Source organism: Melospiza melodia, unplaced genomic scaffold, assembly GCF_035770615.1.
Source record: "Melospiza melodia melodia isolate bMelMel2 unplaced genomic scaffold, bMelMel2.pri scaffold_62, whole genome shotgun sequence".
Lineage (NCBI taxonomy): Eukaryota > Metazoa > Chordata > Aves > Passeriformes > Passerellidae > Melospiza > Melospiza melodia.
The window spans coordinates 1,615,302-1,685,716 of NW_026948801.1; the positions used below are offsets into that span (position 1 = coordinate 1,615,302).

Consider the following 70,415-nt stretch of genomic DNA (forward strand, 5'->3'; position numbering starts at 1 on the left):
GAATTTCCTCTAATTTCTACATCTTCTATAATCTGGGCCTCCAATGGTTCTCCTTTGGCCTCTCATACTTTGCAGACCTTTATACTGACTGTGATTCCTGTTGGTATTTTAGTCACACATGACTTGTCTTCTCTGGTATCAACTAAAACTTCAAATTCATCATTCTGGGGACCAATCTCAAAATTTACAAAGGGCTCTTCCAGATGATTCATTAAATTCCCCAGGGCATACAACCCCTGACACCCCTATTCCGCATATTTCTCATCTCTTCTTAAGATGTTCTCTAGAGTTTCTTGCTCCCAGGCTATGGCTTCATCTAAGTGGAGTTTCTTACAATTTCTCTTTAGGTGTCCTTTCTCTCCACAGCAATAACAATATTTGTCACTGAGTAGAGCCCTAGCCACTTTTGGTCCAATAAAACCTTTGTCTCTTCTAAGTGGTTCTACTGGCGTGTATTTCTACTGACTCCCACACTTTCTCTGGCTATGGCTGCCATAATTTTAATTTTTTGTCTTTTCTTCTTCTCTTCCTATATATACTCTTATGGCTTCTCATAGCAGTTCATTAATACTTTTTTCCTGCCAGTCCTCTATTCTTTCTAACTTTCATCTGATATCTTGCCAGGATGTAGTGACAAATTGTATCTCGAGAAGGACTTGGCCTGTCGGAACCCAGGACACACCTCTGGGTGCCCTGGAGGACATGTGCCCCTGGCAAGGGGCTGGGGATCCCTGGCAGGGGGCTGGGGAGTCCTGGCAGGAAGCCAAAGATGCCTGGGATTTTGATCTTAACCCATGGAGCAAATTACCACCCTTGTATGAAGAATTACAAGTCACAAAATTTAAGTAGAATGATAATGAATCTGTCACAGGGTATAAAATGGTATTTTGGGGATTTTTATATAGAGGTCTAGGAGGCAAGATGGAGGGACTTGGGTGTTGTCCTATTCTTCTTCCTTCTTCTTCTTAGTCTCCATGTTCTTGGTGATGGTGGCATTTTAGGATTGGTTTAGAGTAGAAGTAGACTGTCTAACATAGGTGATAGGTATTGGGAAATAATGATAAATAAAGTACACATAGTTCATAGTATATAGACACCAGCCCTGGGATGGGGAGTGTGCCTCTGTCTGACCTGCTAAAAACATCTTGGCAGGCCAGAGAAAAAATGTTATAGATAAGAAACAATAAACAACCTTGGAAACCAGAGCCGAAGAATTCAGACTCCTTCTTGGAAGCATCAGGCTGAGAAAAAAGGATTCTTGGGGTCATCCCCGACTGCAGGGAACCCAAGATTGGCCCTCTGGGCTGTCTGGGTCAACATCAGAGTAAATCTGGAAGTTTTGCTTTAGCCTATTAAGCCATGGTGCTGGGGTCTCATCTTGTTCCTGGGTGCCGTCAAACGCTAACCTGGTATTACTCCCTCTAGGGACTGATTCTTTTATCCCTCTGGTCATCAGGGACCTGTAATCTCTCATGTTCCTTCTCCCCTCTTCTTGATTAGAGTCCCAGTCAGGCTCCACTAAAGGCATTTTTTTTGTCACCTGGGGGCCTGGGTTGGTTGTCTTGCTCCCAAATTTTCATTCCTGCAGTTCTTATTAATCGAGTCTTTTCTGGGGAAAATAGGATGTTAAAGGTGGAGTCCAATTCTCCCCATGTATAAATATTGGGGGCTAAAAATGGATTAATTTGATTTGCTATTCCTACTGGGTCTTCCACTAAATTTTGCAATTCTTTCTTAAAATTTCTAAATTTGGATGCAGTCAAGGGAGCATTTACAAATCCAATCTCACTGGCCACCCTGCCCATGGGAACTTCTCCGAGGGGGAACAATTTTTCCACTTTACCCACTTTGGACCGGGTGTTACAACATCAGCTGTGGAGGCTGACTGGTTAACTTCACTCTTGGGCATGAGATTCTGAGATGTTGTTTGGCTTCTCATTTGTGGTGGGGGAGGCAAAGCAGGAACTTGCTGGTGAATTAGGGGTGCATGAGATGGCAGAGGTAAGGGGACGGTAGTGAAGGGTAAAGAGAGTAAGGAGAGGGTAGAGGGGAAGGTGTTGGAGGTATAACTGGGTTAGGAGGTGGTAAAGGAATGACAGCTGGGAGAGGAGGAGGAATTGGTTCCACAGCAAGAGGAATTGGAGGAAGGATTTGAGGTACTGCAAGGGTAGGAGGAAGTAAGGGGTCAAGGAGGTCCCAGATTTTGTTAGCCTTCCCAGCCTTTTCTTCATTTACTTTACTAGCTTTCTTTCCCTCTTTTAATTTATAGACTCTTGTATTTTCCTCCTCTGAGGCGTACTTTACCCAACAGGTGACATTCTGTATGTGATGGGCCTTTTGCGGGAACTTGGGGCAAAACAGAACGTGCATCACCTTCGGACAGAGAGGTAGGTATCTCAGGATATGTTTAAGGATGTTGTTAGCTCATGCAAAATGAAAATTAGACAGGTGAAAGCTTAAGACTTAACCAGGCCACATCTGTGAAGAATAATAAAAATGTTTCTATAAGTACATTAATGGCAAAACAAGGTACAAGGACAGTCTCCATTCATTATTAGGGGAGATGTGGTTACCAAATATGAGGGAAAGGCTAAGGTACTTAACCCCTTCTTTGCCTCAGTTTTCAAGAATAAGTCAAGTTGTCCTCAAGAAAAGTGTTCTGAGCTGGTGGATGGGCACAGGGAGCAGAACAGCCCCTGGAATCCAGAAGGAAGCAGCTGGGGACCTGCTGAGCCACTCAGATGCTCACAGGTGTCTATTGGAGGAGATGGGATCCATCCCAAGGGGATGTGGGAGCTGGTGGATGAGCTCCCCAGGCTGCTCTCCATTATTAACCATCAGTGCTGGCTCAGCAGGGAGGGCCCAGAGGTCTGGAGGTGCCAGTGTGAGCCCATCCCCAAGAAAGGCGGGAAGGAGGATCTGGGGAACTCCAGGCCTGTCAGCCTGACCTGGGTGCCCAGCAAGGTTATGGAACAGATCACCCTGAGTGCCATCACAGGGCACCCACAGGATGGCCGAGGGGTCAGAGCCAGCCAGCGTGGATTCCAATGTCTGCATGGAATGGTCTGGATGAGGGGATTGTGTCCAACATCAGCAAATCTGCAGATGACACCAAACTGGGTGTGAGTTTGGATCTGATGGAGGATGGAGGTAGGAGGGCACTGCACAGGGCCCTGGACAGGCTGGATCCAGGGCCCAAATCCAACAAGGTGAGGTTTAACAAGTCCAAGTGCCGGGTCCTGCACTTTGGCCACAACAACCCATGCAGCACTACAGGCTGGGGACAGAGTGGCTGGAGAGCAGCCAGGCAGAAAGGGACCTGCAGGGACTGATGGACAGCAGGCTGGACATGAGCCAGCAGTGTGCCCAGGTGGGCAAGAAGGCCAATGGCTCCTGGGCTGGATCAGGAATGGTGTGGCCAGCAGGAGCAGGGCAGGGATTCTTCCCCTGTGCTGGGCACTGGTTGGGCAGCACCTCGAGTGCTGTGTTGAGTTCTGGGTCCCCTGGGGTGGGGAATTAGAAGAAATTTGTATCAGGAAGAGTAAAGAAAGCAAAGGTGAAGCAAAGGAAATGCTCAGGGCATTTTGGGAGTGGCTGCCAGGCAGCGCTGTCTCTGAGCAACAGCGTCTGCAGTGGCACAGGAAACTCCCATCTGATGGGAACAAACTTTCTGGCTGAGTGCAGAGGCCAGGACAAAGCTGAGTGGTTTCCCTGGTGTCCCCCAGGCCTTGCTGGCCCCAGGGGCTGATGGCATTTGTGCCCCCTCAGGTTCATGTCCCCACACCAACAGCATGGGGGTGCTCCCCCTGCTGTGTGCAATGCAAACAGGGGCTGCTGAGCCAGTGCTGCCGTGTCTGTGCCTGCAAGGATGGGGCACCTGCGTGAGCTGGGGGAGAGGCCAGGGCTGCAGAGGGGGGATGTTGTTGGCAGCTCCATCAGGACGCTCTGGGACGCTGCCCTGGGCTGTGCAGCGCACTGGGGATGGATCAGCCCCTGCTCTGCTGCTCCTTCCCGTCTGCCCCAGGGCCCTTGCAGAGCCCCAGCCATGCTGTTTGCCCCCAGCCTGCCCACGGCCAGCCTGGGGCTGCTCACAGGGCTTTTCTGTGCTGAGCATTGGCCTGGCCGTGTTCTTGAGAGAGCCTGGGCAAGGAGCCTGGAGCCCCCAGGCCCTGGGCTGAGGTGTCAGCGCTGCCCCAGCAGTGCCCATGGCCTGTCCCTGCTTCAGCCCCGGCACTGCCACCCCCAGGGCTGTGCCCGGCCCTGAGAGCACTCAGGCCCTGCAGCAACACCAGGGCCACCAGGGCAGCAGGGCAGGGCCACGGCAGCAGCACTGGCAACACCAAGTGCTGCTGCTGCTGGCCACAGCTGCTGGGCCAGCACTGATCTGCCCCATCTCTGCCCACAGACATTGCTGCTGCAGCTCCAGAGAAGGCAACAAAAGGGCATCTCTGCAGAAAACTGGGTTTTCTGGCTGGGAGTTCCTTTATTTACTTTAAAGTCACCCAGAGTTCAGCCCCTCATTGACACAGTCTGTGGCCACAGGCAAGTTGGAGAGAAAAAAAGAAAAAGGGAAATGGCAGAAACAATGACATTTTTCCTGGACTATATTTAAACATAAAACAAAGGAAAAGAACCTCCACACTTAAGCAAAAAAGAAGTAGCATAGATGACTTTGATTACAAGTTATATGCAGATATTGCCCAGCAGTTTAATGTTTTTGAAAGCATGCAGTCATCAGTGTCCACACTGCAGCCTTGAGCTCCTGGTTCCTCAGGCTGTAGATGAGGGGGTTCAGGGCTGGAGGCACCACTGAGTACAGAACTGACAGGGCCAGATCCAGGGATGGGGAGGAAATGTTGGGAGGCTTCAAATAGGCAAATGTGGCTGTGCTTATAAACACGGATAGCACACCCAGGTGAGGGAGGCAGGTGGAAAAGGCTTTGTGCCTTCCCTGCTCAGAGGGGATCCTCAGCACAACCCTGAAGATCTGCACATAGGAGAAAACAATGAACACAAAACAACTGAATACCAGACAGGCACTGACAGCAAGATGTCCCACTTCTCTGAGTTGGGATTTGGAGCAGTAGAGCTTGAGGATGTGTGGGATTTCACAGAAGAACTGGCCCACGGCATTGCCATGGCATAGGGGCAGGGAAAATGTATTGGCTGTGTGCATGACAGCATAGAGAAAGGCACTGGCCCAGGCAGCTGCTGCAATGTGGGCACAAGCTCTGCTGCCCAGGAGGGTCCCGTAGTGCAGGGGTTTGCAGATGGACACGTAGCGGTCATAGCACATGATGGTCAGCAGATAAAACTCTGCTCCAATGAAGAACATAAAGAAAAAGAGTTGAGCAGCACATCCAGTGTAGGAGATGTCCCTGGTGTGCCAGAGGGAATTGTGCATGGCTTTGGGGACAGTGGTGCAGATCATGCCCAGGTCGCTGAGGGCCAGGTTGAGCAGGAAGAAGAACATGGGCGTGTGCAGGTGGTGGCCGCAGGCTACGGCACTGATGATGAGGCCGTTGCCCAGGAGGGCAGCCAGGGAGATGCCCAGCAAGAGGCAGAAGTGCAGGAGCTGCAGCTGCCGCGTGTCTGCCAATGCCAGCAGGAGGAAATGCCTGATGGAGCTGCTGTTGGACATTTGCTGGGGCTGCACACAGAGACCTGTTCATGGAGAAAGGACAGTAAAGACTTAGGGGAAGTACCTGTAAACAAAATCAAGGCCATTTCCCATACATCCTCCTCTGTAACACACAGACATGGTCTTTAATTTTTAAGAGTTTTGAGGTTTTCTTTATAAGCTCCCCCCATGTCTCTGCTGGTAGTTTTGGATATCAAACCATAAGCATATCTGAGACACTCAGGGAGAACAGAGTGAGTTCCTTGGGTCAAGGTGATGAATGCAGACTGAGGAGAGATGGTCTGTCATTCTGACCTGTTCAGAGTTTCTTTGGGCTTTAAACTTTCTCAGGTGGAAGGTGACCACCTTCTTATGCTTCCCTTAAAATGCCACCACCTACTGCTGAGAGCAGATGCATCCACCACAGCCCAGCTCCACATTTGTAGCCAAGGACTCACTTTGCTCATTTCACAAACCCAGCAGCATTTTCTGTGTCACAACCCCTCTGCCTTTTCCCCATCAATCTCATAACTCAGAGATGCTCTCAGACAGGTTTGCACCCTGGATTGAAGCTCCCAGCTTGGACTGAAATCTCAGGGACACTTCCAAGTGTCCTTATGATGGCATTGGATGGAGGAAGATGCAGCTCCTTCCCTGGCTGCACTGACAGCATTGCCCAGAGCCGGGCACTGGGGACAGCGTTACCCTGAGCCAGCTGTGCCCTCTGCCAGAGCCCCCAGGGCCGGGCAGCTGCTCCCAGCCCTGTGCTCTGCAGAGGGACCTGGGCCCGGGGCTGCAGAGCTGCCCCATGGCTCTGCTGCAGCTCTGCCTGCACAGGAGGGGCTGCATGCCTTGGAGCCCCGGCCCTGAGAGCAGAGGCTTGGCTGGGGGCACAGGAGGGAGGGGGCTTGTTTAGAGGGAGGGGCTGCACTGGAGGGGATCCTGTGCACATCTCTAAACTCTCCCTGCCACAGCATTGCTGGGTTTTGTTTTCTCTCCTTGCCAGATCTTCCCGCTGCTTCCTAGAGATTTCCCTCCTGGAGGTGTTTCCCGGTGCCTGATCACTCCTTGCCAGCACTCACAGACCCCAAATCTCTGTGAACTTATTGATCACTAAAAGTAACAGTTCAGATGTCTCAGGAATTTGTCAAAATTCATAATCAAACTTTAATATGTATCTCTCCTCCCTGCCATTCTCCACTAGTAGGAAACTGAGTACAAAGTATTAGGAAATGTCCATTTTTTTTTGCCAAAATCTTTATCTTGGAAATATTGTATGACTGATCAGAACCCCTCAGCATTTTAGACCTTCACGAGCATTTCACCTCCCCTGCACTAGAAATCCCCAGAGTTGTACTCACAGAGTCTGTAGGCAGTGGGATGTTCCAGCTTTAGGAGTTCACTGCAGGTGCTGCAGGTGCATTTTCCTGCAGCCAGAGGTTCCTGTGCCAACAGCTGGCAGTGATTCTTCCCCAAGCACTACTTAGCACCTTCCCAGCCCTGACTGATTGAAGCTCTCTGTGCCTCTGTGATGTGCCCGGGGTGGCTGCAGGCAGTGTCCCAGCCCTGCTGGTCTGGCAGAAGAGCTGCTCATCAAGAGAAATGTGCTTTTGAAGCTCCTCTTGGTTACCAGGAGCTGCCTCTGTGCCAGGAGCCCAGCCCAGCTCAGCAGCACAGACACAGCACCAGGACTTTAATGAGCCTCTGGGGCTTTGTGCTCAGGCCCTGAACATCAGTCCCTGAGAGGGAGCTGAAGAAACCTCTCCAGAACTCCAAGTCAGAATCCAACTGCAAAGTTTCTTGGACTTTTAATGGGTCTCACTGAGGGACAAAACTGAGAAAGTGTCCCCAGGCCCCAGGCAGAGCAGAGAACTGGAGGCAGTGATGACAGGTGGGGACATAGAGAAGCCAAGTCTTGGTGCCCTGGAGCACAGCAGGCTCTGTGCCACCAAGGGCTGTGAGGAGACACCTTGTCCTGAGGCACTGGGGCCTCCTGGCACAGCCCCAGCCAGGCTGGGCACTGTCAGCCCCTTGTCCTGTCCTCAGCATCCCCCCCTAGCCCACATCCCAGTGGCCTCAAGGATCTGCTGGAAGGAGTCCCTGGGGAGCCTTGCTCAGCAATGGCCCTGGGGGCTCCTGAGTGCTCCCAGGGACTGCAGGATTTTGAAAGGACTTTGGGTTTGGCTTTTGCCTTGAGTCTCTGGGATGCCTCTGCCATCCTGGCCTCCAATTATCTGCTGTACTTAGTCCCTGGAGAGGCTTCGTCAGTAACAACACTCAGCGGGACGCATTAATACTTCAAGGTACTTCAGTTATTTTAAGGTACTTGGTGTTTCCCTTTTGATACTGACTCTGTGAGAGGTTTGTGCAGTCATGGCCCCAGTTCTCTGGTTTAACGAGTCCCTTGAGAGCTTTGCACTTACACTCAGTAGGGCTAATTAACACTTTGAGATACTCAAGGTTTTTAAGGTACTTTATGGATTTAAGGATACTTTTAGGTACTTTTATGGATTTTTCTTCCGACACTGAGTCTCTAAGAGATTTTTGTGCCATCCTGGCCTCCAATTCTCTCCTCCAAGGAGTCCATGAGGATCCTGTGTTGGGTATCTTCCCCCTTTTCTCTTGTACAACATAGATGGAACTGAAAGAATTTTGTAAGACTTTCTAAAAGCATCCAAACAAACATGAGACAATTAACAACACAACAACAACCACTAAGAGAATGAATAGTCCTGTTTTAGCTAGACATCATCCAACACTTTAGTCCTCAGGATTGGAAGAGTTTATTGAACCAATCTTTGTTTTCCACTTGAAGCTTCTTCAACCCTTCCTTCAGTACCTGAATGCTCTTGTGGATTGACTCGCTGTGGATGGAGAGGTTCATGCAACACGTGCCCTCAGAGTCTACACAGCCATGCCCATGTGCCCAGAGTAAAAACTCTATCGCTGTTCTGCAAGGTGACATGTCTGATGGTCTCTATGTCTGAGAGCACCCCACTCAATGTGAAGGAGGTAGCATTGCTTTGCTTACTTAACAGGCACCCAAGATGGTCTGCTTGTCCTAAAGCTTTAGCTGCAGCCACCCAAGCTAGTCCAAATTGGGGGTGCTACCATCCAATACCTGGATTAAAGCTTTCAAAGCCATCTCTTTGACATCATCCAATACTTCTCTGAGGACACCTGCTGCTTGATCATCTGGTAGGCTGTGTTGTCCTTCTCCAGCTGGATGATTGTTTGTCAATTCCGCCCTTGCCTCATTATTAGCATAGTCTGCTATTAATTGATTTAGTGAACACTTCCATCCCCCTTCCCAAAGGGTGTATTCTGTAGGTGACAACAACATGGTCATAATATATTTTAAATCATATGAGGTTGAGACATGTGCTGTAAACATGGCCCTCATTAGTCCATTAAAACAAGGCAAGTCCTTCCTATGGTCTTTAGCTGCCCTACACAGATCCTTGATTTCCCTGTAAACCAATGGCTGATACCTGGGATTCTGCCCCCTTCTTTCATAACATACCGGGGCAACGAGGAGTTTCAAGACTATTGGCCAGTCTCCTTCCTTAACTACTTCCTTCCGAATCTTTTCCTAGGGAACTTCTTGGGTTGAGGGGAAAGGTGGCTCTGGGGAATCCAAACTGTTTTTTAAGGAGGAAGAATAACTTGGAGGAGAAACATTTGGATTAGAAATAGTGTGACAGTTGGGCTTAGTATCTGTGACCATGGGGTTATATTTTTGCCGGAGGGTGAGGCAAAGGGCACTGCCATTTTGTCAGGTTTTGGGGAGGAAGGGCCTTGATTTAGGATGGCAAACAACTGGGCTGGCATTCTGGAGGCATGGCCCAGGCTGAAGGTGGAATGATTGAAAGTGGGGGCGTGACCTGCAGTTCTGGGGATGGTGTCTGGAGGTTTGTTCACGGCGGAAGAGAAGGTTGTGGTAGCAGAAAGTGGAGGAGCCAAGATGGAGGGAGGACAGTCAGGCTCAGGGGCATCTGGAAAATTTTTAATGATCTACTTCACAATTGATTTTTATTTGTTCTTTGAAGATATTTGGTCGTGATCAGTGAGAGTTAACTTAGAGCATCCATATATGCACCTTTCTACTTTGGAGATTTGGCTGCCCATTTTTCTCTTTCTCCACCTTAGGTGGAACAGCCACTGGAACACCCCAAATCAATAATGGGACATGGGTGCATATTGTAAAAACACAGTGGCAAAATGGGCAATAATTGTCCTGCGTTTCCCTAAACCCACCTGCAATCCTACACAGGTGAAACTGTCGTTGTCCCTGGGGATCCTGGCCGAGATCCCTCAAAACAATGATCAATCTGCCAACCTGACACAATCCAAAATCCTGGGGAGCACTGGTCTATCCATCAGCTAACCACTCTGACGAGACTAAATGTCAGGGTCTCTGTTTGGGTGGCAAAGGTCGCAATGAGGGTGGCTGTGAGAAACCTTTCTGGTTCCCCAGCTTCAGGGCAAGGGTGGTGAAAATGAAAAGAAGCAGATGCTGGGGAAGATGAGACAGGAAAGCCTTATAAATATGATTGCCTGGCAAAAGATTTTGAGTGTATGGAAACTATAAGTGAGATTAAAATGAAATCAAGCTTTGAGACACCAAGCCTTAGTTACTGAACAACTGGAAAACAATGGTATGGCCAGCTGAAAGTAATCTTCCTTTGATGAAACAATACCCTCTGCTTGCAGACAGATCCAAGGGTCAGAGCAGACCCTACTAGCTTGGCAGAAGGAGTCCAAAGAGTAGTTTTTAGGGTTTAAAATGTAGCACAGTATGGTAATGTAACCATTCTTATAGACTGTATATAAATGCTATAAGATTTGTATCTTGTACTAGATTGGTTAGTGAAAATTAGAATATGCAGCACAGAAGAAGATTTATTGTATTGTAATGGGAACTCCCCTCCTCTTTTGGGCATCCATTTTGGGTGTCTCTTTCGATCTCCTCTTTCGGGCCTGCTCCGAGCTGTGGCTGGCAGCTTCAAACAAGGCCCCTGCACCCACACCCTTTGCAATAAACCACAAGTTCCAAGACCTGGCTTCAGATATCTCTTGTCTCTGTCCTTCCCAACCGTCTTAGCCCCCAATGATCCTACAAGCAGGATCAATGGAGTTGCCCAAAAAGAACTTTAGTAACAGGGTGAAAAACAATTAACATGGAGAAGTCAAGCACAGTACAAGAGTTGGGATTCAAACACCTGAGATAAAGGCGAAGCAACAATATAGTGACCAGTATCTTAATGGTCTATTGGTTCCATGAAGGCTCGCTGTGTCCAATGGCCCCTTGGTTCCATTGGGGCCCAGTATTGCAACAATGATTCCCTTGGTTCCACAAGTTCCCAAAGTGTCACAATGGCCCCTTCCTTCCATGAGGCCCTGCAGGGTCACAGTGGTTTCCATGATTTCATGGGGCCTTGGAATGCCACAATGGTCTCCATGGATCCATGGTGCCCTGCGGGATCACAATGGCCCTTTGACTCCATGAGGCCCTAAAATGCTACAATTGTCTTTTGGTTCCACAAAGCCTCACGGCTTCACACTGGCCCCTTGGGACCATGCAGCTCAACAGAGCCACAATTATGCCCTTGGTTCCACAAGGCCCCACAGTGTCACAGTGGCCCCCTGGATCCATGGTACCCTGCAGGATCAAAATGTTCCCCTTGGTTCCACGAGTTCCTACAGTGGAACAGGGTCCACAAGGGCCTGCAGTGTCACCATGGCCCATTGGTTCCACAATCCTCCACAGTGTCACAACAATCTCCATAGGAAGGAAACAAGTGAGCCCCAGTGGCGCAGGGGCAGATGAGAGGCAATCACCAGAGGCCAAGTCTAGCCAGGTTTGACTGTATGGGCAGATTTTGTCCGGGAGTATCCCTTGGATATAGAGAATTTTAGACATGGAATCCCGATTTTGGTGAAGGCGCCTAGACAAGAAAGGCAGTTCTTTCCCACAGGAAGGAAAGCACAGAGCCCCAGTGCTTCGCAGTCAGATGGGAAGTGGCCCTTGACATGTCAAATTCAGTGGGACCTGCCAGACAGCCTCCAGGAGGCCAAACCAGGCAGACTTGTTCCATGTTCCTTTGATTTCATGGAGCCCCATACTGTAGCAATGGTCTCATTATTCCTTGAGGTCTCACAATGTCACAATGGCGTCTTTGTTTCATGAGCCCCAACAGAGTCACAAGGGTCCATTGTCTCCATGTAGCCCCGCTGTGTCACAATGGTTCCTTTTATATATTGGTCCCACAGTTTCATTATTGACCCTTCCTTCCACAGGGCCCCTTGAGTTGCACAACAGTACCCTTGATTCTTTGAGGTTCTGTAGTGTCACCGTGGTGTCCTTGGACCTGCATTGTCACAACTGACCCATGAGGTTCCGTAGTGCCACGGTGGTCGCTGTCAGAGGCTAGATGAGATCAATGTTCCGAGACACCTTGGGATGCTCGGAACACCCATGTGGGGCCAGGGCTGGGTCAGGCCTTGGTTTGTGGTGGGACAGAACCCACCCACAGCCCTGACCTGGCAGAGCTGTCAGTCACATAGCAGATGCTGTGCCAACACCACTTTGATTGGCTGAGCTGTCAATCAATCACATACTACCAGCTGGGGCCTACCCTTAATCTGATTGGACAAGCAACTGGCAGTCCCACCCCAGGGGCAGGCCCATGAAGGTCCGCGGGGTTAAAAGCCAGAGCACGAGGCCAGCCCCTGGCCTGCATCCCAGTTTCTCCTGGGGTTCTTCTGTTGGTGTAGCTGGAATCTGAGTGGTTGGTACCTATGTGTGTGTCTTTCTATGGATCTTCTGTCTTTCTGATGTTCTCTATTTGTTCTCCTTCTAATCCTACTTACCTGGAACATTTTGGGTAACTAAACATCTTAAGGGTTGAAAGTCTTTAGGTTAAATGGGCTAAGTTAATGAAGTTAATGCTTTGATAAGAGTTTTATGTTGAAGTGGATGTTGTAATAAACCCTTTGCCCAAGTTCCTTGACTGTCGATATTTTGCCAGTAAAATTTTGTGTCATTTGGACATCTTAGCTCAGCTGGTTTTTGCATGGTGCTCGTATCACTGAGGCGGTGGGTTCAATCCCTGTGTGGGCCATTCACTAAAGAGGTGGACTTGATGATTCTTGTGGGTCCCTTCCTACCAAGAATATTCTTTGCATCTGCCCATGTTGACAATATCTGGTTGGTGTTTCTCCTGTGCACCTAACACAAGTCAAGGAACCTTTGGTTACCCCCAGCATTTCAGTGTTCTGGGGTGTTCCAGCCTTGTAGGCTCACAATGGTCTCTTGTTCCCAATAGGCCCCACAGTGTCACACTGGCCCCTTGGTTCCACGGGCCCCAACAGTGCCACAATGATCCCCTTGGTTCCACAACTTCCCACTGTGTCCCACTGGTCCCTTGGTTCCATAAGGATCTGGAGTGTCACATAGTTTTATGACATTCGTCCTTGCTGCCCCTCACATCCCCCTGCCCCACAAACAGCCCCAAGCCACTCGTGAGGGACAGGCCCTGCTGGCCCAGGCTGGGCTCAGGGCTTGGCCTTTCTGCTTTCCCCAGGATGGTGCTAAAGTGGCTGGAATCAGAAATGCAGCCCAGCCCCTCCCAGCTCCTCTAATCTCTGAGCACCAGCTGGAATGCAAGGGCATTGATTTCCTGCTCAATTCCCAAACACAACACACACTGATTCCTTGGGGGCTGTTAACCTGAAACTGCCAGTGCTGGAAAAGGGCAGAAAAGACTGAGAAAAAGCTCCCTGGAGAAGGAGAAATTACACAAGGCTTCTCCTTCTAGCAAACAAACAAACAAATAAACAAACAAAATATGAAAGTGTTACCCACTCCAGTGTCTAAAGCACTTGGATGCAGTGAAGGGATGTTTGGCAGGGAAACAGCCCTCGTGCTGAGCATTGGCTCTATGGATCCAAGGCAGGGATCTATGGAAGTCTGCCTGAAGGTCCCTCATGAGCCCCCATTGTCCAGGCTAAAGCTCCCTCAGCACCTCCTCCCTGGCCTTGTGCTGCACCCCTTGCCCAGCTCCCCTGTCCCTCTGTGCCCACGCTGCAGCCCCTCCATGACTTTCTGCTTCCCAGGGCCCACAGCTGCACACAGCACTCCAGCTGTGGCCGCAGCGCTGCCCAGCACAGGACACGCTCCCTGCCCTGCTCCTGCTGCCCCACTGCTGCTGGCACAGCCACCGTGCCCTTGGCCTTCTTGGCCCCCTGGCCCCACGCTGCCTCATGTTCAGCTGCTCACGGCCGTCAGCCCTGCGTCCTTTGGGCCCACGCAGCTCCCCAGCCACAAAGGTGCCCATTGCACTTCAGATACAGCAGGCACCATTGCAAGATGGCCTTTCTTTTCTACCACCTCATGTTCCAAGTAGATATCATAAAGTTTGATAGGAATAGGATTCTAAGTCCCTCTGTTTAAATTAAAATGATCTAATTCAACTGTACAGGAAATTGCTCTTAATTAAATTTTCCCTATCTGCTGTCAGCAAGCATCGTTCTCTTTTCAAAACTAGGTTTTTAGTTCTTCAAACGCTGAGAAGGAAATTTAAAAATATCTATCTCTGCCGTTACTATTTTTGTTCCAGGCATGAATATGGATTTTCTTTTGGCCTTCCTAGCTCGCCCTGTACAGTCTATTGCTACTGGCCAAGCTCACATCTTCCTCTACTATTCTTAAACACCAGGAACATGAAATGTTCCTTTCTCACTCACCTCAGGATCTTCAGCACTGCTGAATACACGCTTCAGGTGACCTGTAGTGGGAAGAGAAAATGAACCAGATGCTCTCATAAAACTGCCTGGGCTGCTGAATCCCACAGAACAAGTCAACCCAAACAGAGATGATTTCCCGTTTTATAACATCCCTCCAGCAGACACATTTCATTCACACAGCTAGCAAGGGATCAGGACAATCTTCTTGCTTGTGCCTACACTGCAGCCAGTTTAGCCAGGAAATGAATACAAATATGATCAAGAAAATGCAAAGTGTTTTTCTTTAACACTCAATGCTCCTGTTCTACCAAAGACATAAAACAGCTTCTGAAATTTTCTCCTTCAGGTACTCTTATATTTATCACTCAGTGTCATGCACTAATTCTGATTAACTTGCAGCAAACAGTTGCCCAGAAAAGCTTCCCCATAATCCCCCTGCAGGTCGTGCAGTTCTATTGTGGAAAAGCACAGCAGCACTTCCTTTCAAAGGGAACAACTATTTTAGCACTCAGTAAAAGGTCAAGTTAGTCAAATCCTTTCATGACAAAATTTAAAAAGAAAGAAGCTTTCTCTGAATTCTGGGAACAACTGCAGAGTATTTGGAAGGCCTTAAAGAAGGTCTGACAGTCTACATTTTCAAATGTGTCTTGCTTGTCCCAGCAACCTGAGGAAATGACAGACTCTGCTGCCCCAGACTCTCCCGTGGAGGGAACGGAAGCCCTGCAGGTTCCCCTGCAAATGCTGCCCCTGTGGCTACAGACACCCCCTTTTAGCTGAACCTCTTGACAGGAGCTTTACCAAACCACTGGCATCCTAAAGCTCTTTCTGTTTCAAAATCAGAAACTCAGCCACCAAGAAAGAGCAGGAAGACATACAAAAGCCAGGTTAGGATACACCCTAACCTAAGCAGAAGGAAGCCTCTACTTACGTGCGAAATCCGTAAAATAATAAATGGAATAAGTAATGCCATATGCAGCAAAAGCTGCAGTGGCCAGATGGTTAAATATTGGCATTTCTGCAATTTTTCTAAAAGCTAAAAAAACAAGCCTCTTGTCAGTGGGCAGCTGCCTACTGACAGATGCTTTGACCAGGAAGGTTCTCCTGATCTGAGCAAGGCCTGGGGCTGCTCTGACACTCAGGCCTTCTGTGCACCAAGGCAACCTTTTGATGTCACTATGACGAGGTGGCAACCATGCCCTGACATCACAAAGGAACAGCTCTGTGTTGGTCTGTGAGTTGATGCAAAGCAATAACCAACCTTCCCTACAGCAAACACAAAAGAGCCAGGGAAGTTCTTCTCTGTCACAAAGCAGTAAAAATCCCCCCCATGGGCCAAACCTCAGGGATCCAAGAGGAACTCCAGGAGTGCCCCAAGCACCTACAGCCTGTACCCCAGCTGAGCACTCAGATGGGAAACAAGCAAAGGAAACCAGACCAAGAAAATGGCCCACATCATTGCACATGTGAGAAATGACTCTCACTTTTAAAATTTTAAAGGCTTAGTAAACCTTAACAAAGTAAAAGTTGCAGCATTGGGAGTCTCTGTGACGAGCAGCCATGTGTTCATCTACAAAAAGGACGCTCTGCCTTTTATACCCTTAGCCCCTCCAAAAGTTTTGCCAGTCAACACTTTCTCTGCTGTCCATTGGTGGAGATTACTTTCTTGCATCCTGACTGGAGGTCAGGCATTGTTACACCCTGCCTGCTGGTCACAAGCCAGCCCTCCCCAAATGCCCTGACTACCCAGGCTGTTACAAGGGGGACTGGAAAGAGGACTATGGGAGGATATATTACAATACCATCACTACACATTTGAACATCCACATAACATCTACTTCTTAATTGTCAGAGCCAACCATTGCATTACTCGTCTGGAACACACAGAACCATGAGAGAAGCCACTGTTGGCATCACAGCTGAAATGTTTCCTAACAAATCTCCCCACATATTTGCACCTTTATTGGACATGCCCAGGGCTCCGGTGCGGGTACATCTCTGCCTTTCTTCCCCTTTGGCAGCAGTCGAACTGGCAGCATCTGCCCGCCAGCAGCAGCTGCTCCCAGCTGGGAACGCCACTGGCGGTGCTGATTTCCAGAGGCTTCTGTGTGCCAGGGGATGCCAAGGAGGGAGCGGGTTGAACGGTGCTGGCGCTGCTGCTGCTCTGTGCCAGAGAGCCCCGGCTGGGCAGGGCACGGTGCCCACTGCGCTGCGGGCTCCTTCTCCTGCCACAGCTGGGCACACCTGGCCACAAGGCATGACAACCTGTGGGCAAGCCAAGGGGTTTCTGGGGCTGCACTGCTCTGCACACACCCAGCACCTGCAGCACTGAATTTTAACCCTCAAACAGGTAAACCAAAGGGAAACAGCTGGAAAAGATTTCATTTCAACCATTCTTTATGCTTCAATAGAAATGACCAAAATGAAAGTTACCGAGCAGGGCCCAATCCACACGGCCAGCTCAGTGTGAGAAAAGAGGCATTACTTTATTTCAGTGCAGGGTGCGTGAGGAATCACTTCCCTGAAACATGCACACCCACGGGTTAGTATCCATGGAACTAAGACATTACTTTCATTACTTTTATTAATTCCTTTGCTCAAACTCACAGGCTAAACATTCTCACAAAGTGTTTGACATGTTTAAATCACTTCCCCAAAATAACTGACATTTAGAGTAGGGGTCTCTTGAGGGTCTCTGGTGGTCATGGGGTGAACATCCCATTCCTCAAATTCTCCTTCCATGGTTAAGAGCCTTCTTCTGCTTGAATGCATTGCAGCTACCTCCTCAGCAGGCCCACTGTCTTTATTCTCAAGGCTAAGACATCCACTTGCACACATTAACCACTGCTGTGAGGGAAGGTACGATCAAGCACTGCCTGTTAAAGATTAACACATTCACAATTTGTTGCAGGTCAACACTTCCCCAACATCTCTCGTTCCTTCTCTGGGAATCAAACACAAGCATTTTGTGATCCCCGAGCCCAAGGCCGCCTCCAACCCTCCTGTCACCCAGCAGCCCTTCTCTCCTCACAAACAGCAGGCCCAGCAGTGCCTTCCCTCACTGGCTCCGTCACCAGCTGTGTCAGGAGTTCTCTGTCACACACTGCAGGACCATCCTGGACTGTTTGCTCTCCGCTGCACTCTGTTGCCAGCAGACATCCCCACCCTGCTCCATGCCCCGTGCAGAACCCTGCACCTGCTGTCTATGGGCACCTGGCAAGGGGAGGCACTCATGGCAGAGATGCACCAGCTGCCCTGGGCAGGAACCAAAACCCTCTGGCGGCACAGCTGCTGGCCTGGGTCTGGCACAGCTCTGCACGCCCCACTCCTCACGGGCTCTGGGCTGGAAATGCAATTGCACTTTCTGCCTCAGGGAGAAATACCAGGGCTGCACAAACAACGGCCAGCATGCCACATCCCAAAGGCACTGCAGCATGGAGCTGAGAAGGAAGAAGACCCTTCCCCAACTCCTAACCATACCAAAACCACCATAATGGGGACTTTTAATCTTCTAAATGTAGAGTTGATTCACAGGGTGACAAGGGAATCTTCCAATGCAGTTGAAGTTTGGTAGAGTTTTTATTCTGAGTCCTACTCAGACTGTTGATTTGAAAATTTATTTTAAAATACTTTTTAAAAGGCTGTGCAGTCATATGGTTTTGTTCTAATACCAAAATGGCTGGATGAAATGTACTGGCATTTTAATTACATCCAAACTGATTAGTCTGTAAAAGCTTTCCTGCAGAATAGCCACTAAACAAGAAATGAAAATCTGTGGACTGTTGACTTTGCAAATTTCTACTAAACTTTTCAGACAATGAGCCATTTTTAGGTAGATCATAGAGCAAATTAATTCCTATGGATAACTTGATTTGGATAAACCTGTTGATTTCAAATTAAAGCTGCCAGCACATACTAAGTGGAAATCTGAATACTCACTTCCATGAGCTCTGAATTATTAGATAGTCATTGTTTGCCATATTAACAAAAATTAACATTCTGGCTATCTTTTTACTTACAGTCAGCTCTTCAACACTCTTTGTAACACCAGGATGAGAGTTTGTAGCAATGTGAACCATGGGTTGGTGGAGCATTGCAGAGGGCACCTATGTCAGCACTAAATGTTCACATTTACCATAGCATCCCTTCTTGCCTTTAATTCCAAGCTACAGCTCAGTTCATGCAGTATAGATGCACACTTGTAGTCTGTATTTGCAGCTGGTTCATACTTTCTTGTCCAGAAAAAAAAATAATGCTTGGTTCTCAAATCAAAATAAAACGAGGAGAGAGTCAGGTTCTGGATAGGTATAGCAAGAACTAAGAGATTTATTTGCAAATATGTTGAAGAGTTGTTTGTACATGCTGCAAAACCATCAGATTAAAAACTTGCACTCTAACTTGCAAGCTGAGGTTTGCCTGTTCTTTCTGGACTGATTTCTTGAGGCCAGACACTGAACCTAATCAGTAAGAAAATCCAAACCACAGGAGTAGTTTGGAGAATATTGTAAATTATTCTGTCATGATGCTTTTTGCCTAAAAGTTCTGGCCATCATCCCATTGGAGTAATTAGAGGAGATCGAAGCCATCATACTGTGCCTGTGCACACAATTCCTTCCCAGGAGTAATCCACGAAGCAACGCTGACAAATCCACACCAGCAGCTGCTGCCACACAGCCATGAAGCAGAGAATATGTATTTCTGCTACACTTGGACAGCTGAAGATGCCTCTGCTGAGCTAATTTTAGTGACTGCCCACCACAGATGAGACCTTGTGGTCAGTCTCCAACAAGTCAGGGCAGTTAATATTCTGCCTAAATGAAGTAAGTCTAGCAATACATAGACCATGGAGTCTGAGGAAAGCCAGCAGCTGTGGGAGATTTATTTTGTTTCCGTAACTTTCTTTTTACTAATTTATTGCAGGCAATTATTTAAAGAATGGAATCTTTTGGCATACCATTGGCTGGAAGGTTGGTCAGTCTTCCATTCATGACTCCTCTGAAAGCATCACCCCAGTGTTTTTATCAGTAGCTCTTCCATCATCATGGCTCACACAGCATTTCCTGCAGCTCTTGCTGGAGTCAGGGAAAGGCACCAGGAGAAGGGGGAGAAAGCTGTGTGCAGAGGCTGTGTCAGCTACAGAGACATTTCTTTCCTCTGATTTGGCTGAAAGGCTGCAGGAACCTTGCTGGCACTGCTGGTGGGGTGGCCTTTGGCAGGGCTGGGCAGAGTTTGGGGCCCAGGATCCCTCCTCTTGGTGGGACACCAGGGTGAGCAGCCCCTGTCCCAGCCAGGAGCAGAGGTTCTGTGGCTCTGCCCGGGGCACAGGGACCTGCCACTGCCACGAGCTCCTGCCGCGGCTCCTCTGGGGCAGCTCCTGCTCTGCAGTGATGATGGGCACAGCTGGGGGTGGCTGCAATGGAGGGGGGCTTCCAGTGGGCTCTGCTGGTCTGCCACACTGGAGCCAGCAGAGCTTCTGGAAGGAGTCTCCTCTTGTGAGCTGCTGGAGCTGGCACTGGCCACAGAGCCGCTGTGTTCATCCCTGACAGGCCCAGAGCACAGCAGCCTCTGGGCATCCTTGCTGCACGATGGCAGTGAGGAGCCATGGACCAGAGGTTCAGTATGTGTGACTCAGTTTCCTGATAAACTGTGCTAAGAAAACCCTGCATCCCTCCTGCCAGATCTAAGACACTCCAAGAAATCTGTTGGCACGTTGGGAACTCAGAATTGTTTGAATTTTGAACAATTGTCCTATGAGCGCTTTTGATGGTTTTTGTCATTTTGTGTTGATTCAGTTGATCCTTCAGAGAAGCTTTCCTAATAATACAAAACAGGAGGAATTGTGGAGACCCTGGGGGGGCATTCCCTCGCGTAGGGAGACACAAAGCTCCCCTCAAAAAGCTGTTAGACCCCATTGGCTCCTTCCCCTGTTCCTGTGTCTGTTCCTTTGTTCCTTAGCCACACCTTCCCTATTCCCTGATTGGCCCCCTTATCTTTGTACTGCCCCGAGATCAGGGTCAGCCCCCAGGCCCCTGTGGAGACAAAGTGAGACCCTCTGTGTGTGGGTGCTGGGAGCTGAACATCTCCCTGCACAGCTGAATAAAACATCTGTGGAGATTATGCAAAGGTCCTTTTTGCTTCTTTACCCTGGACTATGCTAGCAGCAATTCAGACTGCTAGAGAGGAGAAGCTGCAGTACTGGCACCAAGGTTTTGGCAACTTGACCATAGGCAGAGAGGGTGTGCAGGATGCTGCTCTATGAATTCCTTAACCAGCCATCTCTGGCGCTGGCATATTCCCTCCAGCTTCTGCTGCAGCCAGGGCCACCTTTGGTCCAGTAGATGACACTGTTATTTGAAAAATTCGGCCCACTCCTTGGGCAGGAGGCCATCCACAGACTCTGGTCCTGCAGCCCCTGCTCAGCTGGGGACAGTGCTCCCTGTGGGGAAGATGGAGCAGCCATCACAGGGTCTGGGGGGCTGCTTTCAGCAAGGTGGCCAGGCTCTCTCCCTGCTGGACTCTAGCAATTGTTTGGGGGAGCTGATGGCAAATTGTATGTAGTCCTGTTCATCCTACTCAGAAAACATGACAGCTTCTATCATTCTTCTGCAGAGTGGGCACGCTGGATTTCTCTTTGCCCACTGCAGGATGCAGCCCAGGCAGAACTGGTGGTGACAGGGCAGAGAAAAATTCACATCCTTCTTAGTGCCCTGGCAGATGGGGCAGCTCCATTCTGTCCCCATGGCCATGTCTGTCTGTCCCAGCAGCAGGGAAGAGCTGAGGACCTTGAGCTGCTCTCATTGGCAATCTTGCTTGGCCAGAGCCCAAGCTCGAGGCAGAGTGCTCCAGGCTCTGTCAGTGCCCAAACATAAGCAGAAAGGGATGTTGTATCACAATCCATTCCTTGGTGAAGGAGGTCCATAGCAGGCTCAAGAGGCACCTCAGACACTCAACAGTCAAGGCAGTAACATATGGACAGGACACAGATGGCAGTTCGTGGCTGGGAGAGCATTCGTAGGCATATCCAAGGACTTCCCAGGAACTCTCCATAGCTCTGGGATCTGCCCATCAGCTCTGTCAGAAGCTTCAGCAGAACCACCAAATTCTTAAAAAGCAGCTCCCAGACACTTTTTCTACCATCCTGCCTGAGTAGCTGGGTTGCTTGCTGCAAAACACTCTTTTTCTTCTCTTCCCCAATGCCCTGTGGACACTTGGGGCCAAAATAAAAAGCTCCTGGCCCTCTGTGTGATGTGATAATACAGTTTTTATATTTCCATGCTGGGATGAAAGAAAGCTGTGCTGTGGGTCAGGAAAGGCCAGGACCCACTTGGCCTTCCTGCAGGCTGAGGGGGTCCCAGCAGACATCCTGCTGCTTTTTTGGGGAATGTGTGAGAGGGAGTGGAGGGGGTGACAGAGAGCCCGAGATCCTAGAGTGGAAACTCAGCTCCAGAGTGGCAGTGCAGACTCTCCCTGCTGAATGCCTGCTGGGACTGGCAAAGAAGGAAATTGCCCCAATAACAGCCCGGTGGCACTGTGTCTCAGGGACAGGTACAGGGAGGTGACAACAAACAGCAGCATGGCCCGGTCTCACAGCTTCTAGGAAGCAGTGACAGAGGAGCCTCATGTGCCAGAGATTTCAGAAAGGCTGTCTTCTTAAATGGCCACTCTAAAACCCCTCTCTTTGCCTCTTGGGTTTGTGAATGCTTTTGACAGCCACAGCATCCTGGGGCAATGCGTTCCATGATTTCATTAAGCACTCCTTGTAAAGCACCTCTCATTGTTCAACTGAGCTGCCAGCCTGGTCATTTCAGAGGGTGCTGCCTTGGTGGAGAGAAAAATCAATCTTCTGCCTTTCAGGGAGCTGAAGGAGGAGGGACTCTTCACCATCAGACACCTGGCTGGGTCCCATTCACAGGTCCTGCTTTGTAGACTTGGTGAGGTGTGCTTGGCAGTTGCCAGTGAGGTGAGAACATTGTTCTGAATTGTCCCCCATACTTCATACACAGTGTGTAGGGTAGGTATGTGCTTGTTCATCTCCATGTGTGCTCAGGGTCTGCCTTCATTCCTGGTTAGACCTGATATTTCTAATGTCTGTCAGCTCTCTGTAGGATGTGTGGGTACATGCAGCTGTATTTACTGGCAGGTCGGGTATCTGACACTCATCTTTGAGTGTGGAGCCTTTATAATGCAATGCGCAAATGCAGAAACTGAGAAACTAATGATGTTATTTGCCAGAGTCCCAGTCTCTGCCCAAGCTATAATTCAACACTCCGAATTATTCTGTAGAACCTGAGCCTGTGTTTTCTGTTTCCTGGCTGAGTGTTTCAGCTGTTGGTGTTGCTTTTTGGAACAGGAGCACCTGACTCTTTTATCTTTATGACTTTTGCCTTCATGATTTGAAAGCAGCTCTTTATTTATTTTCTAGTAAAAGGGCCTAAAATCGAAGCTCTGGACATTTAAGAAGGGTTAAGTAGAACACTTAATGAAATTTTTATTTACGCCTGCAGTAAGCAGGTCTGAAGCCAGAAATTGGTGCCACAGTAAGTGCCTTTCTGTGCTTGTGCTCTCCTGCTCTTCCTGTCCTTGTATGCTCCTCTGGACAGTGGGATGTGTTGTCATTTCCTGGGACTTCTGTTGAAGGCAACTGGTTTTCTTTTCAAGGTGATTCTTATGTTTCCCCTCATGGCTTCCCCAGGTGACCAACCTCCGTTCCAAGGTGTCCTGCTCTGCCATTGTCACTCTGGGAGAGCTCTCTGTGACCTTGAAGAAGGACATGGACTCTGAGGTGGATGAGGTTGCTCGGGTCCTTCTCCAGATGGTGTCCAACTCCCCAGAATTTGTTCAGAAAGCAGCCAGTCAGAGCCTGGGGATCATGGTGGAGAATGTGACTCCTGCACGAGCAATGACTGCTCTCATGGACATGGGAGCCAAGTAGGTTCTTCTTCTTTTAGTAATGTTCTTCACCTTTGTGTGTGTGGGAGGGAGAAGGGATGAGACAGAGAATGGGAATGCTGGGAGGGAAGGGTCCTGTATCCTGCATCTTCTGTGAACTCACTGACTTGATTCTCCAACCAACCTCACTTCTTTCCTCTTGTCACCTATTTCTGCCCTCCTGCAGCCCATTAGTTCTCAGAATCACAGAAGTGTAGAATATGGGGAGTTGGAAGGGGCCCATCAGGACCATCGAGTCCAGCTCCTGGCCTTGCCCAGAACAGCCCAAGGGTCACACCAAGTGCCTGAGATTGTTGTCCAAATGCTCCTTCAACCCTGTCAGGCTTGGTGCTGTGACCACTGCCCTGGGGAGCCTGTTCCAGTGCCCAGCCACCCTCTGGGTGAAAAACCCTTTTTCCTGATACCCAAACTAAAGCTTCTCTGACTCAGCTTCCTGCTGCTCCCTGGAGTTCTCCCAGTCTCTCAGATTTTCCTAGATGTGGTGACTGATGGGGAAGGGAAAGTGCCTGCAAAAGCCAAGGATGGAGCCTTGTGCTTTTGTGGGCAGAGGGACAATTGCAATTGCAGCTGTGAGCAGTGTTTGGTATTTCACAGTGCTAACCACAGAGGCCCTGGGAAAACCACATCTCCTCATGATGCCATTAACTTGAGAAATGAGGAGGGTCCTTGCTGGGGCATGGAGCACATGGGGGACAATCTGCTGGGTGTGGCACAGCCTACACAGCACACACTCCTGCCAAAGGAGTCTTATATGACTGTCCTGGCCTTAGAGCTCTACTTTCTATTCAAAGTGATGTTTCATGTTAGCCTTGAGATGATGAATCACTTTACAGGCACCTTCACAGGCTGACTGCCATGGGACAGTTGAAGCAAATGCTGCCTTAAATGTTGGTGCTGGGCCTGATAGTTCCCAAGAGACACTCTCTAGAACAGGACAGCCTGGCTAAACTGCCTGCCACCCTTTCCTCAGCTTTCCAATAGGGTAAAACATTCAGATGGATCCATTGCCAAGCCCCACAGAAGAAATAGGCTGCATTGCTGGATATTCTGCAACTTCATAGCCCACCACGTGTTTTCCCTGCATTTGTTGTTTTCCAAAGTTCTGCAGATTTGGGGATACATGGGTGAAAAGAGCCTCAATCCTGCTGCAGGTCTCTGTGGTGTGCATCTGCCCCTGCTCTCTCCATTGCCCTTCCTACTCATGGCATGGGGGCCCTGAAGCAACTCCAGATGGAGGACAAGATGAAGGGCAGTCATGGCTCAGCCTCACACAGAGGTGAGGGTGGAGCTAGGCCAATCTCTGCTGGCAGGAAGGGTCTTGTGGCAGCCCAGAGAGGCTGTGCACATTGCCAGGGAACAGCTGTGCCCTGCACGTGCCCCTGCAATGAGCTGTGCTGCTGCCAGTGCCCCTGGAGCTGTGGGGCTGCTGAGCTGTGGGGCAGGCAGAGAAGCAGGAGGGTGCATGTGCAGCTGAGCCATTCCTGGGGAGCACAGGGCTCTGGGCTCCCTGCTGTCCCAGGGCAGCCCAGAGGCCAGGCTGTGCCTGTGCCAGCTCTGGGCAAGTGGCTCAGGGTTTGCCCTGGCCTGCCTCAAGTGTCTGCCAGCAGGAGCATGTTTCCCTGTGCACCTGTTTGGACATTTCCAGGAAATGTGTCCCATGAAATATGGAGCTTCAGATGCTTTAGGTTTGCATGGTGGCTTCTGTTTAACTTTGTGTCTCCGCTTTGCAGATCTGACTAGTTACCGTCTTACCGAGAAGTTTCCTTGGGACACTTCCAATGTTCTCTCACCCACAAAGTCCTCGCCTCCCATCCAGAAGAGCTCTCTTTCCTCCAAGCTCAGGAAGAAGCTGCCGCCTGTATGGAGAGTGTTTGAAGAATAGGATTGATGCGTTAGGCTTGATAGTTACAGATGTACATATGTTCTGATCTTTAGATGTAGTTTTGAATTAATGTGTTTTGATTCTGTCTTTAAGTTTTGATTACCTGTTTTTAATTCTATATATTTCATTTTGATGATGAAAAAAAAGTAAATAAATAAACAAAATTGAAAAAACCAAGAGGAGAATGTGAGACCAGGACCTGCCAGCCTAGAGATTATGGGAGTGCAGCTCACTCAGTGTGCCAGTGTCTCACCACATCCTTTCCTCATTGGGCCTCTCCTCTTCCTCTTTGGCCATGTTTTCTTTGTGTCATTTGTGCTGCTCTTTGTTACTTGGCATTACAACAGAGTCACCTGTTGACCTGTTTGAGGGACAATGGATCCAAAAGATCCTGTCTAGTCAAAGGTTTTCTACCTAGGTGTGTTCTGTGCTCACCAAAGGCCTGAGCAAAGAAACCAAGAGAAGTGTGCCCAAATCCCAAAGCTTTGCTCCTTTGCAATCTCCCACAGATCTGGCTCACAGGTGTCTTCAATCACAATTCCATAGGTAAGAAGAGGTCATGGATTTCACTGGGAAATGATGCACTGCTTTGGCAAATATACATCACCTGTATGTATATTTACCCAGAACAGCAGTGCAGCTGTGTTGTTTGCCCCTTGTTTGCAGAAGGATGAGTGCACTGGGAGGCCAATAACAAGTGACAAGGGTTCCTCCAATCTGCACTGCAGCCTGGGTGCCATTCAGCCCAGAGCTAGGGGATCATTTTTTCCCATGGACCAGTGCTTGCCAGTGGAATCAATTCCTGCACAGCTGGAAGAAGCAATTCTGGATTCAGCTCCAGCTCTTGGTAGGCTGCATGATCATTGACAATGCTGCCCTTCCAGAAATTATTCTGCAATTTCCTTTCATAGTCATGTGAAGCTTTTAAACTTCACATTTCAATTTGCTTTGCCTTAGGGAAAAACACTTCTGGGCCCAGTGCAAACTGAAACCTTTTGGCAGCAAAGTCCTCATGGTTGCCAGCTTCTGATGTTACACAATGTCACCTGGCTGCATGTGTTTGATTAGCTCTGGGTCTAGTCCCGGCCTAGTAAAGCCCAGGCAGGGTGGCACGTTGCAGGGGAAACTGGTCCATGAGCTTATGGGGTTGCCATCAGCAGCAGAGTGAATGTGCCCTTTGGGGATTCCTCTGGAGACAAATTTAGGGACCTACCCTATGCCACAATATTCTCTTAAATCTTTCTCAAATATCCTAGAAAAGGCTGTGAAACTTCACATCTCCTTGCACACCCACTGTTTGAAGAGGGGCATTTTTGTCCCTCCTCAAAGTCATTGCTCTTGCACATCAGAAACATGAACATCCACCAACAGGAATGATGCATGGTCCTGCTGCTGCTGCTGCAGAGCACTGGGAAGGTCAGACCTGGGTATTACCAATATGAGCACTTAGTTAGCATTTCATGCTCCTTCAAGCTGTCCAGATCTCAGGGCTTTTTGTTTCAAAGCAGCCACTGCACCATCTCTAGGGAAGAACAGGAAATGGGAAACAGCAACTACCAGCCTTGCAAGGGTGTAGGAGAAAACCTGAGGTGTCTGCATCAAAAGATGAATGGGAAGAGTGTAATTGCCAAAGCAAATGCTCTCTTAGGACAGCAGGAGCAGTTCTTTACTGCATGCTTGCATGAAGATAATTTGGAATCTCCTTTTTGTATCTCATGCAGAAAAGGAGCTCTTAATAATACCACGCCACTTAAACCAGATTGGGATGCAGCTCTGTAGTGGTTCACAATGAAGCAGACTGCCTGCTGTGTCACTGCCAGCCTGGTGAGACTGCGAGGGACCATAGTGTATCCCATGCCTGTTTTGCCTCCAAGCAGAGCTTGGTTTTCCTTATTAGTGTGGAGTAAATTCAAGAGTAATAAAATGGACAATTAAACTGGCCACTTTGGAGGATATGCTCATGCTTTCGCATGTCAGTCCTGTACCTCATGCTCCCAAGGCTTGTTACTCATCATTGAATATTTTAACAAAAAAACCTCAGCTCTCATGTTACATCTGAAGAAAATTGCACAAGATCATCAAGAATTCTGCTGTCAGGAACAAGACAAGAGCCTTCCGACACTCACTTGCAGCTGTCCTGGATTGCTGCAGCCCTTTGTGAAAAGCTGCTGCAGACAGAGTGTTTGGAGTTGGTTTGGGCCTGTATGAAAGATCTGTGGAGCGGTGTGCAGGGCTCTCCTGGCAGGAAACTGTTTGTCCAAGCCCAGGGACACGGTGCCGGCAGGAGCGGAGCGGCCCCGCTCCCAGCCCGAGAGTCTGTGAGCTGAGCCACGCCGGGGAGAAAAGGCAGCGAGGGGCTCCAGCCCAGCTGCTTCACTGCCCTGCCCGCTCCATGGAGCTCTGCCACGGGAGAAAGCCGACGCCGGACGAGCCCCCGAGCTTCCATCAGCTGCTGGAACTGCTCCGTGACAGCTCCTGTTCTTCCGAGAGAGACCCCGGCGCCTTCTTGTAATGCCTGTCATGGGGGGATTCTGTTTGTTAATAAACTGTTGGGGGTTTTCCACTTTCATCTATTAGGAATAATTTCCTATTGCCGGAAAGGGATTGTTGGAACACTTTAGAGGAGACGACTTATTGCACAATATCCTGTTTGAAGTTGTCTGAACTGTGTGAGAGAGATGGTGTCACACAGGAGCATCCCCAAGGCTGCTGAGGGGAAGGCACAGAGGAAGACAAACCCAGTATTTCTGAGGGAACTCCTTGGCACCAAACCAACCTGAGTTATCAAACAGCAGACCTGATGTTTCGAGACATGGGCCAAAGGGGAAACCTTTCAGTGTGTTTGGTCCAGGCTGGGTTATGCTCGAGGCAAAGGTGTGTCAGTGTGTTGGATAATACTCTTTTCTTGACCTGGAGATGGGGACACTGAGAGGTGTTTTAAAAACTTTTATTCCATTTTCAGTCTCATGAGAAGGGTGAGACAATACAGATGTTCTAATTCACGCCATCACAATCAAAAGCCAACTACTTCCTAATTATAATACATTATAAGTGTTTCTTGGTCCATCAGCCTTTTTGCCATGCCATGTTGTAGATGCCTTAAAGCCAATTATTTGAAACTACCCCTCGTGGGTCCCACTACAATGCATCTTTCATAGATCTGTTTTTCCAAAGTCTTATTTGCAAGGCCATTTTTTGAAACTTTTATCTAGCTCCATTTCTCTCTCAACAATATCTGTCCTATTCCATGGAAATTTTTAAGTTAGTATTTTTGTTTCAAGATTTATATACAGATTCATACTTTGTGGGCCTTCTATTAGGCTCTAAAAACTTTCTACAAATCCATTTCCCACATCAGTGCACTTGGCTCCTTCTCTCCTCATTGTGCCTGGCAAGCACAGGAGCCCAGAGTTCCTGCAGAACCCATCACAGCACTCAGTGGGAGCAAACTTGTGTCCAGTCCTCACCTGGAGCTGTGGTGCCCAGCATTCCAGCACACTGCAATGAGGAACTGTTCCTGCTCTTTCAGAAGGAGCTAAGGAGCTTTGGCCTTCAGATCAATTGTCTGCAGGCTCCTGCAGTGCCTGGTGCTGCTCCCTTGCCAGAGGCACCCCAGGCCAGGGGGGCACATCTGGGCTGCTGTGTCTGGCTCTGGGGCTCCCTGTGCTGGGCAGTGAGGAGGAGCTGCAGAGGCTCTGCAGGACTGACAGGATGGGCTTTGGGGCTGGCAGGAGAAGCTGAGGGACCTGGGCTGCTGGAGCTGCTGAAGAGGAGGCCCAGGGCTCCTCTTGCAACTGCTCCAAGGGTGCTTTCAGAGAATCCCAGAATCAGCAAGGGTGGAACAGGCCATGGAGATCATCAAGTCCAGCCTGTGCCCTGACACTGCCTTGTCTCCCCTGAGCCTCCTCCAGGATAAACAATCCCAGCTCCCTCAGCTGCTCCTCACAGGACTTGTGCTGCAGACCCCTGCCCAGCCTTGTTGCCCTTCTCTGGACACGCTCCAGCCTCTCCGTGTCCTTCCTGAATTGGGGGGCCCAGAACTGCAAACAGCACTCGATGTGCTGCCCAAGTAGTGTCGATCACAGGGGAAGAATCCCTGCCCTGCTCCTGCTGGCCACACCATTCCTTAGCCAGGCCAGGAGCCATTGGCCTTCTTGCCCACCTGGGCACACTGCTGGCTCATGCCCAGCCTGCTGTCCATCAGTCCCTGCAGTTCCCTTTCTGCCTGGCTGCTCTCCAGCCGCTCTGGCACCTTGTTGAGGGAGGCAGGCAGGGAGGGAACGGGTCCAGATCCAGTCCTTCCTGAAATGTGGTGTTTGCTGGTACTGCCAGTTCCCACATCTTGGTATTTCTGTATTCTGGCACAGCCCAAGTGCAGCAATTTGCTGGCAAAGAAAGCCAAAACCAAGCAAATACCTGGTACCTACAGCAACCCGATCTCGTGTTTGCTGACACCGCCAGTACCCAGATCGGGAATTTTTCAGATGCCTACACAGCACAATTCCAGCAATTTGCTGGCACAGAAAATTAGCATCAGGAAATTTCTCAGTGCCGGCTCATCCCTCACCCAGATCTGTTGTGCGCTGGCACTGCCAGTGCCCACATCTGGCAATTTCCCTCTTCTGGCACCACCCATGTCCAGCAATTTGCTGGCAAAGAAAGCTAAAACCTGGCAATTTCCCCTTGCCAGCACCGCCCAATCTGGAGTTTGCTGGCAGCAGGACCCCAGGAAAGAAGGAAGGAAAGAAGGAAAGAAAAAAGGAAGGCATCCAGATCCAGTCCTTCCTGGAGCCTGAAATGGGCTGTTTGCTGGCACTGCCAGTGCCCAGATCTGGAAATTTCCCTATTCCGGCACAGCCCAAGTGCAGCAATTTGCTGGCACAGAAATCCAAAACCTGTGGCAGCTTCCTGCTACTGGGTCTGGCACCACCCACATCTTGCATGTCATGTAACCAGAACCCAGATTTGGAAATTTCCTGGTGCCAGCAGAGCCCAAATCTGGCAGATTTCTGTCGCTGGCAATGACACCACCCAGATCTGGTGTTTGCTGGCAGCACCAGCGCCCAGATCTGAAAACTTCCTGGTGCTGGCACAGCCCAAGTCCAGCGATTTGCTGGCACAGAAAGCCAAAATTTGTAAATCTGCAGGTTCTGGCTCCAGCACCATCCAGATCTGGCGTTTTCTGGGATCGCCAGTACCTAGATTTGGAAATTTCCCAATGCCTTCACAGCCCAGGTCTAGCAATGTGGTTTTAGCTAGCTTAGGAAGAGAAGTTCCTTGGACGGTGACTTTCCTTTTTCTTGGAACTGTTTAAACCTGCTCTGGACTGAAAACCCAGACAAACACCGGCAGCAGCTCACACCTGTGGCCCCCCCCGAGCTCTGGGACGCTGCATTCCAGCGCCAGAGGGACTTAGAAGAGACTGAGTGAGCCAACTAGAACACACGAAAAGGGCTTTCTGAATTTGCCATCTCTTCAGCACTGTCCGAGGTTTTATTTAATGCTATTCATTTTTCATGCTTGTGAATACTTTACTTGTTAAATAAACTGGGGTTTTTTTCACTTTTCTCCAGGAAAGTCTTTTCCTGAACTAGTAGGGGGAGGGGCTTCTTGAACTTCTTTCTAGATGGACCCCTTTTGGAGATTTCCTCCCAAAATTTGCCCTAAACCAGCACAGTCATCATGAAAATTTCACCAGTGACATAATTTCCTGGTGGCAAATCTTGTGACAGAAGCTTGACCTTGTTCTCCATGAGAGATTCTTGGGAAGAGCAGACAGGAGAGAATTCCTGGAAAACTGAAACAGCATTCCAGAAGTGAAATGAAAATGAAGGAAACAATCCAAGATGTTTTCCTCTGTTAATTTCTATGCTCCCCTTTTCCATGTTGCACTACTTCTCCATCCCAGTAATTCCAGATGCACCTCACCTCTAAGATTGGTGACTTAGGGATTTTTAGACACTGTAAAATACCATGAGCCACACAGAGTTTTCCTTCCCCTGTTTTTACTGGAAAGCAACACTGGAGATGTAAGTGTGGTGCTTGGGTCAGGTAGGAATCCTACACCAAGGGAAGGTGGCCCGACAGTGTTTGACCCTCAGCAAGGACAATGCCCAGCAGCAAGCGAGGGGATCGCTGTGCCAGTGTGCAGGAGTCAAGGCTCTGCATCTGGGCTCAGCGCTGCAAAGTTCCCGTGTTTGGGCAGACGGAGGGGCTGTCCCCGGGGCGCGCGGGGCTCGAACGTGGGGCTCGTGGGGCGAGCGGGGAACGGACACGGGGACGAACGGCCCCGGTGCTTCAGTTGCAGCAGCGGCAGCGGCGGCAGCGGCAGCGGCGGCAGCAAAAGCAGATATTCTCCAACACTCTTTCTCTTTCTTTCTCCTCTCTCCCTTTCCCGCTGTCGGGCACCCTTCTCTCAGGGTCCCTTGCCCGGCGTCCCTCTCCTCTCCCCGCCTCCCTCTCCCCTGCCGGGCTGGGCCATGCCCTCGGCCCGGCCCCGCCCCCAGGCGGGGCTGCCCCGTGCCCGGCCCCGGCCGTCCCGCCGCGGTCTCGCCTCCGCCCGGCTCTGGCAGTACTGGCGGTGGCGCTGTTGGGCGGGCATCAGTGCCTGGGGCGGGGGCGGCATCGCCGCCCTTCGGCTCCGCCTGGCCCGAGCCCAGCCCCGGACCCGACGCAGGCTCCAGTCCCGACCCCAGCCCCGGCCCCGGCCCCGGCCCCGGCCCCGACCCCGGCCCCGGCCCCGGCCCCGGCCCCGACTCCGGCCCCGGCTCCTCCCGGGGCCCGCGGAGGACACACGCGGCGCAGCCGCTCCCGCCGCCTCCACTGCGGTTTCCCCGGCCCGAGCTCCGCCTCTCGGCAGCGCGGCCGCCGGCACCGAACCTCCCGTGCCGCGTTCCGAAGAGCGAACGCCTGGGCATGGCCGGCCCGGGGCGGGTGAGGGGCGCTCGGGGGCCGTGGCTGGCCCCGGGCCGAGCGCTGACAGCCGCGTCCCGCCCGCAGGGAAGACGCAGCAGGGCCTGAAGGAGCAGTACAGGCTGGGTTCGCTGCTGGGGCGCGGCGGCTTCGGCAGCGTCTTCGCGGCCACGCGGCTCTCGGACGGCGCCCCGGTGAGCGGTGGACAAGGAGGAGTGGGCGGAGGAGGAGGAGGAGGAGGAGGAGAAGGGCAGAGGATGGGGCTGGGCAGGGCAGGCTGCGAGCTGAGCCCGCTGCTCCCCTTGACTTGCAGGTGGCCATCAAAAGGGTGCCACGCAACCGCGTCCTGCACTGGGGCGAGCTGGTGAGTGAGCGGGGCCAGCAGCCGGGGCTGCCGGCCGGGGATGAGCCGAGGCCCGGCAGGGTGGGAGCCGCCAGGACACCCCGAGGGAGAGCGGGCGTGGGGCCAGCGCAGGGCACAGAGCATCCCTGGCTGGCTGAGGGTTTCACGAGCCCCAACACGGCATCAGCCCCACTGATGGCATCGTGCTCCTCCCGCAGCCCGACGGCACCAGCGCACCCCTGGAGATCGTGCTGCTGGCCAAGGTGTCCACTGGCTTCCCTGGTGTGGTCCAGCTGCTGGAGTGGCTTGAGCTCCCCAAGGACATCTTGATGGTGCTGGAGCGGCCAAAGCGGTGTCAGGACCTGCATCGTTTCATTCGGGCACGGCGGTTCCTGCCCGAGGAGGAGGCGCGGGAGCTGTTCCGCCAGGTGCTGGAGGCCGTGCGGCACTGCACCAGCTGTGGGGTCCTGCACCGCGACATCAAACCAGGGAACATCCTGGTTGACCTGGACACTGGGCAGGCCAAAGTAATTGACTTTGGCTGTGGCACCTACCTGCAAGACACAGCCTACACTCACTTTGCAGGTGAGCCCACACAGGGCTCCTGGGCCCAGCATCTCATGACCCAACATCTCCCAGCCCAAGCTGGCTGTGGCAGCAGGGATTCTCTCTTTTGTGGCCTTTCATGGCACTGAGTCTTCAGCTGAGTTTCTTTTGAAACTCAGGGCTGAGTGGGTAGCCATCTTCCAGCCCTGCTGGCAGCCTTTGCCCCCCACTCTGCCCAGAACTGGTGCTGGGGCAGCCAGCCCAACAAAAACACCCATGGGTGGGAGTAGCAGAGAGGGGGGACTGGAACCGGTGCCCAGCCGGTTTGGTGTGCAGGTGAGAAAGGGCTTGGACTGCTCCACTCACCTGGTCTGTTGGGGTTCATAATGTTTTTTGGGGCAATGCAGGCAGGGAGGATGAGAGCATGGTTTTTCCCAGCACTGGGTGGGTTCTTCCTTGTTATGGTCAGGACTTGCCAGGGCTTCCACTGCCCCCTTGAAACACCAGTGGCTTCTTTTCCAACCCCAAGTCTGTACACAAGTCCCAGGTGCTGGTGAGAGGGCAGTGCTCACCCTGTGTGCCACTGAGGCAGCCCCCACATGCCCAGGGATGCTGGGGCCAGGCTCTGGGAGCAGCAGCATCCCCCTGATGAACTCCATCTGTATTCCATAGGAACACGGTCATACAGCCCCCCGGAATGGACCCACTTTGGCCGGTACTATGGCAAGCCAGCTACCATCTGGTCCCTGGGCATCCTGCTGCACCAGATGGTCTGCGGGGAGCACCCTTTCAGGAGGGGCCAGAACATCAGCCTGGACCATCAGCTCTCGCTGCCACAACGGCTCTCTCAAGGTGGATCCTCATCTCTGGGCTTGTGGGGAATTCCAGTGCTGGGAGACAGCAGCGGGCTTGTGGGCATCCTGCACTGGCAGCTGCTGAGGAGGTGGCACATGTCCTGCTCTCCTCCAAAACAGGGAGTTGATGGGAAAGTTCAGGCCGAGCTTTGAGCACATCCAGCATGGCCTGGGCATGGGAATGGTGGGGCAAAGCCAATAGGAGCCTTCTCCAACTAACTGGTGGTTTCTGGTTTCTCTTCCCAGAGTGCCAAGATCTGATCAGGCAGTGTTTATCCATGCTGGACTTGGAAAGGCCCTCATTAGAAGAGCTGTTCTGTCATCCTTGGATGAAGGATATTCATCTGCCCTAGAAGAAGGGAGAGAGCCACAGGCACACTTTGATCCAGGGCCCTGGTAAGTTCCAGCTCCACACATGCCTTGGCAATCAGAAGCAAAGGAACCCAGCCCTTTTTGTGTTGCCTGTGCCACTGCATCGGGCTCATGGGATGGGAACACACAGACCTTGTGCTGGACCTGAGCTGCTCTGCCCAGCACTGGTGGGCGCCATCCCAGCTGGTTTTGCTTGTTCTGGTTCCCTGACAGCTGGGGCCCTGGGCAGAGCCCTGAGAGCCTGATCTGCCCCCAGGGAAGGAGAAGGAGCCCCTGGAGAAGCTGTACCAGGTGGGGCTGCTGCTGTTGGAGAGAGTGAGGATGACACCAAGGATGACAAGCTCTTCCTCAGCCTGGCCAGCTGAAGATGATGGACTTTGATTCTGGCACCTTCTTCAAAGCCAGGCTCCACAGTGAATTTGCAGATGAGTCCACATGCAGGGGGATGTTCTCAGATTTGGGCATTGCCCAGCCTGGCTGGGAACCAAAGGCTTCCCCTTTGCTGGGGCAGATGCAGCTCATTCTTCAGTGGCTGCCCAGCTGCTTTTGGCAGGGCTGGGGCATGGCCTGGGGTGGGTACGAAATGGGAGTGGGCTCCTGGCCCTGCCAACAGCCCCCAGCACCCACCATGCCCCGGGCTGGGGCTGGGGCAGCCAGCCCGACACAAACAAAGCCCCATGGTGGGAGCAGAGGTGGGACTCCAGAACTTGTGCAGGGGCTGCTTTGCTGTACAGGCAAGGAAGGGCTTGGGCTTCTCCACTGCCCTTGTTTGCTTTGGGGTCACCGCGATTTTAGGGGGCAGTGCAGGGGGGGAAGAGAGAAAGTGTGGGCTTCCCTCACCCATGGATGGGTTTTTCCCTATCATGTGGGGGTTTGGCCTTCCTCAAGGCCCTGACAGAGATGGGAGTTTTTACTGTTTTTCTTGTTTTCTCTTTTTGTCTCTAATCTCTTTTCAATAATGTGTTGTTTGTTTTTCCAGAGGAAGCGTTCCAGGTGGTCCAGTGTGGATGGGGAAGTGCTTGGGAGCAGCTGTGGCGTGGATGGGCCGTGCCCTTGGAGAAGGCTGAGGCCATGGTTTGGGAGCAGCTTTTCTTGCAGCCGTGGCTGGCGTGAGGTGGGTCCCTGTGTGCTTGGCAGAGTGGGATCAGAGCTTTTGGGAGCTGGCAGCGAGCACAGGAGCATCCTGCTCTGGGCAGCTGCTGAGGGCTGGATGTGCCGTGGCTGGCTGCAGGCTGGGCACATGTGCTGCCCTCCTGCTCTGCTGCCAAAGGCAGGGATGGGCAGCTCTGGGCACAGCCAGCATGGCCTGGGCACCGCAGGCCTTGGCACAAGGGCACAGGAGCCCTCAGCTGACGGGCGGTTTCTGCTTTCTCTCCTTGCAGCCAGGCTCTGCGGGTGCTGAGGCTGCTCTGGGCTCTGCCAGGGCTCTGCTGGGCTCAGCCCTGAGCCCAGCTGGGCTGGCTCTGCCCTCACATTGCTCTGACAGCTCTGCATCAGATGAGCCCATTGCGAGCACAGCACCTGAGCTTTCTGCTTTGGCAGGTGAGTGAGACTCTGCTGCAGGCCCAGAGATTGCAGCTGGGGTCACACATCCAACTGGCAAGGACCCAAACTCTCCACAGTCCCAGCTGAATGCCTGGATCTGTACAGGGTGTTTTGTCTGTCCCATTCTTTCTTCTTTATTGGCTGGAATTGTGCAATTGCACTTTCTTCCTCCTCTAGCAGTGCCACGAGTGGGCCAAAGCTGGCGAGTGGGCCGTGCTCCTGAGGCAGTGCAGTCTGGAGCTGATGGATGGAGAACTGCCCTTCTGCACTTCCAAACCAGAGGAAAAAGCTGTAAGTGGGACTTTATGTCTCTAAGAAATCCCTGACAGTTTCAAAAGGAATGTGCAGCTCATTCGCAGGGTGAGAAGGAAGGTCATCTTCTAAAGGATTTGGGGTTTGACAGAGTTTCCATTCCCCGTCCTGCTTGGAGCTGGAAGGGCACAAAGCAATTTCCTCTTGCTTCGAGCACAATTTCAAATACCAGTGTTGGAAACAAAGCCCAAAATCTTTTAAGAGGCTTTTGAGGTCACAAAGATGGATCCATGCCATCAGCACATTTACAATGGAAATAACTGAGTTCTCATTTTAAAAAGATCATATACCTGTTAATGCAAAGAATGTAACTTGGCATTTATGTTTTTTTTTCATTAACTGTATGTTATGTTTTTTCACTAACACTTGGATTTTATTCTTATCTTTTACAATTTATCAATTTTTTTCCCTTTTTCCTTTTTTTTTTCCTTTCAATAGAAAACATGTCCTACAAAAGGAATGTCTTTTGCTCCTGGTTCCCGTGTGGAGCAGCTCCCTTCCTGCTGGCTGAGCTGCTCAGGCAGAGCCCGGCAGCCCTTGGCCCGGCAGGGCTGAGGCTTTTCCCCATTGCTGGGCACAGACTGATGGAGCAGCACTGCTGAACACGGGCACACAGAGGGACCAGCAGCAGCTGCCTTTGGCCACCTGAGGCTCCAAGGCCCAAACTCTGAGCAGCCAGGGCTGGAAGAGACTGGCAGGATCTGATCCCTGACTCTGGGCCAGGGCTGCACAAATGACCCCACAGCAGCAGCAGCAGCAGCAGCAGCAGCACATGGAGCTGACTTGGAGCACAGCCCCTGCCCCTCTTCCCTCCCGTGTGCAGCGGTGTCACAGCAGCCTGAGGCACCTGGGAGCCCCCAGTGTGGGGGGAGATGGCAGCCCTGGGCTCCTGGAGGCTGTGGAAGGAACGGAGCTGGGCACTCCCTGTCCATGGGGAGCTTCCAGATGGAAAAGGCTGCTGTGCCCAGGCAGCTGCAAGGGCACAGAAAGGAGGCTCTGGAGCACTGGATCTGTGCCAGTGCCACAGTCCTGGACAGCAGCCAGCGAGCCCTGGGGGAACAGAGGGCACAGCAAGAGGGACAGAACCAGGCAAGGGCAGAGACTGGAGAGAGCCAGGCCCGGGAGCAGGAACAGCTGCTCCATTGCACTCTTGGAGAAAGCTCTTGGCTGGTTCAAAGCGCTGAAAGGCGTGAAGGGCAGAGAGGAGGCCACAGCAAACAATGCTCCTGTTTGCATAGCCTCCCCTCTCCGTGTCCCAGAAGGAATTGCATGGACTGTGTTCTTCTCTCCGAGCCGTCTCGTTCAGCATGAGCAGCTCAGCACCAGGAACTGAAGGAGCTGAAGCCTCAGGCCACAGGAGCTGGGCAAGAGGAGATATTTGGAGCAAAGTAATGCTGCTAAAATAGCCCCAGCTGAATGCAGTGGATAGAATCATGGAATCACAGAATGCTTGCTGTTGGAAAAGCCCTCTGAGCTCACCCAGTGCAGCCGGGCACCCAGCAGTGCCAAGCCCAGCACTAAAGCACATCCCTGAAGTGCCAAGGCCTGGACAGCAGCCCTGAGTGAGGCCTGGACAGCAGGCCCTGAGCCAAAGGTGGCCTCTGGATGAACCTTCCAAGCAAAGGTTATCTTTGTATCTGCTCCCTAATGAAATATGCATGGTGATTAGCACTGTGGTAGATGTAGCCACTCCTTAGTGAAACATGGATTGACCTTTGTGTATTTAGAAGCCAGACAAGGCCATGAAATCTGACATCTGGCCTTGTTTGGGGCTGTATGGTGAAAGTCACCTCCCTCAGTTCCTCCTTGAGCCCTGGCCAGGCTTTGGGAGGGACCCAAGACGAGGATGAAAGCAGATGTTGCCACACTAGCAGTGCTGTCAGTTTGTTCATTCAGCACTGTCAGAGCTGGGCCCTCTCCCAGCGGGGTTGGAGCCTCACCTGTGGCTGGAGGCACCTGCAGGAATTCCCAGTGCCCAGGAGTGGCTCTGCAGCCCTTGGCTGTGACAGCTTCCCCAGCTGCTGTGTGGATCTGGGGGATGGTAAAGGCTGAGGGTAAATGCTGCTGGATCTTTCTTAATCACTGCTGCAATCTTTGGTGGGGATGGTTGGGTGCATTGCTGAGCTGCTCCTTTTGTGATTCTTTTCAGCTCTGAACTGCAGGAAATGACACTGATTTCTTCAGTTGGACTGTGTGTCTCTGGTGCTGATTTTGCACACTGGTAAAACAAAACTGGCACAGTCTGGCCAGATGCCAACAAAATGTCACTTGTTCAATGTAAATGTGAGGAATCAGTCCCATCAGAAATTCCCAGCTGGGGAGCCCTTCCCTGGAGTTCCCTGGCTCTGGAGTGGGCTGAGGTCAGAGCCCCGTGTGGGAGCAGTGGGGCAGTCGGGTAAAAGAAGCTGCGCCCCTGGATGTCTTCAAATGCATCCAAAAATTGCACATGGAAAAGGAAAAGACCTTGTGGGTTTGGGCAGACAAAGATAAATTTGTTGAGAGTACATAGGAAACAGCACCCTCAGAAGGAGCAATTATTGTTGGAATGCTCGCACATGGAGCAACAGAAGAGGTTTTAATCTTGAGCTCAGATGCATTTGTGCAAGTGAAATATTGATATATTGTATCATTATATACCTATTTATAGGTTAAGACATTTATATATATATTTACATATGTATTTATATATTTTAATATGTATCTATATTTTGATATGTCTATATCAATACATACATAAAAAATGGGAATAATATGAAATAGTGCTGACAATAATAATTTGGTATCTTTGGCTGCTCAGGGATGTAACACTAAATACCCTACAGAACAGGATTGGCCAGGACCCTAGTGTCAGTGGTCAATTTTGTGAGATCGTATACAATGAAAAAGGGAGGAAGGGATGAAATTGGCTATTTTTACAGGGTTTGCTTATACTGTGATGCAGAGTGCTTTGTCTGTTCCTGTGAAAAATACAGTGATTTTGCCTGCAGGGTTTTTCATGTACCAGACTATGCACAAGCTGCAGGATTGGTTGAAAGGGTGAAGGGGTTGTTTAAAAGAACAGTTGGAAAAATGAGGAGATGGGAACCTTTGCCCATGGAGAACCCATCTCCCAGATGTGCTCCATGCCCTTAACAATGGCCCACTGGGGAAATGGAAACCCCCTGGCTGTGCACGGCTGCCCCCAATTTGCAAATCCAACCATGGGCAGTGAGACTTGGACTGCCTGAGAAATTGTTCTGGCTGTGATGGTCCCTGGCAGGGCCAGCCCAGAGGCTGCAGGGCTGGCCCTTCATGCATTGGAATTCATTAGGATAAATTCAAAACAAATGAGAGCTGTCAATTCTGAAACAGGAATTCAGATTCCTCCAGGACACTTTGCTTTGGTAACTGCTCACTTGGAGCTTGGCCTTGCAAAGTGTTCCTGTCATGGCAGGTGGAATTGATGCAGAATATCCAGGAGAAATTACAGTAATTCTGTTAAACAATAATGAACAAGATTGGATTATTCAACCCCATGACAGGGTAGCACAATTATTGATATTGGAATTTTGAAAATGAAAACAAAGCAGACCCAGCTCCAATCACCACCGTTTGTGGAGATAAAGGGTTTGGATCCAGCAGCCCTAATAATGGAGTCAGAGTGTGGGTCCAGAGGCCAAATGGCCCTCCCAAGGCAGCTGAAGGAGCAGCTCCTAGGAAAGACAACTCTGAGTCCTGAAACCTGGGCAGGAACAATGGGAATGTGTCCCTGCAGCCAAGGATTCTGTGTGAGAACAAGCAGATCTGACAGGAGATTGTTTTACACATCCTGCCAGACCAGATCTCCCTGTTTGCCCCAAGGGCCCCTTTGGAAAATGCTCTGATTCACAGGGCTCCATGTGAAGGCTGCTGTGACACTGAGGGACTTGCACAGGAATTCCATCCAGGAGCCTGGGTGCCCCTCAGGGCCTGGGACCCGGCCCCTTCCAGCCAGAGGGGAAAGGGCCCCCCAAGCCTTGTTAGCCACAGACAGCATGGTAAAGCTGAACAGCAAAGGGCCTGGGGGCATTATTCTGGAATTAAAAAGGTGCCAGCTCCATGGACAACAGAATTCTTGTTCCTAATTGGAATGAGATTGAGAAAAAAGAATGAAGAACGGTGTCACTAAAGTACTACTGATGTCTGTAAAGGTGTACCTTGATAGTCAGCCAGAATCTTTGTCTGCCACAAACACCTCTAGTGTTTCACCAAGGGATTGGTCATCAAAATGTAATGATGGCTTATGATGGATTGCTGAACTTCTTTTGTAATTCTTTGCTAATGATTATATGCTTTGCTGAGCTTATCCTTTTGTAAATCTTTGCAGCTGTGCATGATATAAATGACACAATTCTACAAGTTGGTGTCTGTGTCTTTGGTAGTGACCCTGCCCACTGGTGACCCAGCACCCTCTTTTGCCTAAGTGTTCCCTGGGAAGGCAAAAGCACTCCCTCCAAAATTCCCCCTTTCCTCCTTGTTCCCCCCTTCACACCCTGAGCATGATGTGCTCTGGTCTGGGGTATGCCCGGGGTCAGTTGGGGTCCCCTGTCCTGGCTGTGTCCCCTGCCCAGCTCCCCCGCAGCCCCAGCCCCTCCCCAGCGTGGCTGACGAGGGGCAGGACAGGCCTTGGCTGTGCTGCAGCTCAGCAAGAACAAAACCATCTCTGCGTGCTCAGCCCTGTGCCCAGCACCCGGCCCAGCAGTGTCTCAGTGCCAGGGGCTGTGCCCTCAGTCCCTGCCAGGGGTTTCCATGGCAACTGCCAGGCCAGGTGACCCAGGTGTCCCCCCCAGTGCCAGTTGCCATGGAAACAGTGCCCAGCCCTGCCGCTTTCTGTCTGGCTGACCTGGCTTTGGCCCTGGCAGTGCCGCTGGCTGCTGGTTCCTGGTGCCTGAGCGGCCAGTGCGGCACAGGGCAGGTGGCCATGGCACAGCCCCCAGCAAGGGATCCCCTCTGGCTCTGGGCATTGACACCAGCCCTGAGTAAGGGCCCAGGGCAGCTTTCCATGGCGACCAACCATCACAATGGGGCCGGGAATTGGTTGCCATAGCACCAAACCAAGGAATGGGTCCCCCATGGCTGTTGCCATGGCACCTGGTGGCACCACCGAGTGTCACTGCAATTGTACCTGGAACACCCCTGGCACCGCTTTGTCCCAGGGTTGCCATGGCAGCTGAGGGCAGCAACAGCTGGTGCTCTGCAAGGGCCCTGGGGCAGATGGGAAGGAGCAGCAGAGCAGGGGCTGATCCATCTCCAGTGCTCTGGACAGCCCAGGCCAGTGTCCCAGAGCATCCCCATGGAGCTGCAAACATCATCCTCCCTCTGCAGCCCTGGCCTCTCCCCCAGCTCACACAGGTGACCCAGCCTTGCAGGCACAGACACGGCAGCACTGGCTCAGCAGCCCCTGTTTGCATTGCACACAGCAGGCAGGAGCACCCCCATACTGCTGCTGTGGGGACATGAACCTGAGGGAGCACAAATGCCATCAGCCCCTGGGGCCAGCAAGGGCTGGGGGATGGCAGGGAAACCACTCAGCTTTGTCCTGGCCTCTGCAGTCAGCCAGAAAGTTTGTTCCCATCAGCTGGGAGTTTCCTGTCACACTGCAGATGCTGTTGCTCAGAGCCAGGGCTGCCTGGCAGCCACCCCCAAACTGCCCTCAGCATTTCCTTGGCTTCACCTTTGCTTTCTTTCCTCTTCCTGATACAAACGTCTTCCCATTGCCCACCCCTGTTCCCTGCCCTGCAAACAGCCCATCCCTATTTGCCCTTTCCTCTCTGGCCCCACTCCCCATTGCAGTTCCTGACTTGGCCCCGTGGGTGTTGTTATTATATTTCTAGAGTCTCATACTATTTCTAAAGTCCCATATTTCTCAAGTCCCATACCTCCTCTCCTCGGTGTTTTCTTATAGCTAAAGACCTACACAGCACAGACTCCCCCTTCTGCATGTTTGTCCTTCTTAGTCAGGGCACCCACAAGGCTCTCCCTAACTGGCCAACCCACCCCCTTTTATCCCAGTTAACTTCACTAGCCACAGCTGCAGCCCAATGAAGGACATCACAGCTGCAACCCATCAAGAACAACTGGGACTTACCTGGGCAAGGCCTATATATGGATATTCAAGTACAACACAGATATTTTACTAGGACTCAAAAGCCACCTATACTATATATGGGAACGTCCCTTGGGCAGTAGGATCATCCTACAAGTTCTGCAGGAATTGTCTGCAGGCTCCTGCAGTGCCTGGTGCTGCTCCCTTGCCAGAGGCAGCTCAGGCCAGGGGGGCACATCTGAGCTGCTGTGTCTGGCTCTGGGGCTCCCTGTTCTGGGCAGTGAGGAGGAGCTGCAGACGCTCTGCAGGACTGACAGGATGGGCTTTGGGGCTGGCAGGAGAAGCTGAGGGACCTGGGCTGCTGGAGCTTCTGAAGAGGAGGCCCAGGGCTCCTTCTGCAACTGCTCCAAGGGTGGTTTCAGAGAATCCCAGAATCAGCAAGGTTGGAACAGGCCATGGAGATCATCAAGTCCACCCTGTGCCCTGACACCGCCTTGTCTCCCCTGAGCCTCCTCCAGGATAAACAACCTCAGCTCCTTCAGCCACTCCTCACAGCTCTTGTGCTCCAGACCCCTCCCCAGCCTTGTTGCCCTTCTCTGGACATGCTCCAGCCCCTCCATGTCCTTCCTAAATTTGGGGCCCAGAACTGCAAACAGCACTTGAGGTGCTGCCCAAGCAGTGCTGAGCACAGGGGAAGAATCCCTGCCCTGCTCCTGCTGGCCACACCATTTCTGAGCCAGGCCAGGAGCCATTGGCCTGCTTGGCCACATGGGCACACTGCTGGCTCATGCCCAGCCTGCTGTCCATCAGTCCCTGCAGGTCCCTTTCTGCCTGGCTGCTGTCCAGCCACTCTGTCTCAGCCTGTAGAGCTGCAGGGGTTGTTGTGGCCAACATGCAGGTCCCAGCACTTGGACTTGTTCAACCTCACCTTGTTGGATTTGGGCCCTGGATCCAGCCTGTCCAGGTCCCTCTGCAGAGCTCTCCTACCCTCCAGCACATCCACACTCACACCCAGTTTGGTGTCACTGCAAATTTGCTGATGCTGGACTCAGTCCCCTCATGCAGATCATCAGTGCAGACATTGAAATCCACGCTGGCTGGCTCTGACCCCTCGGCCATCCTGTTCGTGCCCTGTGATGTCACTCAGGGTGATCTGTTCCATAACCTTGCCGGGCACCCAGGCCTGGAGTTCCCCAGCTGCTCCTTCCAGCCCTTCTTGGGGATGGGCTCACATTGGCACCTCCAGTCCTCTGGGACCTCCCTGATGAGCCAGGACTGATGGTAAATCATGGAGAGCAGCTTGGGGAGCTCATCCACAGCTCCCTCATCCCCCTAGGATGGATCCCATCTGCTCCCAGAGACACCTGTGAGAATCTGAGAGGCTCAGCAGGTCACCAACTGCTTCCTCCTGGATTACAAGGGCTGTTCTGCTGCCTCTGCCCATCTACCAGCTCAGGAGAACACTTGTTCTTAGGACAGCCTGTCCTAATATTGAAAATTGAGAGAAACAAGATGTTAAGTAGCTCTGCCTTCTCCTTATCTTTAGTTACTATATTCCTCACTGCATCCAATAAAGAGTAGAAGTTCTCCTTATCCCATGTTTTGCTATTAATTTAATTGTGGAAACATTGTCTATTTCTTTTTTCACAGAAGTGGTCAAGTTAAACTCTAATTGAGCTTTCACCTCTTAAGTTTTTTTTCTGCACGACTTTACAACATCCTTAAACATTTCCTAAGCTGCTTGACCTTCTGTCCAAAGTTGATGCACCTCTTGTTACCCTTGAGTTCCCACAAAATCTCCACGCCCAGCCAGGCCAGTCATTTTCCTCACTAGCTCATCTTTTGCCACACTGGGAAAGCCTGCTCCTTCCACCTTAGGATTACTTTCTTGAAATGTGTCCATCCTTCCTGGACCCCTTTGTTTTTAAGGGATGTTTTCCTTAAAAAAAATCAGTGCCTGATTCATTACACCCCAAATCTGCATCCCAAATAGGCCAAAGTCTGCCCTTCCTAATTCCAGTGTAGAAGTTTTGTTGCTGTCCCTCCTTCTTTCACAGAACATTGAAAAGTTGATTATTTCATGGTCACTGTGCCCCAGGCAGCCTCCGAGCCCCACATCTGCCACCAGCCCTTCTCTGTTTGTGAACAGCAGCAGACAGAGCTTTCCTTGGCAGTGGGAGTGCTACCAAAAATTCAGTAAAATTGAAAACTCCTTAACACCAATGCAGCATTAAAAAGCAGCATTATTTATTCAGGGGCATGCATGGGGGACAGCTCCACCCAAAGCCCTGCAGGCTGAGTAACGGAAAGTTTCTGCTTATATTCTGTATTTTGTATACATATTCATTAATTGTCCCAGACTAAATATACATCTGATAATCATTTTCCCCAAATCATTAATGTATTTCCCCTCCCCTGTTCTCCTGGGGATCTCTCTGGTGGTCCCTGGTGGTCGTGGACCCCAATGTTCGAGTGGGCCTGGCTGAGCTGGCAGGACACTGAGGCTGGTGAACTTTCAGTTCCCCTTCTCACACAATGGGCACTGTGTGGTTTCCACAGGCCTGGGGTTGTGGAGAACAAGCTCCAGGTGTGAGCTCACCTGGTGGAGACAATTGATCATCTGGTAACATGAGGTCACAGAGTGGGCTGTGACATAACAGAGCAGACTGTGACATCCCAGAGGGGCTGTGTGACATTAGAGAATGGTCTGTGACATCACAGAGAAGGTTGCGACATCACAGGGCAGAGGTCTGACATCACAGTGCATACAATGGCATCACAGACTCTGGTATGACATCAGAGAGCAGCTCTGTGACATCAGAGGGGGTCTGTGACATCACAGAGCAGGCTGTGACATCCCAGAGGGGCTGTGTGACATCCCAGAGGGGCTGTGTCAGGTCACGGGGTTGGTCACTCTGCCCCAGCTCCCCCTCACAGTTTCTCCCAACAACTCCAATGCTGTTCATGCCCAGCAGGGTCCCTGTCCCCCAGGATCCCCCCAGCCCCCCTGGAGCCACAGCCTCCACCAAAGGATGTTCCACAGGACCCACCCCAGAGCCTGACATGGGGACAAGGGACCAGGGCTGTGTGACCAGGACATCAAGGACGTGGATTATCCAGGTCACTGTGGCCTGGGTTGGGTTCCCCAGGGTAGGAAAGATGTCTGGCAGCTGGAGCAGGGTCTGGGAAGGGCCTCCAAGGTGGGGCTGGAGCCCTTGGGCTGTGAGCAGAGGCTGAGGGAGCTGGGCTGGTCCAGCCTGGAGCAGGGAAGGCTGACGGGCTCCTCACCCCAGCCTGGCTGTGTCAGCGAGGAGGGGATGGAGAACACAGAGCCAGGCTCTTCACAGGGGGCTGGTGGGAGACAAAAGCCAATGGGTGGGAGGGGAGAGAGGGGAGATCAGCCAGGGCATGAGGAGATGAAATAAGTCAGGCTGGTTTCAGCATTTCCTCAACACCAAAAGCAGCCTGACTCCCTTCTCCATCCACCACTGACAGCTTTGCAAATCAGGAATTGTTGGAGCCATTTTCCCCACACTCCAGAAGGAGCATCCTGATACAAGAACTTAATTGTTTTTATACCTATCACAAAACGCCGTTTGTCTGAAATTAATTTTAGTATGGAAATCACTTGTGGATATTGAACACCAGACACTGCTGGGACATTGTACATCGCTCAGGGAAGAGCGTGATTGTTATTAAATTGTTTCCTGTTCAACTGTGGTCTGTTGGCCATGAAGAGAAACTTTCTGTGCCTCTGGGTCTCACCAGTTCCTGACCCCCAAAGGACACAAACTTGATGAGTTGTGGTTCCCACTCCAATGGTGGCATTTGCACCTCCCTCCATATTCAGAGCAGAGCTCCCTTGTCCCAGAAAGTCCCTGGCAATGCAGGGATGAAGGAAACAGGACAGGCTGTGGGGATCGGGGCAGGACACAGCCAGGGATTTGGAGCCTGGTTGTGAGCCCAGGGCAGGCTTGTCCGCTGGCCTTGGTGAACCTCATCCCATTGTCCTGGGCCCATGGATGGCTCCAGCCTGTCCATATCCCTCTGCAGAGCTTCCTGCCCTCCAGCACAGCCACACTCCCACCCAGCTTGGGCTCACCTGGGAACTGACTGAGGGTGCCCTTGATGGCCTCATCCAGATCAGCAATAAAGAGATTTCACTGACCTGGCTCCAATTCTGAGCCCTGGGGACACCCCTGGATGTGACTCCATTCCTCAGCAGCTCTGACTGCCAGGGGTTGGGTGAGGGAAATGGCGGGGTGGGGGTAGGAACAAAGTGTGATTGATTGTCAGCCATGAAGGGTGATGATTTTCATATCTATTCAGACTGCATTTGAAGGGGTTAGGGGTCAATATCAACTGGACATTGCTGATACCAATCTATAAACAAGAAAAGAAAACTGGACAAAACCAGTTCTCTCTGCTTAGTTTTCAACATAACATATTCACTTTGAATACACATCTGAAATCTGACTAATTAACCACAGAATAATTGAAAACTTCAAATTTTCCCACGGGGTTTTCTTGTTTAAATGTTTTAAACAAATGTTTAATAGCCTTTTTCACTGAATTCCTCAACTGAGTAGCTCAAGAAAGAAGAGGCCTCTGGAGGAGTAAAATTCATCAGCAACCTCCAAGTGGCTGAGGATCCATCCCCATCAAAGCAGCAATGAACAGAAATGGGCACAGCTTTGTGGCTGCCCCAGCTTTGGCATGGGCCCTGGGCCTGGAGCAGGAGCAGCTCTTGAGGGCCCCAGGGCCAGGGCTCTTGTGCTGCCCTGGGCAGATGGGATGACAGCATGGGCTGCAGAGCTCTCAGCACCTCAGCCCGAGGGGAGCAGGGCAGCCAGGGAGCCTCCTTTGGCTTTGGCCAAGATCCTTCCCCCATGGCTGGGGCTGAGTCCTGTGGCAGCTGCAGCTGCTGCTGTGCCCTTGCCAGGGGCTGAGGCCGTGGGGCAGTGCCCAGAGCAGCCTGGCCTGAGCAGAGCTGTGGGGCCAGAGCCGGCTGGGCTGGGCTGGGGAGAGGCCCTTGGGGCTGCCCAGAGCTCAGGGCAGCTGGCAGAGCTTGCAGGGAGCTGGGCTGGGCTCAGAGAGCCTGGCCCAGAAACCATCAGTGTCCATCTCAGCCTGGCTGAGCGTGCAGGGGCAGGACTCAGGCCAGGCCTTGTGGGGCAGGGCCAGCACCTGTGCAAGGCATTGCAAACAGTCAAGTGGCCCAGAGAGGAGGCTGCTCTGTGTCCTTGGAGGCATGGACAGAGCAGGGAGGGGGCCCAGGACAATTGTCAGCACCAGCCTCTGTGCCCATGCATTGGCAGCCCTGGCTGCTGAGCCCAGCTTTGGCCTGGGCTGAGTTTGGCTCCAGCTCCATCCTCCTGCAGGGCTCAGGGCCTGTTCCCGGCCATGGCCAGCCCTGGCTGCCTCTCTGCTGTCCTAGAGGCCGGCAGAGCCTGGGGCAGGGCTGTCTGTGCAGCCCCACAGGTGCCAGGGGCTCTGCAGGAGCTGGCAGAGGCTGCCCAGCAGAGAGGCCATGGGACACAGAGCCCCAAGGCTGCTGTGGGCACCACGGCACAGAGGCCGTTCCCAGCCGCAATGTTCCTGGCCTGGGCTGGGCCTGCACAGGGGCTGGGCCACCATGGCTGGGCCAGCACAGGGCCACAAAGGGGCCATGCAGCCACTGCCGGGGCTGACAGCAAGGCCAGGCACACACAAGCAATTGCTGAGCATGGCCTGTGCTGGCCAGGCCTGACTGTGCCAGAGGCAGAGCTCAGCTGCCCTTGGGGGCTGCAGCAACACTCCAGAGCCCAAAGAGCCTCCACGGCTGTGCTGGAGACCAAGGCTGCAGGAGGGAAATGCAGGGCTGCTGTGGGATGGGGAGGGCATTGAATTCCAGCACACACCTCAGCTCTCTGATGATCCCGTCACCATGCTGGGCCCTGTTTCAGACTGGAACAGAGCAGATGTTGATGGGAGAGTAACCCTGCGGGGCTGTCAGGGACCTGCAGCTTACAAGGTGCTCTGCTCTCCCTCAAGTGCTCTCTGAGTGATCCAATCCCAGCTGGGCACCTCAGGGCACAAGTGGCACTGGCTGTTCATGGGCACATAACTGATGTCAGCCTGAATAGAGGCACAGCTTTTATTACCTGTTAGTTTCATAATATACAAGCAAATCTTTATTATCTGGGTCATTTGAGTACTGTTAAGAAATGGAACAGTTTTCCCATCAGGAACAGGAATTTCCTGGAGGTGTACAGATGGCAGGAGGAAAAATACTGATCTTGTCTTCTACTGGTGTGACCAATGTTCTGTTTATTACTTCCTCTCCATTTTCCTTCAGGTGTTTTCAGCTCTTCTGTTGAAATGGCCATGTCTAAGCACATCTCTTCCTTTACGGCAGGTGGATCTATGTACTTCTACTGCTCTCTGATTTCCTCCTCTAGATGCTCTCTGGTCATTCAAGTGCCTCTCAACTGACTGGCTTCATGCTTTGAGCTGGAAGAAATTGCCCAATATTTCTGAAGTTCAAATAAATATATAATAAATATCCTTTTAATTGTGTTTTTATCTATCACAGAACTACCTTATGACTTTTTCTAAAACTGTTCATGTACAGAAATCCCTGGGGGACGGGGCACATTTCAGATGCTGCTGACACATCACAGAGAGCTAAGGGAAGAGCTGTGATGGTTATTAAGCTGTTCAAATGTTCAACTTGTGTTTTTTGGCAAGAAACCTTTCTGTGCCTCTGAGTGTCACCAGGCCCTGAGCCCAAAGGACACAAACCTGATGAGTTGTGGTTCCCACTGCAGGGGCTGCACTTGGACCTTGGCTCTGTGCAGGAGAGCTCTTCATCCCATTTCTCTCTTTTCCTCCCTCTGGGCATGGAGGGAGCTACTGACTTCAGCCTGTGACTCATGTGTGCAAAGAATAAATCTGGGCAGAATTGGGGCAGGGAGGGTTTGGGGGAACATTGGGATCTGTGCAAGGCACAAAATGTGTTTTCCATTGCTCTGAGGCTGCCTGATGTGGAAAGTGGATTTAATATCCAGCAGAGAAATGACTTTTGCCTTTGATGGAGCTGTGCCTTCCCTTGGCTTTGTTGGCTGACATTAAACAAACATCCCTCTGTTTCTTGGGCAGCTCCTTCTCCAAGGAAAGCAGGTGGGAGTTGGAGCCAAGGAGCTGAAAGCTGCAGGTGCAGCCTGGGCTGGAGGGAGCTCAGATTTGCACAAGGCTGCTCTGAGTGCCAGGGCTTGGATGGGGGAAATGGTGGAGTGGGGGTAGGGACAGAGTCTGATTGATTGTCAGCCATGGAGGGTCTTGATTTCCATATCTATTCCAATTGTATGAGGAGGTACTTGGATTCAGTGTGAATTGGAGACTGCAAAGATCGATTTATGAACAGGAAAAAATCCTATACAGGATGTAAAAAATATTTTCTCACTGTATTTTTAAATATAATGCATTTACTGTGAACACACTACTGAAATCTGTCAAATTACCCGCAAAAGATTTGAACACTTAAATCGAATTTTCCCCTCAGGCTTGGCTTGTTAAGGTGTTCTGAATGTTAATGAGCCCAGGGACACTGAATTCCTGCACTGAGGAGCTGAAGGCTGAACAAGGCTCTGCAGCAGGAAAATTCAGCAGCAGCCTCCAAGTTGCTGAGGATGTCAGCAGCCCCCACTCTCCTTGTCTGCCCATTCCCTCATCCCTGCCCAGAGACCGTGGGGGAATGGGCAGACAAGGAGAGCATCCCTGGGGTGGGGCAGCACAACTCAGAGGCACCAGCAGCTCCAGCTGGGCAATGGAGTGTGGAATGTGGCTGGGAAAGTCCTGCCTGGGCTGTGCCAAGCAGGACACACAAGCCCTGACTCCCATGCCCCAAACAATTCTCTCAAGGAGAAATTTAAAATTAATTACAGTTCTTTGCGTTCTTGAGTTGGACTCACTGGAGAAATACCAACAAAAGATTCTTAGGAGCTCAAAACAACAAAACAGCTTTTACTGGAAAATTTAGAATAACAGAGAAACATTGGGAAAAGGTTTAATATGACATTCAATCAACACAAAACACTTCTCAAAGCTTTAACTTGGCCCCTTTACCTTCACAAACTCTTAGCTTGATCAATTTTAAGTTACTCAAAATTGGCAAGAAGAGGAAATTCGAAGAAGGAAAAGAAAACACAGAAAGAGAGAAAGTAATACAAGAAAATACAGAGCAGCACACACATAGCTACCAACTCCTGGATTCCAGCAGTGTTCAGATGGAAATTCCAAGAGGAGGGAGGGTCAAGATGTGTGCTTGCCTTGTGGTCAGCCTCAAATACCCCTTGGTTTTCCTGGGCCCTTCCCCCAGGTGAGACTTGGGCTCATTTGGTCCCTCAGGAGCTCGGCTGGGGCTGCAGAGGTGGCTGTGGAGCATTGCCTGTGCTGTGCCAGGGACTGGCAGCCACTGCTGGGCTGGGACAGAGGCGCAGGTTTGCTCAGCACCAGAGACACCTCTCCCTTGCTTGTCCCCATCTGTCATCCCTGCCACTTGTGTTCTGCTGTACCTGGAATGTGGGGACATTTTCCCAGGCCTGTCCCTCAGATGTATCTATTTAAAGTATGAGGAACTTCAGTTTCACTACCTTTTGAGTCCCTGAGAATTTCTTTGGCACAGTCTGTGGGACTCAGTCTGATGCAAAGAGCACCAAAGCCCCAGAGGGTCATTAAAGTCCCTGTGCTGTGTCTGTGCTGCTGAGCTGGGCCAGGCTCCTGGCCCAGAGGCAGCTCCTGGCAAGGGCAGCGTTGCAGAGGGAAAGCTCTGGCCAGGAGCAGCTCCTGTGCACAGCCCAGCAGGGCTGGGGCACTGCCAGGGCCCCTCAGGGACACCAGCAGGGCACAGACAGAGCTCACAGGGGCTCAGCACTGGCAGGGGCTGTGGGATGGTCCCGACACAGCAGCACCTCTGTGGCTGTGTCACAGAGGCACAGAGCAGCTGTGATGTCAGCAAGGGGCTGTGTGACAGCACAAAGTGGGCTGTGTGAGGTCACAGATTGGGCTATGACATCACAGAGTTTGTTGTGTGAGGTCATTGAGCAGCTATAGCATCATAGAGTGGACTGTTTGACACCACAGAGCGGGCTGTGAGACCATGGCATGGCTGTATGACATCATAGAGCTGGCTGTGAGGTCAGAGTGTGTGCTGTGATATTACAGAGTGGCAGTATCACTTCACAGACAGGGTTTGTGACATCACTGAGGGGATTGTGACAGCACAGAGCTGCCTGTGATGTCATAGAGTAGGGTATGAGGCCATAGAGCAAATTCTGCCATCACCGAGTGTTGAACTGGGGCATCAGAGAGTGGGTTGTGACATCACTGGGTGACTGAGAAATGTCATAGAGCAGGAGGTGACATCACAGTACAGATTGTGAAATCATAGGTTGACTCTGTAACATCACAGAGACTTCTGTGACATCACTGAGCAGCTGTATCACATCAGAGGGTGGCATCTCAGAGTTGGCTCTGTGACATCACAGGGGCTGTGTGACATCACAGCAGGTTGCATGACATAACAAGAGGGTGTGACATAACAGGAAGGCTGTGTGAAATCACAGGAGGCTGTGTGACATCACAGGATGCTCTGTGACATCACAGGGCCTGTGTGAGGTCCTTGGGGAGGTCACTCTGTCCCGGCCCCCCTCACAGTTCCCCCCAGAGCAGTCCAACCCTGCTCGTGCACAGCAGGATCCCCTGTCCCCCCGGGTCCCCCCGCCCCCGGCCCCACAGCCTCCTCCAGAGGATGTTCCACGAGATCGACCCCAGAGCCTGACACGGGGATGGGGGCCAGGGCCCTGGGGGTGGCACAGGGGTACAGGGACCTCCTGGCAGCATCCCCATGTCCCCCAGGGCCAGAGCCTGGGCCAGAGCTCCTTCACTCTGATACAAAAAAGGGCTTCAGAGCCCTGAAAAGTCCCTGGTGAGGGATCAGCAAAAAACAGGTTTAATATTAAGGGACAGCAGCACAAAGTTCCTTGGCAAGAGTCACTCTGCTCCTGACTGGACTTCTAGGACACCAAGGAAACAAAGCAACAACAAAACCAAACCAAATCCTGGCAATCAAACCAGAAATGAACAGAGAACTGTCCCTGTGGTGTGTGACACAAGGGCAGTGAGGGCAAGGATAAAAGGAATACCTCCTAAAAACTTAAGAGAGCTCAAACTTAACAGGACTTAACCTTGACTGATACCGTAAACTTCACAATTGTGCAAAAGAACTGCACTTAACAGTATTTAACCTAACTTCTAACCTATGACTTTGACATTTAACAGAGGAATAACATTTAAAAGTATTCAACTCTGCTTATAACTTATATTAAACAACTTAACAAAAGAACAACTCTTCACAGCAATTACCTTAGCTTACACTTTTTGACTTAACCTTACTTACAGGCATGACTGACTCAGCTATCCAAATCCCTCAGAGAGCAACATTTCTGCCACATTTCCCCAGCACAGGCACTCCTGTGTGCACACAGACAGAAGGAGTCAGTGCAAGACACCTGTGAGCAATTCCCCTGAGGGCAGGAAATGCTCACTGGATTTGACTAAATCCAGTGCCAAAAGTGGATCCTTTGGCATCTCCCCAGGAGACAAAGGGTTGAGCCTGGAAGAGTGGGCGGATTGGCCCAGGCTCCATCGTTATTCAGGATCCCCGAGTGCAGCAAACAGGAGAATTCCCAGCTGGGAGAGGCCCCACTCAGAGGGAGTCGCTGGCCCAGGAGAGCTCCAAGGGCTCCTTTTGGAGCGCTGTTTGCCGGGCCCCAAGAAAGGGGCTGCAGTCCCAGCAATGGCTCATCCTGGTCACACTTGGCATCAACAGCTTTCTTTGGCAGTGTGAGAACAGGGATGTTGTGCCACTGAGGGAACAGAAACAGTTCCCAGGGCTGCTGCTTAAGGAACCAGGAGCTGGTTAGGCAGCAGCAGTGCCTGGAGCAGACAGTGTTTGTGATGAGCTGCAGAGGAGCTGAGCCCAAGGGCTGGTGGCCAAGGCCAAGGCCCAAGGAGCATTTCTCAGCTGGCAGGGCAGCCTGAGAAAGGGAGGGGGGAATGCAGCAGCACAGGGCCCATGGAACCAAGAGACCATTGTGACACTATGGGGCCTCATGGAATCATGGAGAGCACTGTGATATTGCTGGGCCTCATGGAACCAAGGGGACTGTACTGACACTGTGTGGCTGCAAGGAATGCAGGGATCATTGTGACACTGTGAGGCCTCATCAAACCAAGGGTCCATTGTGACACCGCGGGGCCTCATGGAACTGTGGAGAACATTATGACGATTTGAGGTGTCATGGAACCAAGGGGCCATTGTGACACTGTGGGGCCCCTTGAGACACAGGGGCCAATATGGCACTGTGGGGCCTTGTAAGACCAAGGCACCATTGTGACACTGTGGGGCCATGCAGCACCAAGGGACCTTTGTGACACTGTAGGGACTCATGGAATCATAGAGAGCCCTGTGACATTGCGGGGCCTCATGGAACCAAGGGGACGATTGTGACACTTTGGAGTGTCATGGAACCAAGGGATCATTGTGACACTGTGACACCCCATGGATTCAAAGGTCAATTGTAACATTGCAAGGCCTCATAGAATCATGGAGAGACCATTATGATACTTCACAGCCTCATGGAACTAAGGAGACCATTGTGACACTGTGAGGCCTCATGGAACCAGTGAGAACATATTGGCCCTAGAGGTCCCCACAGAACCAGGAGGAACATTGTGATCCTGTGGGGCCTTTTGAAACCAAGAGGCCTTTGTGACACTGCAGGGCTGCAAGGAACCAAAGGTCCATTGTGACGTTGCAGGGCCTCATGTCATCAGTGGTCCATTGTGACACTGGGGAACTACAGGAGACCAATGTGACACTGCAGGGCTGCATGGAAACAAAGCTCCAGAGTGACACAGAGGGGTCTCCTGTCGTCAATGGTCCATTGTGACACTGAGGAGCCACAAGAGTCCACTGTGACACTGCAAATCCCCAGGGTCCAAAGGTCCATTGTGACATTGCAGGGTTCATGGAATAGAGGAGTCACGTGATATTGTCGGGCCTGAGGAACCACAGAGACCATTGTGACACTGCAAGGCCTCATGGAACCAAGGCACCCTTGTGATACTTCAGGGCCCCATAAAACCAAGGGAACACAGAACATGTCTGGCTGGCTTGGCCTCCTGGGGGCCACCTGACTGGTCCAGCTGACCTTGGCATGTTGAGGGTTTTTTCTCATCTGTTGCTGAAAGTCTGGGGCCCCATGCTTTCCTATGGAACTCTCCTTCTCCTCCAGGCACCTATGGCCAGAATTGGGATTTCACTGCCCACATTCCTTCTATCCAGGGATTGTTCCCATAGGAATATTGCCAGGACAAGACTGGCTGGCAATGGTTTCAGATGACTCACCTCCCATCTGTTCCCAAAACATTGGGGAAGGCTCCATTCCTCCTTCCTATGGGAAAGAACTGTCCTGCCTCTCCAGGTGCCCATGACCGAGATTGCGGTTCCACCTCCAAAGTTCCCTAAATCCTAAGACTGCTCCCAGACAAAATCTGCCATTACTGACAAGTCTGGCTGGACTTGGCCTAGTGAGGCTCTCCAAACACTGGGAGTCTCTGCTTTCCCTCCTGTGCAAAAGAACTGTCCTTCTCATCCAGGTGCCCATGGCCAGAATTTGGGTTCCACCTCCAACATTCCCTATTGTGACAGACTGGAGGAGATTGTTGGCTCGAAACATTTCATGTGTGGGGGGAAGGAAGGGAGCAGGTCCAGCTTTGTCCTGCCCTGGAACCCCAGCACTGCCCTGCCCTAGAACCCCAATCCCCCCAGAGCCTCTGTCCCAGCCCAGCAGTGGCTGCCAGTCCCTGGCACAGCACAGGCAATGCTCCACAGCCACCTCTGCAGCCCCAGCCCAGCTCCTGAGGGACCAAATGAGCCCAAGTCCCACCTGGGGGAAGGGCCCATGAAAACCAAGGGATATTGAAGGCTGACCACAAGGCAAGCACACATCTTGACCCTCCCTCCTCTTGGAATTTCCATCTGAACACTGCTGGAATCCAGGAGTTGGTAGCCGCGTGTGTGCTCCTCTGTATCTTTTTTGCCTTGCTCTCTTTCTGTGTCATCTTCTTCTGTTTCTGTGCTCCTGCAAATTTTGATTAACATTAAATTGAACAGGCTTTGAGTTTGTGAAGTTGAATGGGCCAAGGTATTGCTTTCACAAGTGGTTTTTGTTGATTGAATGTCTGTTGCAGTTTGACATGAGAAGAATTTTTAAAAGTAGTACAAAACTTTTTGTGTAACTGACAATCTGTTAAACCACTGAGATACTGAACACGCCTCTGTGAAACACATATGTTAAAGATTAAAAAACCCAGGAACCTCCTCTTTCTTTTCCAGTCAACAAAGAAGAAGTGGGCCCTCGCCCTGGCCCCCATCTCAACCAAACCAAACCAAACCAAACCAAACCAAACCAAACCAAACCAAACCAAACCAAACCAAGCAACCCTGCCATGGGCTGAGCCCCTTCCCCCCTCCCCAGACTGCCCCCCTCCATTGGCCCTATTCTAACCAAACCAAACCCCAACAACTCTTAAACAGGAAAACAAAAGAGGCTACAAAACCCCAACCAGAACAAAGCTGGCCACAGCAATTAAAATCTTACCATCAAGTCCCCTCCCCCAACACAATTAAAACTAAAAACTCCTACAACCGACAACCCATACAAAATAACCCTACAACTAATATTAAACACAATAAAAAGCCCCAAACTAGTCATAAAAGCAATCCTAATACAACTCAACCACAACTTCCCCCACAAGTTATCGGTGGGTCAGGTGTAAATCCTTTCAATACTTCAATCCTCCCTCAACTAAAAAAAAATAAAAATAAATATAAAAAAAGAAAAACATAAAACCATAAAATTCAGTAAAAAGTTAAATCCCTCCCCCAAAAAAGAAGAAAAAATACCTTAATCTTAAAACTAAAATCGTCTTATAAACTATAAAGAAAAACTCTTTTTCTTTATAACACATAAAACTATAAAAAAAATTCAAATTAATCAAAATATTTCAAATTATTCAAAGAAAAACCTGCATGTTAAATAAATAAATGTTAAAATAACTGTAATTTTACAAAAAGTTTAAACAGGGGGGAAAAAAGTAATCCAGTGTCCCCAAAAGAAGATCTCCATTGTCAGATATAAAAATAATTTTAAAAGAAAATAATAAAAAATTTTACCTTTAAAAAACTCATCTTCAAAACAATACCCCTTAAGTTGACATGACCCATCAACAAGCTGTAAAAAAGCTTGTAGCAATAAAAACAGCATCACAATAACAAAGATCCCCAGACAACTGTTATCCATGACAAAACTAAGAACAAAAAACAACCTATTTTTGTAAAAAAATCTCCATAACCTTAACAAGAAAAACTTCTCCCCACAGTAAACTAAAAAAGTCAATTCTAGAAATAGTGAACTGACTAGAAATTTCTGGTTTACTTTCTTTAAATTTTTAGTAAAATGAAGAAGATGAAAAGAAAAAAAAAGTATTCTAAAAAATTTATTTTAATTCTTACTACCTTTTATTTAATTTTACTTTTAATAAATTTTTATTTATACCCATTTAAAATTTTAAGCCCACTATACCTTTCTTGTAGTCCTATCTCACAACAAGATAAATACATAAATAATTAACCAGCACTAAAACCCAACATACTCATCAGTACATTAATTAAGAAATTTCAAGATTAGAAAGATCTATAATTAACAAACAAAAAGCACTACAGTGTCATAAAAAACATTTTGCCAAAGTTTCTCTGATTTTCCAAAGTTGCCAGTAAAGGCTGTTTTGTTGTTTTGAGTTCCTGAGAATCTCCAGTTCGTATATATCTAGGGAGTCCAACTCACAGTACACAAGCAATTGTAATTCCTTTTAAATGTCTCCTTGAGAGAATTGTTTGGCGTTTAGGGGTCAGGGCTTGTCTGTCCTGCTTGGCACAGCCCAGGCAGGACTTTCCCAGCCACATTCCACACTCCATTTCCCAGCTGGAGCCCCTGGTGCCTCTGAGTTGTGCTGCCCCAGCCCCAGGGACGCTCTCCTTGTCTGCCCATTCCCCCACGGTCTCTGGGCAGGGATGGCCTCAGTGGGGGCTGCTGACATCCTCAGCACCTTGGAGGCTGCTCCTGAATTTTCCTGCTCCAGAGGCTTGTTCAGCCTTCAGCTTTTCAGTGCAGGAATTCAGTGTCCCCAGGCTCATTACCATTCAGAACATCTTAACAAGCCAAACCTCTGGGAATGATTTGATTTTAATTTCAAAATCTTAATTAGACAGATTTCAGAGGCCTGTTCAATGTGAATACACTATATTTAAAAAGACAGCAAGAAAATTTTTTTTTTAGGTCCTGTAATTTTTTTATTGTTAATTCATTGATATGTGCAATCTCCAATTGACACTGAATCCAAGTAACTCCTCATGCAGTTTGAATAGATATAAAAATCAAGACCCTTCATGGCTGACAGTCAATCAGACTCTGTCCCTACCCCCACCCCACCATTTCCCCCATCCAAGCCCTGCCACTCAGAGCAGCTTTGTGCAAATCTGAGCTCCCTCCAGCCCAGGCTGCACCTGCAGCTTTCAGCTCCTTGGCTCCAACTCCACCTGCTTTCCTTGGAGCCAAGGAGCTGCCCGAGACACAGAGGGATGTTCATTTATTGTCAGCCAACAAAGCCAAGGGAAGGCACAGCTCCATCAAATGCAAAAGTCATTCTTCTCCCTGGCTCTGCCCTGCCCCTGATCCCCACAGCCTGTCCTGTTTCCTTCACTCTTCCTTTTCCAGGGACTTTCTGGGACAAGGGAGCTCTGTTCTGGATATGGAGGGATGTCCAAGTGCCACCACTGGAGAGGGAACCACAACTCATCAGGTTTGTGTCTTTTGAGGGATCAGGAACTGGTGAGACTCAGAGGCACACAAAGTTTCTGTTCATGGCCAACAGACCACAGCTGAACAGGACACAATTTAATAACAATCACCCTCTTTCCTGAGCTATGTACAATGTCCCAGCAGTATCTGATTAGTGCACCATCCACAGGTGATTTCCATACTAAAAAGTAATTTTGGACAAATGGGGCTGTGTGATAGATATAAACACAATTAAGTTCTTGTATCAGGATGCTCGCCCTTGAATGGGGGAAAAACAGCTCCAACAATTCCTGATTTGCAAAGCTGTCAGTGGTGGATGGAGAAGGGAGGTCAGGCTGCTCTTGGTGATGAGGAAATGCTGAAAGCATCCTGACTCAATTCATCTCCTCCTGCCCTGGCTGATCTCCCCTCTTTCCCCTCCCACCCATTGGCTTTTGTCTCCCACCAGCCCCCTGTGAAGAGCCTGGCTCTGTGTTCTCCATCCCCTCCTCGCTGACACAGCCAGGCTGGGGTGAGGAGCCCGTCAGCCTTCCCTGCTCCAGGCTGGACCAGCCCAGCTCCCTCAGCCTCTGCTCACAGCCCAAGGGCTCCAGCCCCACCTTGGAGGCCCTTCCCAGACCCTGCTCCAGCTGCCAGACATCTTTCCTACCCTGGGGAACCCAACCCAGGCCACAGTGATCTGGATAATCCACGTCCTTGATGTCCTGGTCACACAGCCCTGGTCTCTTGTCCCCATGTCAGGCTCTGGGGTGGATCCTGTGGAACATCCTTTGGTGGAGGCTGTGGCTCCAGGTGGGTCGGGGGGATCCTGGGGGACAGGGACCCTGCTGGGCATGAACAGCATTGGACTTGTTGGGAGAAACTGTGAGGGGGGGCTGGGGCGGAGTGACCAACCCAGTGACCTGACACAGCCCTGCTGGGATGTCACACAGCCCCTCTGTGATGTCACAGCCTGCTCTGTGATGTCAGACCTCTGCCCTGTGATGTCACAGCCAACTCTGTGATGTCATAGTCTGCCCTGTGATGTCAGACCTCTGCCCTGTGATGTCACAGTTGGCTCTGTGATGTCACAGAGGCAGTTCATGATGCCATAGCTTTTCCATGACCTCACATAAGCCGCTCTGTGATGTCATAGTGCACTCTGTGACCTCATGTTACCAGATGATAAATTGTCTACACCAGGTGAACTGACACCTGGAGCTTGTTCTCCACAACCCCAGGCCTATGGAAACCACAGAATGCCCATTGTGTGAGAAGGGAACTGGAAGTTCAGCAGCCTCAGTGTCCTGCCAGCTCAGCCAGGCCCACTGGAACATTGGGGCCCACAAGCACCAGGGACCAGCAGAGAGACCCCCAGGACAGAAGAACACATGGGTTAAGGAGAGGGGCAATATGTTAATGATTTTGGGAAATTATTATTATATGTGTGTTTAGTCAGGGAAAATCAATGCATATGTGTGCAAAATACAGAAAATAAATAGAACTTTCCTGTACTCAGCATGCACGGCTTTGGAAGGAGCTATCCCCCTTGCATCCAGCTGAATAAAGAATGCTGCTTCTTTATGCTACATTGGGATTAAGGAATTTTCTGTTTTACCAAAATTTTGGTAACACTCCCACTGCCACGAAAAGCTCTGTCTGCTGCTGTTCCCAAACAGAGAAGGGCTGGTGGCAAATGTGGGGCTCGGAGGCTGCCTGGGGCACAGTGACCATGAAATAATCAAGTTTTCCATGTTCGGTGAGAGAAGGAGGGGCAGCAATAAAATTTCTGCACTTTAATTAGGAAGGGCAGACTTTGGCCTTTTTAGGATGCAGATTTGGGGAGTACCAAATCAGGTCCTGATTTTTTGAAGGGAAACAGCCCTTAAAAACAAAGAGGTCCAAGAAGGATGGACACATTTCAAGAAAGTAATCTTAAGGGGGAAAGAGCAGCCTGTCCCAGTGTGGCAAAAGATGAGCTGGTGAGGAAAATGACTGGCCATGTGGGAATCCTTAAAATCAGAGGGATTTTGGAAAGCTGCAAAAAGCAGGCCACTGAGACAGCAGAATTGTGATTTGAGCTAAGCAGTAGCCATGAGATAGGTCAGCAGGAAAATTATGTAAAAAGTAGAAAACTAAGGACAAATAGAACAATGATCTGTGTATTAACGCTTGTCTAGAACAACTCCCTAAGCTACAGAGAAGTTTATCTAGCAAGATATTAGGAAGTTTGAAGATTAATAATGGAGCTCTGTGCATTGTGTTTTAAGGCTTACATGCAGGCATTGTATTCGAAATAAGCAAGCATTGTTTTAACCAAAGATACATGTGCTTAAAGTGATTGGATAGAACTGCTGTCAATATGCTTTTACTTTGTGTGATTGGTAAAAAAACTTTTAGAATAAGTTGTAACATTAAGTTCTCTGTCTACTGCCTGGGCTGTGGACTGATGGCATCTTCCCATTGCCATAACCATGTAATGAGACTGATGCTGAAAAATAAAACAGCTCAAGGAAAGTTCCTAGCTGCCCCATCCTATTTGTGAATTGTAAATAGCCCTGGCCAGTGATATGGCCTGACTGCCCATGGAACTTTTTTGGGAACTCAGGGGAAAAAGGACCAGCAACTCAGGAAGTCTTTAAGAATGTCCTTACATTATGCAGAAAGAAAAGTTGAGAGATGAAAGCTCAATTAGAGCTTAACCCGGCCACCTCAATAAAAAAAAGGATATTGAATTGTTTTTATAAAAAAATTATAGCAAAAGTAGGGAGGGGAAGAACCTCTACTCTTTTTTGGATGCAGTGGAGAATATAGTAACCAAAGATAAGGAAACGGCTAAGTTACTTAACACAGTGTCTGTCTCAATTTTCCATATTAAGACAGGTTGCCCTCAGGACAAGAGTTCTCCTGAGCTGGTAAATGGGCACAGGGAGCAAAACAGCCCCCTGTAATCCAGGAGGAAGCACCTGGTGACCTGGTGAGCTACTCAGGTGCTCACAGGTGTATGGGATCAGAGGGGATCTATCCCAGGGGGATGAGGGAGCTGGGTGATGAGCTCTCCAAGCTGCTCTCCATCATTCACCATCAGTGCTGGCTCACCAGGGAGGTCCCAGAGGACTGGAGGTCCCAGAGGACTGGAGGTGCCAGTGTGAGCCCATCCCCAAGAAGGGCTGGAAGGAGGAGCTGGGGAACTCCAGGCCGGTCAGCCTGACCTGGGTGCCCAGCAAGGTTATGGAACAGATCACCCTGAGTGCCATCCCAGGGCACCCACAGGATGGCCGAGGGGTCAGAGCCAGCCAGCGTGGATTTCAATGTCTGCATTGATGATCTGGATGAGGGGACTGAGTCCAGCATCAGCAAATTTGCAGATGACACGAAGCTGGGTGTGAGTGTGGATCTACTGGAGCATAGGAGGGCTCTGCAAAGAGCTCTGGACAGGCTGGATCCAGGGCCCAAATCCAACACAGTGAGGTTTAACAAGACCAAGTGCTGACTCCTGCACTTTGGCCACAACAACCCCTGAAGCACTACAGGCTGGGGACAGAGTGGCTGGACAGCAGCCAGGCAGAAAGGGACCTGCAGGGACTGATGGACAGCAGGCTGGACATGAGCCAGCAGTGTGCCCAGGTGGGCAAGAAGGCCAATGGCTCCTGGCCTGGATCAGGAATGGTGTGGCCAGCAGGAGCAGGGCAGGGATTCTTCCCCTGTGCTCAGCACTGGTGGGGCAGCACCTTGAGTGCTGTGTACAGTTCTGGGCCCACTGGAGTGGGCAATGGGAAGAAATTTGTAGCAGGAAGAGTAAAGAAAACAAGGATGAAGCCAAGGAAATGCTCAGGGCAGTTTGGGGGTGGCTGCCAGGCAGCCCTGGCTCTGAGCAACAGCGTCTGCAGTGGGACAGGAAACTCCCAGCTGATGGGAACAAACTTTCTGGCTGACTGCAGAGGCCAGGACAAAGCTGAGTTGTTTCCCTGGTGTCCCCCAGCCCTTGCTGGCCCCAGGGGCTGATGGCATTTGTGCCCCCTCAGGTTCATGTCCCCACACCAACAGCATGGGGGTGCTCCTGCCTGCTGTGTGCAATGCAAACAGGGGCTGCTGAGCCAGTGCTGCCATGTCCGTGCCTGCAAGGATGGGGCACCTGTGTGAACTGGGGGAGAGGCCAAGGCTGCAGAGGGGGGACGTTGTTGGCAGCTCCATGAGGATGCTCTGGGACGCTGCCCTTGGCTGTCCAGCGCACTGGGGATGGATCAGCCCCTGCTCTGCTGCTCCTTCCCATCTGCCCCAGGGCCCTTGCAGAGCCCCAGCCATGCTGTTTGCCCCCAGCCTGCCCACAGCCAGCCTGGGGCTGCTCACAGTGGTTTTCTGTGCTGGGCATTGGCCTGGGCGTGTTCTTAAGAGAGCCTGGGCAAGGAGCCTGGAGCCCCCAGGGCCTGGCCTGAGGCGTCAGCGCTGCCCCAGCAGTGCCCATGGCCTGTCCCTGCTGCAGCCCCGGCACTGCCACCCCCAGGGCTGTGCCCAGCCCCAAGAGCACTCAGGCCCTACAGCAACACCAGGGCCACCAGCGCAGTGGGGCAGGGCCACAGCAGCAGCACTGGCAAGACTGTGGTGGTTTGACCAGGAAGAAGTGGGAATTCTGGGATGCTGTGGTCAAACCAATGGGTGCTTGGATTTTGATATTGGTACCTGGTGTAGCCAGTGGGATTTTGGACACACCTCCAAGAACACACAGGGGTTAAAAGCAGAGCTTCGGCCCTGGGAGGCTCTCTTGGGACTTCGAGGGACGGAGGTCGAATCTCTCTTCCCCCATCCAGCCGCTGCTGCTGGGTGGGGGAGGGGCAGCCATGTGGTAGGCCTGGGCCTGGACAGAGATGGGGAGTGAGGAGGCCCTGGTAGATGGAAGGGTGGAGGAGCCCCAAGAGACATCGGGCAGCCATTCCCCCCCCCTTGGAGACAGACAGAGAGAGAGAGAGTGCAGCCTGTGTCTGTGTGCCATTACCTTGAATTCAGTAAACATGTGCTGGCAGCAGGCAGCCCGGCTGAGGAGATGGGGGGGGTGCAGCCAGGAGTCCAGCCGCTTGGAGGAGTTTTTAACCCTTTTTTGGACAATGAAAACCTTACAGAACATTAACTCTTCCTAGACGAGTGATAAGAGTGGAGGAGGACGAAGGAAATGAGCGAGCGATGGAGGTCTGGACCGAAGAGAGAGAGAGAGTGAGAGATGAGGGAAGATTGGAGAAGAGGGAGTGGCATTTTATGCTGGACTGTTTTGTGTAGCCATGGACAGAGCCATGTTTCCGTGTGATAGAGAGACTGAGTCCAGGGGGAGAAATGTCCCAGTGCCAAAGAATATTCAGTGTGGTTACCCCTTGGCCCCAGGGGGTATATAAAATATGGGGGGGATAGATGTCCCAAAGGTAAGAAGGTGAGATACTGTGCTTCTCTGGGACTGGACAAAGCATCCTTAAAAAGACAACCCTGGAAGCAGTCCTGATCCCTGTTCAGACGGAAAAGGCCACCACGACACATGGAAGGACTCCCTCTCCTCTTGAGGAACTGAAAGTTTGATCATTCTAAAGGGTGGTGCTGGACCCAGAACTGTTGATTTTGGAGGATGTATTGTGTTGGGAATTTAGGGGGGAGGAGGAGGAGAGTGTTTTTTGGGAGGTTTTCATTTTCCTTGTGTTTCTTTTTTTTTCTTTTGTGTGTAGTTTAGTAATCGTTTGTGTGTAGTTTAGTTAATAAACTTTTCTTAACGTTTTAGCTGGAGCCTGCTTTGCTTATTCCTGGTCACATCTCACACAGACACCAGGGAGAAGGTATACTCATGGGGGCTCTGGCTTTGCCAGGCCCAAACCATGACAAACACCAAGTGCTGCTGCTGCTGCTGGGCACAGCTGCTGGGCCAGCACTGATCTGCCCCCAGCTCTGCACACAGACATTGCTGCTGCAGCTCCAGAGAAGGCAACAAAAGGGGCATCTCTGCAGAAAACTTTATTTGGAGATCCTTTAGTTTATTTAAAGACACTGAGAACACAGCTCCTCATTGACACAGTCTGGGGCTACAGGGAAGGTGGAGAGAAACAAAGTAAGAAATGGCAAAACCAATAGCATTTCTTTTGAACAATCTTAAAAAAAATTTAAAATAATGAAAAACATCAACCAACCACCAAACGCAACAAGAACAATCAAAGATGACTTTGATTACAAATGATTTGCAGAAATTGGCCAGCAGTTTAATTTTTCTGATATCCTCCAGTCACCAGTCTCCACACTGCAGCCTTGAGCTCCTGGTTCCTCAGGCTGTAGATGAGGGGGTTAAGGGCTGGAGTCACCACCGAGTACAGAACTGACAGGGCCAGATCCAGGGATGCGGAGGACATGGAGGGGGGCTTCAGGTAGGCAAATATGCCAGTGCTGACAAACAGAGAGACCACGGCCAGGTGAGGGAGGCAGGTGGAAAAGGCTTTGTGCCGTCCCTGCTCAGAGGGGATCCTCAGCACAGCCCTGAAGATCTGCACATAGGAGAAAACAATGAACACAAAACAACTAAAAGCTAAACAGACACCAAGCAATGAAATCCAAATTTTTCTGAAGGTGGAGTGTGAGCAGGAGAGCTTGAGGATCTGTGGGATTTCACAGAAGAATTGGCCCAGGGCATTGCCATGGCACAGAGGCAGGGAAAATGTATTGCCTGTGTTCAACAGAGCATAGAGAAAGCCACTGGCCCAGGCAGCTGCTGCCATGTGGGCACAAGCTCTGCTGCCCAGGAGGGTCCCGTAGTGCAGGGGTTTGCAGATGGACACGTAGCGGTCATAGCACATAATGGTCAGAAGGGAAAACTCTGCTGCAATGAAGAAGATAAAGAAAAACACCTGTGCAGCACATCCTTTGTAGGAGATGTCCCTGGTGTGCCAGAGGGAATTGTGCATGGCTTTAGGGACAGTGGTGCAGATGGAGCCCAGGTCGCTGAGGGCCAGGTTGAGCAGGAAGAAGAACATGGGCGTGTGCAGGTGGTGGCCGCAGGCTACGGCGCTGATGATGAGGCCGTTGCCCAGGAGGGCAGCCAGGGAGATGCCCAGCAAGAGGCAGAAGTGCAGGAGCTGCAGCTGCCGCGTGTCTGCCAATGCCAGCAAGAGGAAGTGCCTGATGGAGCTGCTGTTGGACATTCCTTCACTCTGGGCATAGTGAACTGTTGAAAGAAGACTTTGACAAGCTTGGACAGATTTCCTTGAGTCCATCCTATGCTCTTTCATTAGGAATCCCCTCAAAATATTTATCTTGTTTTGAAGGAAATTTTCTTTAATTTCTTTATTTTTGATTCTGGATTTCTGCTCCTTCTGAGTTACTGCTTTATCTTCAGCATTGCTCTCAGGCTGAACACTGGGGAGCACAGAGGGAAAACAGGCTCGCTGTGCCCTAGTGCAGTCAGACCTGCTGGTCCCACACAGGTGCCCTTTGTTCATTTAACCTGTCTCTATTTCAGCATGATCACACTTAAATCTTTCTTGAAAAATACAGTGGACTCTTGGAATTCTCCAGTTTAAAAATAACTTTATCCAAACCCTTCTCTCTTTCCCTATGCAGCTTAACAGGATGGGATACCAAGGGCTGGTCTGGCTCTCTGCTGCCTGGAGTTGTGCCTACTGGGAGCTGTTTCTCTCTATCCAAGCCTTGTGCCTGCCAGTGCTGCCAGAGCCCAGCCCAGCCCTGGGGGCTCAGCTCTGCCCTGCAGACCCCTCCCAGCACAGGGCACTGCCCAGGGGCATCTCCCTGGCAGCGGGGCCTTAAGGGTAGGGCAGACAAACAGAGATGCTGCAAGCCAAGGTGCTGCTGCTGCTGTCTTAGGGAGAGGAGAGTGAGGAGGCGCTTTCTGAGGGAGATCTGAGGCCCATCTGCTGATGCCCAGGGTTACAGTACAGGAGTCTCAGTGACACAGCCAAAGCTGACAGCCCCTTTCCCTTCTCTTTAGGAGAAAGCTGAGAGCAGCCCTGGCCATGCAGCACCATCTCCAGAGCAGGAGGAATCTGACCTGATGGGGCTGGCTCCTTCCACCTCCAGCTTCTCCCCTGCAGCGTTCATGGGGAGCTGCCAGGCAGGCTGAGAGCTGCTCCTGGCAGGTGGCACATGCCCTGGGCTGGCCAAGAGCCCTGAGGGCTGCAGGAGCTGCTCTGCAGGACAGCCCTGGCCAGCCCTGGCTGCAGCCCCAGCTTAACCCCGTGCAGCCGTCCCTGGCAGCAGGAGCCATCCTGCCCTGTCCCTGTGATGGTGCCCAGGGCAGCCCCATTCTGCATCACATCCTCCTCCTCCTCCCCCTCCTCCTCCTGTGCCAGAGAGAAACTGGGAGAGTCCTCCTGACACATCCTCCAGGCTGTGGGGTGCGCTGGCTTCAGGACATCCCTCCAGGAGCACGGGGGACATTGCCCTGCATCCACACACTCACCGTGCACAGGGCTGTGAAGATCTTTCCCCAAGTGAAGTCTCAGCTCAATGTCTTCCCAATCCTGATTGCCTTCAGCCTGTCTCTGCCTGGCTCCTGTCCCCTCAGTGTCTGCAGGCAGAGCCCTCAGCCCTGCTGGGCTGGGAGAGGAGCTGGTCCTGGGAAGAGCTGTTCCTTTAAAGCTCAGCAGTACAGACACAGCACAAGGACTGAAATCAGACTCTTGGGGATTTGGTGTTATTTACATCAAACTGAGTCCCTGAGAGAGTGTTCAAAAAACTTCTCAACAACTCAAAATTAAATAGAAACTCCAAAGTTTTCCAAGTTTTAATGGGTACCTCTGAGAGACACAAATGAGAAATTTTCCCCTGGTTCCAGTTAGAGCAGAACACTGGAGGCAGTGATGACAGCTGGGGACCAACAAGGCAAATGTGTCTCTGGTGCTGAGCAAACCTGGATGTGTTTGAGGAATGCAAAGAGCCCAGGCCTGAGCCTCAGCCCCTGGCCAGGCAGATCCTATCCCTCCCTCCTTGCTCAGGGCTCTTCCCGGGATGGGCACTGGCATGTGGGGATGTGCAATGTCAGGGACAGGAGCATGGGGCGGCCCCTGCCAGGCTGCTGAGCCGGGACAAGGAGGCAATGAGGCCCCAGGTCTGCAAGGGTCACTTGTCTCCTGCTCCTGCCTCAGGCCCAGGCCCAGCAGCCATGGCCAAAGTGCTGCCCAAGTTGGCTCTGTCAGGGCTCTCTTGCAGCTGCTGCCCATCCCTGTGCCCTGTGCAGCCCAGGCTGTCCCACGGTGTCCCTGCCCTGCGCCTCTGTCCCTGCAGGCTGTCGGCATCCCCCGGCTGCCCCACCTGGCTGGGCCCTTCCTTTGCTGACAGCTCTGCCTCCTGCCTGCCTCTGCCTGCCCACACAGAGCCTGGGGCTGACCCAGACTGCTTGAGATGTGCTGTGCCACAGCCCTGCCCTGGGAGGGAAATTAATCTCTTCTTGTTTCCATTCTGAGTCTTCACAGCTGCGCTTGGTGACATTATTTCTATCTCGGGTTCATTTCCACTATGAAGAAGAGGTCCAATATATTTGAATCCACCTTTGTCATCCTCACAGGCTGTTCTTGTTCTGCCCTCAGTCTCCACTGAACCCAGGACTTCCAGTTCCCATACAGTGATCATGTTCTTGGGGCCTCCAAATCCCATCCTGGGAGATCTCTGGGCCTTCTCAAAGGTGCTCAGCCCTGGAGATGTGATTTAAGTCCAGGAATGGCTGAGTACATTTTTGCCCAAGATTGTATTGGAGAATATAATACAGAATAATACACTGTATCTTTTAAGTGACTGAGGGCAGATTTAGATTTTCTGTAAGGATGAAATATTTTTTGATGATGGTGGCAGGACACTGGCATAGGCTGCCCTCAGAATTGAAACCCCATCACTGGATGTGTTTAAGGTCAGGGGCTTTGTACAACCTGAACGAGTGAAGGTGTTCCTGGGTAATGGGAGTTTTACCAAAGACTCTTTTCGGTCTCTTCCAACTCAAACCATTTTACACTTCTTTGGTTCTTATATCCCAACTGCTTCTCCACAGGGCTGCAAATACCTATGCACACCCTGCCAGCATTTTAATGTGGCCTAATTGCCAACACTTTCATAAAAAGGAAAGAATTGCCATATTAGGGACATGAATTGCCATGTTTATGGAGGAATCATTAAAAGCCCCAAAAGTAAAGAAACTGAAAGGAAGGACCAAAATCTCAGTGTGAAAGATTCACCAAGTGGGACAATGGCAGAGACTCTGACGGTGACCTCCCAGCTGACGATGGGGGTTTCTGCCTTGGGGTCTGAGTATCAGGATGGAAGGTCGCTCCCAGGAGGAGTCCCTGTGCATTTTCCTCCCCCATGGCTCTGCCCTTCCTGATCCAGCAGCTGTGGGGCAGCAGAGCGGGGGCAGTGCAGGGACAGGCCTGGTTCTGACAGGGCTGTTGTGGTTTAGGAATGGTGCTCCCAATTTACTACACCTACTACCAAGACCACATGTCGCCCCAGATTTATATTCCCACCATTGCCCCCCCACACCACAGGGGCTTTGCCTGGCCTGGCCCTGATTGATCTCAGCCCATATTTCACAGTCAGGGATAACCTGGAGATGGTGTCCAGGGTTCACCCTTGTGTGGCCAATCCAGACCCCCCTGAGGCGCTTTAATCCTGGCCGCCCCATCCTCCTGTCTGTTGTTGTGATGCTCTTCAGTGCCCAACTCTTGGGCACGTGAGCATCCACAGGAGGGAGTTTCACAGCCAACTTCTCCCCCAGACAGAGATGTCTTGCCCCAGTCCAGCAGCCCAGCTGGGTTTTCCTCTGTGCTCCCAACTGTCCTTTTTCCATGGTTCCAGCCACCCCAGAGAGCATTTCCCACCATCCCTCAGTCAGTGCAGAGGTGCAACGCTGGCCATTTCTCTTGCTCAGAGCTCCAGGGATGGTCCCAGTGCTGCAGTGACTGCAGGAAAGGGGACCCCACAATGGGACATTTCTTGGTCAGATACAGACAGGAAGAGTGACAAACTGTCTGTGACTCAGGTTTTGGCCTCGCAGCCCCCACTGTGGTTTGCAGGGAGCTGCAGTGTGGCTCGGCCCTGGCTGTACCCAGCAGTGCTGGCCTGGGAGAAGGTGTTGGTGCCAGCTGGCCCAGGGAGCTGCAGCATTTGGGGAACGAGTTCCTCCTGGCCTCCTGCCTAGGGTGACACTGCAGGGCCTCATGGAGCCGAGGGGCCATTGTAGGACTTCAGGGCCCCATGGAATTAAGGGGACTCTTTGGACATTGTGGGGCCTTGTGCTACTGAGGCCATCGTGACACTTTAGAACCAAGGGGCCACTGTGAAACTACAGGGCCTTGTGGAACTGACACTGAAATCACCCAAAAAGAAACTTTCTAACACAGTTTGAGTATCAAAAAGCATTCATTTTTATTGCAGCACTGATCACTTGGAGGAGCCTTCCTCCATCATGCGAACAGAGGTTTTATGACACACACAAGTTCCATATTTATGAGCTATTCCTCTGTGATGCTCTACATCTGGCCTGTAGGCCACACAGTATAAATAATTCCAACTTCATAAGTGATTTATTATATAATTACCTTGCTTATGTAATTCGACCAGTAAGAGCAGGCCCAGGCCATTGGAGACTCAGGCTGCTATTGGCTGGTTAGCTGAGTAGTAACTGGCTCAGCCAATGAGGATTACCTTCATGGGCCTTCTTATCTATATAAGGAAGTTAGATCTCAATAAAGCTGCCTGTTGCTGCATGAACACTCACAGTCTAGTCACCTGTCTCCACGGGCAGGAGTTACTCCACTCTCAGCCATGCAGAGTGCTGCCAAAACCTGGCACCACTGAGCACCAAGACGGCCTCGCTGGTGCCAGGAAAGCTTAGCAGCACCTTTCTCTCCCAGCAGCATAACACTGGCACAGGCACTGAGCAGCCACGGGCAGCTGACTACTGCTGGGAGACAAAAACCCCAGAACTGGGGGGTTTACAGTGCAGAAAAAACGTGGAGGCACTTTTCTGATGATGCCTACTCTCATCAAGGCTTCATCCAGCAAGAGGAATAGATAAGCTAAACTTATTTCTGGATAAACCACGTTATTTCCACCCTGAGGACCTGAGGCTAGCACAGGAGCCAGCAGAGGCCTTTTAGACAGCAAAATATTTTTGCCCATTTTCCCAGGCTGGCTCACGGTCACACCTCACCCATGTGGCTCCAGAGCTCTTGCTGTGTCCCACGGGCAGGTTATCCCTTCACATCTGCTCTTGCAGGCTCCAGAGCCCTCCCGGAGCGCCTCCCCGGCTGTCCCAGCACAGCTCAGCACAGCTCAGCTCGGGGTTCCACATGCCACGGG

General features: G+C 51.2%; 1 protein-coding gene, 1 long non-coding RNA gene and 1 pseudogene across 2 annotated transcripts; 2 read left to right on the top strand and 1 right to left on the bottom strand.

The window, feature by feature from the left end:
- Positions 1-10,060: 10,060 nt before the first annotated feature.
- LOC134413950 (serine/threonine-protein kinase pim-1-like) lies at positions 10,061-35,274 on the top strand. Its single transcript, XM_063147965.1, has 7 exons — positions 10,061-10,072; positions 32,201-32,302; positions 32,422-32,472; positions 32,670-33,036; positions 33,670-33,849; positions 34,098-34,247; positions 34,437-35,274. Exons 1-6 carry the CDS (start codon positions 10,061-10,063, stop codon positions 34,202-34,204), a joined length of 819 nt encoding a protein of 272 aa, XP_063004035.1. The 3' UTR covers positions 34,205-34,247; positions 34,437-35,274.
- Positions 35,275-35,609: 335 nt separating this feature from the next.
- LOC134413962 (uncharacterized) lies at positions 35,610-37,097 on the top strand. The gene is made up of 3 exons (XR_010026622.1): positions 35,610-35,765; positions 35,946-36,059; positions 36,519-37,097. It is a non-coding gene; the product is annotated as an uncharacterized LOC134413962 (long non-coding RNA).
- Positions 37,098-69,841: 32,744 nt separating this feature from the next.
- Positions 69,842-70,022, bottom strand: LOC134413974 (small nucleolar RNA SNORA74; annotated as a pseudogene).
- Between the last annotated feature and the right edge of the window lie 393 nt (positions 70,023-70,415).

Bases quoted from the DNA above. Each gene is read 5' to 3' on its own strand.
- LOC134413950 (XM_063147965.1), top strand. The intron at 32,473-32,669 runs GTGAGTGAGCGG...CTCCTCCCGCAG, and splicing joins TCCTGCACTGGGGCGAGCTG to CCCGACGGCACCAGCGCACC. The intron at 33,037-33,669 runs GTGAGCCCACAC...TGTATTCCATAG, and splicing joins AGCCTACACTCACTTTGCAG to GAACACGGTCATACAGCCCC.